This window comes from Phaseolus vulgaris, chromosome 9 (assembly GCF_000499845.2).
Source record: "Phaseolus vulgaris cultivar G19833 chromosome 9, P. vulgaris v2.0, whole genome shotgun sequence".
Classification (NCBI taxonomy): domain Eukaryota; kingdom Viridiplantae; phylum Streptophyta; class Magnoliopsida; order Fabales; family Fabaceae; genus Phaseolus; species Phaseolus vulgaris.
In genome coordinates, this window is record NC_023751.2 from 5,523,526 (window position 1) to 5,594,541 (window position 71,016).

Below are 71,016 nucleotides of genomic sequence, written 5' to 3' on the forward strand. Positions count from 1 at the left end.
GAGCTGGATATTTTGAAATTTTAACCACAAGCAGTTCAAGATCTTAGCAAAATATTGGTGCTGGAATAACACCAAAACAATGCACCAATTAATTGTGATAATTTTTTCAAATATGTTGTCAAATTATCGTCTCTGTTCGCGCCAGGATGCACACTTTTTTCATTTGATTTATCATTTTTTTTCTATTTTGTATTTTGATTTACTTCTCTTTTTCTTGTTTTTCTAACACATCAACTTGTGTAAATCCTGAATTTTACAAATTTTCTTCAACAAATTTTAATTTGATAAGTAAAAACAGCCAGCACAGAATTAAAATAAAGTATTCCTAATCTTGGAATTAAAAACAGTTTGAAGAAACTTTAAGAACACAATGGAATTTATGTATAAGAATTTGTATGGATCTATCACATAAATATGAACTCAAATCTAAAAGAAAAATGCCCCAAAGGATCAAACAATTTCAGATTAAAACTGGACTCAAAGCAAATCAAGCAACCAAAATTATCAAAAACAACACTACATGGAATTGATGACAATTTAGGAGAAACATGACTTGACAAAACACAATTGGATTAAAAAAACAAAATGACTCAAATCAACACAATATAAACCGATTAAAATTGCAATAAAGACTCAAATAAACCAAAAACAGAACAACAACACAAAACTATATGGAATCCTACACAAAATTGCACAAGGATTGGTTAAGAACAATTGAACAAGATGCACCGATTGGAATTTCTAAACAACACACCAATTCAAAACGAAAATTAAAAAAAACAGCAAGACAATATGGAAGTGATGAACAACAAGGAATTAAGAAGAACACAAAATTAAAATCAAGATAAAACACTTATCTCTTGAAGACCATAGCTCATGATACCAAATGATGGAGAAGTGCCTTCATGATTTGTAGAATTTGTTGATGATCGACAAAAGCTCAATGAATTGTAAGCGAACAAGGTCCTCCTAAGAGGTGTGGTGACCTTTGAGGTGCATGCTAGGTAGGGAATGAGAGTGGTGAGGCCATCTCTCTTTGGTAAGGTGAGAATTGAAGATCAATAGCCTAACCTAAGAGGTTTTGGGCAAGAAGTGAAATTGGCTCAAATTTGGCAGCAATTCACTATGTATATTAATCTTGAAATTACATGAGCCAAACCCTCTTATTTATAGTGTTTAGAGGGCTGAAAATTCAAATGAAAGTGGAGGGAAATTCAAATGAGAAGCATTTGAATTTGGAGCCAATTCCTAGTCACAAGGGAAGTGTGACTTGGTTTCTTTTTTTTGGTACCTCCTAAATCTACACCTACACCTTCTTTTTATGTCACATGGAAGGTGTGACTTATCTTTATACATTTGCACCTCTTATATCTATATCTACATCTCCCTTTATGTTCTACTAAAAATACTCAAAAGTAATTACAAAAAAAGACATCCAATGATTCTTAGTTGACCTAGATCTTCTATTTGTTGGACTTGAGCTGAAGTTTGAACTTGTATTTGGGCTTGGACTGTTTCTATCATGAGCTTGAGCCTCTGCCATCATGTAGTGTGTGGGTTGTTTTTATGAATAAAAAAATATTCTGAGATATATAAAAAAAGTCTTTTAAAATGTTATCATTTTATTTGAATTTAAAACTGACCCATTTCATATTTTGAGTGTTTTATTTTTTTTATCTTTCTTAAAATTTATGAGCTTGCATCTGTTGTTAAATAGATTGGAAATGTCTAAATATTCTGCATAGTGTGGTTTGATTATATTTGGTTTTCTTCAAATAAAATAGTTTATATCATTTGTTATATTTTGAAAAACTAATTTATACATAATACTTCACTCATTGAAAAATATTAATTGTATTAAATAAAAATAATAATTTTTAATAAATATTAATTATTTTAAAGTCACATCACTTTGTTATAATAACTAAAATAATGAAGGAGTGGCATGTAATATATATATATATATATATATTATTTATAATGTATTATATTTTTAAGATGTTAATTTTAGTATTTATAATTTATTTTTTATTTTTTACTATAATAAGATTAAAATAAAAAAAATTATGTATATCATAACAATAAATATACACTAAATTTCATTTGAAATCTTTTGTTTCCTCTTTAAATCCTACCCTACACCACACACATAGTAGCAATCATATTATCATGACCTGATACACTTTTTCAAAGGTTTTGTTTATTTCAGAACTAAAATGGCAGATTCTCAACCTTCTTTTTCACTACTAACAAACAATTTTAGTTCCAACCCCACAAAAAACCAAAATCACCAATATCAAAATTACCAGGATCATCAATCACTGCACATCTCCAAACTCTCTTGAAACATCTCACTGTAAAAAAATATATAATGAGCATTAGTAATCCTACATCTAAATATCAAAACTAAAAGCACTTTACTTAAGCAAAACAAACTGTGAAAACACTAGTAAACAATTAAAAATTAATTTATATTATTTAAAAAATGTTAGAAATACATTAATATACAATTTGTTAACTGAAATTATGTTTAAAAGTGATTTTAAATAAAATATAATTATTTAATTTAAAATTAGTTTGTTAAAAAAAATATTGTTTTATAATTATTATATTTCATAAAATATATATCTGAAATTTGATCAAATTATGAAAAAATTCTATCTCATGTGTATATTTGATGGATGAATTTACTTTTAATAAAATAAATATTGCACGTGCATATTTAAAAATACTAGTCTTTATAAACAATTTAATAACATCATTAAATATAATTAAGAATAGTTAATGAATAATTACTTACATTAAAAATAATATTTAAAAATTAAGAAATATTTAATTTCAACCACACTAAGTTATTCTAACCTACTCCAATATCAATCTTTAAGCCCTCGCCGCACCACCAACCTCACCTCTAAAATTTTTAAATCCAGAATTTTTGTCTCTCATTTTCTTTGGCGTCGTTTCATGGTAGAGTTTTGATTTACCATTGACATGTATCTTATGCATTTCAACAGCCTCACCTATTGACGCATGGAGACGGATCCTTTTCGGAATTACTCCTTGCGGTTGAAAGAGTTGGATGTAGATCCAGTTACTTCTCCTTCATTTACATCGACTTCTCGATCTTCTTCCTCTTTTAACTTCATTTAACTTCACTCGCTCTATTGAAATCAAAAGTAAAACAACAGAAGAAGAAAAGTTTGAGAGGCCAACAACATAAAAAAAACCAACATATCTAAAATAAAAAATTGTAGATACAAACTATTTCGAAAATCAAATTAAAAAAAATGCTCCTTTACGAGAATAATGATCAAATATTATTTTAATAAAATAATAAAAAATATATTAAATGAGTAAAATGAAAAAGAAATTGTATAAGGTTACCAAATGGTTTCAGGAGGAGGAGAGATTCTATAAATAGGATATGATGCATGATTTCTTTTAATATCATAAAAAATATTTTGGCATCTAATCTAAAAAGATTGCAAATTATATTATTGTTTTTAAATTTCACTGTCACTTTCTATAGTTTTATTTATTTTTATTATCACTTTCCTTATAAGTTTATTATTGTTTTTTCCTTCATCAAAATACCATTAATTGTTTTAATTTATAAATAAAAAATGTCATGAACCGTTTTCTATTTTCTATTAAGTGGAAGAATTGAAGAGTTTAATTTTAAAATTAAAACTTCACCATTACAATTTTTTATCTGTACATTAATTATTTGAAGGTAATTTTGAAGATTTTATATTTACAAATAGATTTAATGATATTAATAAAATCGACTAACTATGAATTAATAATAAAATGTCCTATATTTAAGAATGAAAGGAGTAAAGTAGGTCTTTAGAAGAACAAAAAAATGTGCGAAACAGAATATGCTGGTAACATTAGGAGAGTAAAGTTTAATTAAGAAAAAAAAAGATGGTTATTTAAAAATATATAAGAAAAGAGAGGGGTACTTATTAAATTGAGGAGTGTAAACAATGAATTGTTTTAATACAAAACTCGCTGGGCTGGGTATGAGAGGCCATTATCAACAAGTGGCCCAAATGAAACGACGTAGTATAATTCAGTATTTTGGTCTTTTATCCCTCACACCTCACCCACTACTAAAAACCCTAGATTTCTGACTTAGGTTTCCTTACTTCGCTGCCATCCCTAATCTCAGAGCTCCTGCCGTCTGTGATTGGAATTCATGGCAAGTTTCTCTGCTAATTTCATCAATTTTGTTTTTGTTGGTAAAATCTAATGTCCATGTTTCTGATTTGATGATATTTTCAGGCTCCCAAGAAGGACAAGGCTCCCCCACCATCATCAAAGCCCGCCAAGTCTGGCGGTGGCAAGCAGAAGAAGAAGGTTCTTGTTTCTTGTTCAAGTTCTAATTTTGTTCCAATTCTTTTTGTTTGTCAAATGGGTAATTCTAGACAAGTGTGATGGATGGGTTTGTGATATTAATGTAAGATTTTTGTTGCAACAGAAGTGGAGCAAGGGAAAGCAAAAGGAAAAGGTGAATAACATGGTGCTGTTTGATCAGGGGACCTATGACAAGCTCCTCTCTGAGGCACCCAAATACAAGCTTATTACTCCTTCCATTCTCTCTGATCGTCTGAGGGTACTTGTTTTGATTTCCTATTTTATAATTCTTATGCTAAAGGTTTACTCGTATTGATAATGGCTTTTGTGTTCGTGGCATTTTCATTATTTTGATGCATTATACATATTTGTATGTTTGTTGGGAAAGATGAGAGTTTGTTTAATCTTGAGACTCAGATTCAAGTTGCAACCGTTCCTCAATTGGTAGTCTTCTACAAGATCTGCATCCCTAGACCGACGTGGATTTGTCTAAAACAGTATTTAGTATCGCTATGTTTTTAATTTGGATGTTCTTCACTCATTGGAAGAGATTCAACTTCAATTGTTGCAAATTTGATACGTTCCATATCTTGTCTGTCAATTGAATAGTATTACAAGCTTTTTAAACCTAGAATTTATTGTTAGTTTAGTTATTTCCTGTTTACGGGTCTCTATCTGCTCTCTTACTTTCTTTTGAGGAATAATCCTGGATAATTTTTTTATGTTAACTATTTGACAGCCTTCTTGCAACATGGGCATGCCTACGTTTTCTTGTAATGGCCTGTTTGATATTTTTCTAGATTTGCTAACTATAGTTTTCCTCTGCTAATGGTAATTTCCAAACAGTAAATTGTGTAGTATGATGTCAGGATTCAATACCAATTTAAAAACCTATGCATTGGTAAATTTTAGGTATACTCGTTATTTAGTTAGGAGGTCTTCTCTCCATGACAAATATGTCTGAGCCTACCTCATTTTGAAATTTGCAATACAAAAAACCGGGTAGTAGCTGAAAATTAATTCTCTTTTTTAGTTCGTCTTCTGCACCATAATTTTGTATTGGGCATACATCATCAAACACAGTGTTTTGCACTCTTTGGTCTAGGCTATTCTTTCAGTTTCTTGACAATTGCAGTTGCAATGTCTTATTTTTACTGAAATGTTCTGGGCATACATCATCAAACACAACTTTTTTCACTCTCTTTGGTCTATGATCTTCTTTCAGTTTCTTGACAATTTCAGTTGACCGTAGACTGATGAACTATATTAACCAATGACTTGTACTCAGCAATATATATATATCTTATCGATGACTGTAATCAATTTTGCATGCACTTTGCAGGTTAATGGATCACTTGCAAGGAAGGCTATACGGGAATTGATGGCTAGAGGTTCCATCAGGATGGTGTCTGCCCATGCAAGTCAGCAGATTTACACCAGAGCTACAAACACCTAGATGTAGTATTCCGCTTAATTGATTTTGTTTTTCAGTTTGAGACATCATGCTAGATTGACTCATTTCCGACAGTTTATAATTTTATCGTTTATTTCCTTTTACATCCTTGGTAATTATATATTTGACAACGCTTTCATATTTTATCGTTTGGGCATTGTTAGCATCTTATTCTGTCGTATTTCTTCGTTGAATTACTAATGTAGGTTTCTACTTAAAAGCTAGCCTTAAAGGCCGGTTTATGTTTTCAAATCTAAAGAAAGATTCCGAGTGTAGAAATCACTTCGGATAATTTTCTTAATAACTTAACGTGGTGAGTAATGTTATTTGTGTAATTGCCAACAAAAAATTGGTAATATAAGATTACTCCAGTGGTGGGTCTTCACTTTCTATAAATTTTAGAAAACTTGTAAATTATATATGATATTGAAATTTCTTATCTTGAAACCTTAATAGCCATTCGTGTCAGTTGAATTACTCCAAAGGGCTAGAATTTCTCTTATTATAAAATAAAATAGCTTAAAGGGCATGTTTTACTACAATGGTTTGTAGTCTCCGGGGGATATCTGTAGTGTTAAACATTGCTCTACATGTCCTGATATAAAACTTTTAGCAGTAGGAGAGGTACTGAAATATCAATCGAAATTGAAGGTAGTAAGTAACTGTGTCACCGATGAAGAATGTGAAGAAGGTTACAACTTATGATATTTTTCAAAAGATTTATATGGTTCAGATTTTGTAATATATACCTAAAAAGATGGAAAGAATTGAAAAAACTTATAAATTTATAAGTTTTGAAAGACCTCTGTAAATATTTAAGAAACATTCAAAATTAATAGAGTTGATGATGATGATAATAATAATAATAATAATAATAATGATAAGGTTTAGAAAGTAAAATCAATATAATTTTTTTAGTAACTGATTAGTTTTAACTTTACGTCTTCTTCGCAGTGGTCTTCCATGCTTTATCATTTTTTTACGATCCTGAGTTCAAAAAATACGTGTAAAGTTATGTTTTTTTTTCAGAGGAAATTGAACACACAGATTTTTAAGTTATAAAAAATCTTAATTAAATATTATAAAACTTTCTTATAATCTTAATTAAATATCACAAAACATATTGATATAATTTATTTAACAGTATAATTGAACTATATAGGTAGCTGATCACCATCTCACCGTTTATATTTCAATTTCAAATTCGTTAACCGTTTATATTTCGATTTCAAATTCGATTTCAAATTAGTTAAGATAACATCTTTATACAACATAGTATAATAGGACTTCTTATGCAAATAAATTCTTTGAAATCTTAACCTAGCAGACTCCGTTAAGTTCAAATTTCAGTTATAATCCTTGTTTTTTTTCTCCCCTTTCCCTCACAAGTAGTATCAGCCATGTCTCACTTTGGTGTTATTTCAAGTTCAGCTTCAAAATAAATAAAAGAATAATAGAAGAGTTGGGATGGAAGAAGTATGAATATTTGACCCGTTAATGTCTACTCAAAATTAATCTGATACATCAGCTAATAGTGAAAGTTATATGTTGTTATCTGAATTGAAGTGTTATGCTCCAAGTCTATTCTTGGTGTTTCTAGGCTTCATGTTTTATTGATCAATCATTGGAACAACATCTCGTGGCTGATCTCATGATTGTCTCTGCCCTTCGGTTGGTGGCTTTGTGATTGATCAACTGCTCTCCATTATCATTGGTGGGCTCAAATATCAGAACTTCAATTCAATGAACGATGCGATGGTTGTCTTCCTATTATTATGAGACAAATCAAATCAACATTCAGTTTCCTTATCATATCTTTCTATATTATGCTGACAGCAAAGCAAGGTCTATAATGCACAAACACCGTCACAACTACACTCTATGCTAAAATTATATTTCAGCAATAACACTGTCTAAATCAGAATACTGGATGGAGCCTATCTTGTTCATAAAATCCATCACTTTCATTTTCACATAAATGTTGTTTTAGCTAATTGACAATGCAGCTTAATGAAAGAGGGGAGGGGCGAGTCAATGGTCATACTCATCTAAGTAAACAGAAGACAAGGAAGTTGCATTTATTTCATGGCATATCTGCTGTTATAGAGGCTTCCTTTTACACGAAAGGAAAGACGTAACAATGAAGCCAAAAAGCAATGAAACTTCCAAGTCAATCACCGGCACACCCGAGTACAAAGTGACAAAATTTAAGTGATAGAATGACAAATGATTGTATATTTAATAATACTAATTCAAGATGATTACCAAGAGGTATGGAGCTTTCCTTTTACCAATTCAAATAGTCTACATGTACACGTGCATGCCTCAACATGGAGAAAATAATTCGTCACAGAAGACAAAAAATGTAATTGTATCAGTGGCAACTGCCAAGATAATGTCAATGTCCTCGTGCAACTTTTGATAAAGAAACATTGTACCAAAAGAAACAATGGATCACAATCCAAGTGAGATTATAGAACCTTGAGGAAAGCTAATAAAACAAAGGGGTATGAGTTGTAAAGATTAGGCAGGGGGAACATCACATTAACATATCTCTGATAATATTTATACCAGTGTAGATCTGTTAGCAATTATTTGTATTGGTTTAAGATGAGAATCCTAGTGTCTCCATAGCCATATATATTGATCAATAGCCAAGGAAGGATAGCAAGTTGGCCATTCAATTGCACATATTCAATACCAGGTCCCTCCTCTTGTCTAGTTGAAGAAAAATGACAGCCTCTTCATTGAACCACAAATTCCACAACCATGCTCGTTCTAATAGTTTGCCCTCGAAGCCACACCCTCTCATCCTTCAGTGCAATGAGCACTTAGCAAGATTAGGTGCCTATGAAACCATCTCTTCTTCATTGCTTGGCCAAAATCTAACTAGCCTTCTAGATTTGCAAGAGTGCATTGAAAAGTTAGTTCAGTTACCCTTGACTCAAGAAGCACTTGTCCAGGAACGCCAAGAGAAATGGGTGGATGATCTCTTGGATGGATCTCTAAGGCTCCTTGATGCATGTACGGAAACCAAAGATGCCCTTCTGCACACCAAGGAGTGCACCCGTGAGCTACAGTCAACTATAAGAAGAAGAAGAGGAGGTGAAGTGGAACTCACAGTAGAGGTTAAGAAATTCTTGACCTCAAGGAAGGTGGTGCGAAAGGCCATATTCAAAGCCTTGGAAAATTTGAAGGGCAATGCAACTAAAAGCAACCTTGCCATCACTAACAAAGACTACCAAACCATGGCATTGGTAACCTTGTTAAAGGAAGCTGAAGTGATCACTTTTTCCATATTTGAGTCGTTGCTGAATTTCTTTTCTGGATCAGCACAGGCAAAACGAAGCAGCTGGGCTTTAGTTTCAAAGCTAATGCACAGCAAAAGGGTAGGGTACGCACAAGTAGCAGAGGAGAATGAGTTTGCAAAAGTGGATGCTGCATTGCAGTTATTTGCATTAAACATGTCAACCAAGTCAAACGATATCAATGATTTGCAAAAGAAGCTTGAGAACTTGGGAACCTGTATACAAGATCTTGAAGAAGGACTTGAATCGCTGTTTAGGCGTTTAATTAAAATCAGAGTTGCCCTTCTCAACATTCTTAATCACTAGTTGAGGTATCTGAAGGCATCAAATTTTTGTATGGTGTAGATACTATCGTTCTGGGTACACTTGTAGATAATGTACTTCCTATGTTGATGATATGCTAAATATATCACAATATATTGTTCATATATTGCAGATATGCATTCTTGACATATTTTCATGGAATAAATGCTCAAAAGATCCAATCGCATTAGTTTTTCTCCCATTTCCAAAACTCAATTCAACCAAATAGAATCACAAATATGTTAAATTTATATTAATTTTCCTATTTTTTCCTAAAATAAACCCCAATTTTATTATGAGTATATATTAGTACTTTTTAAAATCATATAAGTTTATTTTGATTAGTGTTTTGTAACTTACACCAAGCAGATTCATGATGAGATTTAATAGTTTTAACATTCTTTTTTAACATTTATTATACATTTGAGTGTTTTTATTTAACAAGTGTTTTGCATCCTTACCTCTCCCTTGCGAATTTCCCAGTTGCAGTGTACTGTAAAACTACCTACTAACCTTGAAGGGTAGAAAACTAGCTTGTAAGTATTGTAATTATTATTCTTCCACGAATTAGAAAATAGGGGAAACTGGTTTGCTGATAAAAAAAAAGGGGGAAACTGGTTTCACCTGTATATGATTCAATAGGTTACATGCTGGTAAAAGAAAAAGAAAAAAAAAAGAGCTCAAACTGTCATTTTCAATTAAAGAACAATAAATGAAGAAGCATAGGCTTAGTCTGACCGAGAAAAACTCATCATGTGACCAAAGCTTCATTAGATTGTACAATATTCTCAAATTCTAACACTCTTCTTTAAAATGTTGCTCTAATACTCAAGTCTTGATCATAGTAATTTGAACTTGCTTTTTCGGAATGCCTTCGTCATTATATATGTTAATTGATCTTCAGAGCTGCAATGCTCCAATATGATTTCTCTGCTTCGCTGATTACATGATATTTAACCTTGATATACTTTGCTCTTCCATGTTCAACAAGTTTCTTTGCAATTGCAATAGCCGATTTATTATCAACTCCTAAAATAGTTGCTTCCATATTTGTATTACTGTTAAAGATTGTTTGCTGCAATCGAAGGATTGTGTCAGTTATTCACAGGAGGAGCGATGCTGAAACTGGATTCACAATTGAGGTTCAAAAATACTTGGCGTGTAGGAAGAACATGAAAAAGGCAATTGAAAAGGCCTCAAGAAACTTGAAGGCAATACAGAATAAGTTCATCACGGTTTCTTCTTCAAACAAGGACAAGGAGACTTCTTCCATCTTTAGCTTCTTAAAAGTGGCAGAAGTGGTCACTATGAGATCGTTAGAATCTATGTTGTGTTTCATTACTGGACCCAAAAGTCAGTTAAAGAAGAACAGGTGGTTGGTGATCTCCAAAGCTTGTGCGGCCTAAGAGAATATCTTCTGATTCTGAAGTGTCTGATATTAATGAATTTTCAATGTTTGATTCAGTGTTGAAGCTTCACATTAGCTTAAAGCCTTCAGTAACTGACAATTTTCATAGCCATGCGCAAAATCTAGAGTTGTGCATCGAAGATATGGAAGTTGGAGTTGAACGCCTCTCTAGACAACTGATTATAAAGAGAGTTACATTACTCAACATTTAAAGCCACTAATCAACAAAATATGTTTCTAACCATTCACACACTTTATACTCCTTTTTGATCATTTGTATGCTATACTTCTAACCCTTCAAATTCTCAAATCTCTATTTTCTTTTTCTCTTTGGTAAAGAAAATGCTTATATATGTTCCCTCTGTTCTGAGTCCGGAAGAACCCGTAAAAATGCTGAAAATGAAAAAAATCCTGTACTCTCAGACCCCAAAAGAAAAAGAAACTACAAATAATGGCAGAGTAATTTTTAATATCTACATTATTTATTTTGTAACACATGCAAGTGTATGACTAAAGAAGGAGGAGTTGGAAAATGACAATCACTTAGCATCAAACTTTAGCTCACATGGGATTCAGCCATTCCAGTCAATTTGAATCAAATAGTCGACATCATATTTAATTGTTCTGACATTAACGAATAATTTGTTCGTATTTTAGTGCTGCAAGTGCAGAAAACAAAGTGCTTAATGTCTTCCGAGTTAAGAGTCTTGAGTTGGAGTGTTCCTGTGCATAAGACATAGTTTTCTCTTTGATAGCCAGAAGTGGCAGAACAGGCAGCTACCCCGCAGTTCTATTAGCCAGGCTGCTAATTGCATGTTGGGGGCTTGATGCTGTCAACAGATGCACACCCAGAGGATTACTGCATAGGCCTAAACCGCAAGCAAGGGAGATTTACTGGAAGCATGGGAATATAACCCATGTCAAATGAGGAGGATAAAAGTTAACTCTAAATCTTTAACCACTCGTATCAGCTCACATTGGGAGAAAATCCTCATGTTTTGAGATCTTAATCAAAATCATTTAGTTTTTAATTAGTGTCTGTCATATATAAACATGAAAAATCTTATGTCTCTGAATTGGTGAATTCCATAAATATCAGTTGATCCCCCGCTGGCTCCTGGTCATTAAGTGACAAGGTATAACAAAATTTAACTGTTAAGGTTAACATGATGAACAATACACTAGTGTCCTACCAGATATAAAAATTGAAAATATCTTGTAATGAGAGTCTGAGAATCATGGGGAGCCTGAGGAGATGTATCACGTATGTACTTGTCCCAGATGACACCTAGAAAGAAAGGCCAGCAATATAAGGCAAGCATGAGAAATGTGAGGTACACATTCATTCCAATTTTACTCTTTATATTCTCCTTGAAGCTGACTACAGTTGAAATTCACGCAGGAAAGCCTTACCAAGGAGTTGTACTTTGTTTACAGGCAATTCAAACGTAGAGTTGGTTCATGCTTTGCACGCACACCAACATAGAAGAATGATGTGACAAGAGGAGGCAATAAGTGGAAAAAAACGTACCCTTTGTATTTTGAATATTTTAGCAATTTTATGGCGGATAAGTGCAAAAACTGTTGTCATGATGTAATTGATGTTCAAGTTCCCAAGAAAAGATCCACTCAAGAGATAACAACAAAATTTTAGAAATATTTTCAGTTCATTATATCACTAAGCGTATACATCTACAATTTGCATGTACAAATGTATCTATATCGATCAGTACAAAAATTCAGTCCCAGCTATGTTGGACCAGTGGTTAAGGACATTAAGAAGGGAGACTCTGATTTTGATCAGTCGCCTAAATAGAAACTCGAGTCCTTCTTCAAAATCTTGAATGCAGCCCTCCATTTTCTCCAAGTGGCTTTGCAGATTGTTTGTTTCTTCAAATTTGCATGTCTTGGCAAAAACAAAGGACTGCAATGCTGCATCCACTTGGGCAAATTCACTTTCATCTGCCACTTCCGAGCAACTCACTCTTTTTGGCTGAATCATCTTTGAAATTGAAAGCCAGCTATTTGACTTCGTTTGTGTTGACCCTGAGATAAATTGCAACAGTGTCTGAAATGTTGATAGTGTTGCCACTTCTGTGTCTTGTAATAAGGTAATCAAAGCCACTGTTTGGTGGTCTTTGTTTGTGGTGGATGAGATGTTGCAACTCTTTGAAGTGCCGTTCAAATTTGCGAAGGCTTTGGAGATGGCCTTTTTCACCACCTTTCTAGATGTCAAGAATTTCTTAGCCTCTGCTGTCAACTCCACTTCACCACCCCTCTTCCTTCTTATGATGGAATGAAGTTCACGTGCGCATTCTTTTGTGTGCAGTAAAGCATCTTTGGCGGCACTACACACATCTAAGAGCCTTAAGGATCCATCCAAAAGCTCATCTACCCAATTCTCTTGACGCTCATGGAGAAGGACATCTTGAGTGAGGGGAAGATGGGTCAAATTTTCAACACACTCAATCAGATCTTGCAAGCATCTTATCTTATGGCTAAGAACCAATGAGGAAAAGGTGGTTGCTTTGGAAGCCCTTAAGCTGTCCAAGTGTTCATTGCATTTTAGAATAAGAGGGTGTGGTCTAGAGGGCAAGCTATTTGAGCGACCATGGGAATGCAATTTTGGGTTCAAAGGAGAGGATGCCATTTTTGATCAGATGAAAATAAGAGATGAGAAGAAGACTTGATTTTGAATGTAGAATTGATGAGTCTATGCATCAGCTAATGGCATCTTGTCAATATATATTATGGCTGTTGGAGGCATAAAGAATCTCTTCTAAAACAAATATCAATGAGGCTAACTAATCGAGATTTGGATCTAAACATAATTACAGAAATGTTAGAATAGTGTCTCCCACCAAGGAAACTATCCAACTCGTTATTTTGTCTCAACTTGCTCTCTCACATGCATGATTGATGATTATGACATATTCAATGCAAATGCCTCACCCAAAACGTGTTTCAACCTTAAATATAACTCACCTGCACGCCTGGACTGCTGTATTAAGGGTAAAACAATGCTTGGAAATCTTCTCTCGAAGGAACAAGAATCACATCGCATCACTCGTTCCCACGTAACGCTTAAATATTAATATTAAGCTTCTAATCCTTGGTCTGCCCTGGTTTTATGTAAAGGCTATACCATCTTTTTTAGAGTATGAAGATGCAATACACGTGCGCGCGCTCATTGAAACAGATAACTAAAAGTCTAGCCAACCAGAGCTTGTTTTATCGTGTACAATGTTTTCCGTCTCTTTTTCTGTTACAAACTCATTATCATGGGTGTGTTTCAGTCTCTGTGGGTTATACATCTTAAAAGAACACGGGTAAAAAAAATGTTCTCTGTGATGGGAAAAACACGCGGAAACAACACACGTAATCACGAATCAACGGCAGAAAATAAACAACACAAAATTTAACGTGGTTCGGTCGCTAACAACAACCTACATCCACACGGGCAACTATTAGGTTTTCATTCTGCCCACCAATTACAAGTACAATGATCTCTTTAAATAGAGATTATAAAAGAGAGATAATCATTAAACCCAATTACTAAACATGGTGTTTAGTGAACTCAACCCGGTTTAGCTTCATACCCAACACTATGCAGATAACGAGGTATAAAATTTCACTAGGATTAAGTAATGGAATTTCATAGATTACGTAATAAGTTTATTACTTGACTTGGATAGTTTACAGACTTTACATAAAGTCAAGTTCACAATAAGCACTGCAGCCAAAAAGAAAAAGGAAAAACAGAAGTTAGTCACAATCCTGTGTTAGAAATTATTTCTTAATTCAATCTCTATTACTATTTTACACATGAAGTCTCTGAGAAAAATATTGTTGATCATACTTAATGGTAGATGATTTTATTTTAATGAAACTTATTGGTCCTTCAGAACACAATCTCGTTCAATCGAGCAAAAAACTTGGATTTTAACCTCTCTGCTGTCTTGCAAGTCAATTAATAATAAACTGCATATTAAGAGAAGATACCAATCAGTTTGTCTTCATAAAAGGAACACAATCATCTTCCTTTTGTATTTTTTTTTCCAAACATGTGCGTGCGGACATTTACATTTTGATTTAACCATTGACTTAATGACAATACTAAGCTTGACAGCTAGGATCCATGTTCAAATTGACTTCGAATCACATGTGGGCTGAATACTTTATTTGCTGAGTTTTCTTTTTTCTGTCCCCTCGTAATAATTTTTTGTTTTCTAATCATGAGACTTTAGTCCTCCTCCTCGATCCTTCATTCCATTTTCTTTCTTGTATATCGGAGTGCTACAGTTTTAAAATTGTAAAATGTTTGTTCAATCTATACTTTGCTTTCACTTATTCTAGAGGTGAACATTGCAAGAATGGAGGGAAATTGAAAGATGAGATTTTGAGTGTACTCAAGAATAGGGAACAAGCCAGAAGATGAAATGACAATAGTTTGATCCTTAATTAACACATTTTCTTTTAGAAAGAACAGAACTTAATTACGTTGATGTACAATTGGTAGACAGTACTCGTGGGGTCAAAATTGAGTTCAGAAAAATCATAGACATGTACAATGGTCAGTGATTGAAGATGTTGAGAAGGGAAACTCGGTTTCTAATTAGTTTTCTTGAGAGCTGCTCTACTCCTAATTCTAGATCCTGAATGCACATCTCCAAATTTTCCAGATGGCTTTGAAGATACACGATAGATGAAGACTTGTGATGGAGGAGAGACAGCAAAGTTGCATCTACTGTCTCAAATGCATTCGTGTTTGATTCTAGAGAGTCACAAGTCACTCTTTTAGGCTGCATCAGCTTTGAGATTGCCGACCATCTGCTCTGTCTTGGTTGCCCCTTCGGGTCATAGATAAACACCAACAAAGATTCTAATGACTTCATTGTGACCTCTTCTGCTTCTATTAAGATACTAAGCATGGGCAAAGTGCCAATATCTTTGTTCGAAGGAAAAACTGCATACTCACTCTTGATCGCTTTCAAATTTCTCAAGGCCTTTCTAATTGCCTTCTTCAATTTGTTCCTTGAAGCCAAGTATTTTCCACCCTCAATTGTGCAAACAGTTTCATCACCTTTCCTTCTTCGGATGACTGAGTGAAGTTCATGCAGGCTTTCCTTTGATATTAGTAAGCATTCTTTAGCTGTACTGCAGATATCCAAGAGCCTCAGAGACCCTTCTAGAAGGCCATCAACGCATTTGTCACTGTACTCTCGAGCTAATACTTGTTGTTTGGTTGTCAAATGAAGCAACTTAGCAGTGCAGTCCTGCAAATCCAGCAAACCATCAATTTTGTGGCTTAGTGAAGATGATGATGTTGAAGAAGTAGCTTCACAATCCTTCAACATTCGCAGATGCTCCTCGTATTGTGATACGAGTGAGTGAGGTGCGGTTGGAAAGCTGTTGCTTCGAATGTGCAGGGAGCTCTTTGTGTTTATTTCAGCAACTGCCATTTTTATTTTTAATTTCAGAAAACAAAAGGGTTAGGGATAAGACTGTGTTGTGTGTTCTGAACTCAAGGGTTGGCAACTTAGCATCTACTCTATATATAGTGGAAGTTTGCTTTTTAGACAGGAGTTGACATCAAACAGTTAATTCACTATTAATTAGTGTATAAACTTGTGCTACTATTTTTGCATAAAACATGCATTTGCAACAAATTACGTGCAATGATCTGGGAACACTGCATACTCATCGCCATCGAGATACGACAATCTTTGATGTCTGAAGATGAAGAGATACCCCCACTTTGGTTCCGATGATCAAGCCCTATAGAGTTCAACATGTTCTGTTTGATTGTTTTTATAAATGGATCTGCTTTTCCTCCAGCAGACACTAGATCCACTTCCAACGTTCAATCCAACCACCTGCCCTATTGGAGTTCGCAATTTGAAATTTTATATCTTGGACCTGAAAAGATGTAGGAGACATAGAAAAGGTATCTCATTTATAGGCAGATATAATATTCATGTGATTCCCAACTTAAACATTAAGAAATTGGGTTTGGAAGCTTGATTCATGAAAAGCACCGAGCAAACAATGCTTTGACAGCACTAGGATGGCAAGACTAGAAAAACATTATATTAAAGGATACGGATACCAGAGTTATAGAAGGATCCTAATATTAATTGAGTGTCTTTTCTAATTATAAGTTGTTTCTCTTTATAGAGAAGAATAATTAGGTGTCTTTTTTTTATTATCAATTGTTTTTCTTTATAGAGATGAATAACCTTTATTTTGTCTAGTGTGTTATGATTCTAGTATTTAATTATTGATTCTTTTCCTCTTTAGTTAAACATAGAATGTATATATTCATCTCTGTTCTATTTTGTAATATGGTATCAGAGCTCTGATTAGAGCTTTGGTTGCTACATTTATCTATGGGTGAAGTTGTTGATCCCTCACAAGATCTTTGTTCACCTTACCATGTTAGTTTATCAGATAATTCATCCTTGAATAGAGTTTACTCTCTCATTACACAACAATAGAGGCAAGTTTTGGTGATCAATCCAAGGCAATGATTGTTACTAGCAAAGGAGGTTATAATAACAATGCTACGACCTATGGCATGGGTGGTGGATATGGAAGAGGAAGCTATGGAGGAGGATATACTTTCAAAATTTGCAATTATTGTGGAAAGACAGGACATACCATTGATACATGCTATAAAAAGCATGGTTTTCCATCTCATTTCAAATTTAAAAATCAGAACCATCATCAGATTCATGCAGCCTTTCACAATACAAATTTTAACCATAATGAGCAGAATCACAAAGGTTCAAAGTCAGAAGTGCAGTCTCAACAAATTGGTTTTACTCCTGAGCAGTATCAAACATTGTTAGCTCTTTTACAGCAGGTCTAATCCAGTGACAATGTTTCTAGTTAAGTCTCTGTTATTCCTTCCAACATGACAACACAAACTGGTAATAACTTTATTTCTTCTTTAGTTCTTGGATTATTAATAGTGGTGCTACTGAACACATTTGTTCATTCTTAACTTACTTCACTTCGTATTATCAAATTGATCCTATTTATGTCAAATTAACAAATGGAAATCAAGTCATTGCCAATTATTCTGGAAGTGTTTTTCTCAATCAAAATCATGTCATAAACAATGTTTTGTATATTCCTTGCTTCACTTTTAATCTTCTTTCAGTAACAAAATTGATTGATAGACTATCTTGTGTTCTTACCTTTGATTCTAATGGTTGTCACATTCAAGACAAAAACTCCTTGAAAATAATTGGTTCTGCTAAGATGCAAGATAGACTTTATATACTCAAGATCACATCTTACCAGAAATTTCAAATTAAACCCTTTGAATCTACACACATCATCAATATTGTTAATGTAAGTGCTAGTGATCTAGAAACCCTTTGGCATTTTCGATTAGGTCATATTTCAAATAAATGTATTGATGTTATCAATAATAAATTTCCTTTTGTTAAATATAACAAATCTTTTGTTTGTGATGTTTGTCATTTTGCAAAGCAAAAAAGACTTTCTTTTCCTATTAGTACATCTAAATCGAAAAAATGTTTTGATTTGATTCATGTAGATATTTAGGGACCATACTCAATACCATCAATTCATGGTCATAAATATTTCTTGACTATAGTTGATGACTATTCGAGGTACACATGGATTTTTCTTTTGAAACAAAAATTTGAAGTTATTAAGGTTTTGAAACATTTTGTTATTTTTGTTCAAACACAGTTTGAGACAACAATAAAAATAATAAGAAGTGATAATGGAATTGAGTTTGTCATGACTAATTTTTTTGTCAGTAAAGGAATAATACATCAAACATCATGTGTCAATACTCCACAACAAAATAGTATAGTTGAAAGGAAACATGGTCATTTATTAGATGTAGCAAGAGCTCTTATGATACAATCTCATTTACCCAAAATGTATTGGTCATATTCTGTGATACATGCTGCGCATATTATAAACATGCTTCCCACACCTGTTTTAAACTATTCTTCTCCTCATGAAATGCTTTTCAAAACTAATGCAGATTTGAATGGATTAAAGGTGTTTGGTTCTTTATGTTATGCTAGCACTTTGTCAACAAATAGAAGAAAATTTGATCCAAAAGCATCAAAATGTGTTTTTATTGGTTTTCCAAGGGCGACAAAAGGATATATTTTTTTGAATATTCAATCAAGAGAAATTTTTGTGTCTAGGGATGTTGTCTTTTATGAACATGTTTTTCCATACCAAAGGGTTCAAGATACTAGTAATGAAACTAACAGTCCTGACATTGATGATCAAATTTTGTTTGCTGAAGATCAATCTGTCTTAAATCAGCCATCACAAGCCATTCTTGCACCTTGTGATAATGTTGAAAATAGCAGTGATAATAATTGTGAGTCACAAATTGAGGTTTCAGAAGTAGATTGTTCCCATATAGACCAAAACCTCAATGAAAATCATGATATAGAACAAAGTTCTGAATCAGATCCATCTGTCCGAATGAGCACAAGAATAAAAAGACCACCTGAGTATTTAAAGGATTATCATTGTAATCTTAATGTTTCTAGTACATCTTCAAGAGTTAAATATCCTTTGAATTCTGTTTTATCTTATAGCAATTTATCACCTTCTTACAAATCTTTTGTTATGTCTCTTTCTTCACATGTTGAGCCAAACACTTATTCTGAAGCTGTGAAACATGACTGTTGGAGAAAAGCTATAAAATGTGAGATATCTGCTTTAGAGTCAAATCAAACTTGGGAGACTGCTCTTCTGCCTAAGAACAAAGCTTCCATAGGTTGCAAATGGGTATTCAAAATAAAGTATAAGACTGATGGGACAATTGAAAGGTATAAAGCAAGGTTAGTGGCAAAGGGATATACACAAACAGAAGGCATTGACTACCTTGATACTTTCTCTCCAATAGCAAAGATGACCACCATAAGGTTGCTTCTTTCTTTAACTTCTATTTATAATTGGGAATTGAAACAATTAGACATAAACAATGCCTTTTTACATGGAGATTTGAAAGAAGATGTATACATGGTTGCTCCTCCTGGATTGACTTCTATTCCACCAGGAAAAGTTTGTAAACTAAAAAAGGCTTTATATAGCCTTAAACAAGCCATCAGAGAATGGTTTGTCAAACTGTCATCATTTTTTCTTTCTATGACATACTCAATCTATGAATGATCATTCCTTGTTCATTAATTCTTCTGAAGGATCTTTTACAACATTATTGGTATATGTGGATGATATAATATTGACAGGAAATGATAAAGAAGAGATTGCTCGAATCAAACAAGCCTTGAATCAAACATTCAAGATTAAAGATCTTGGGAATTTAAGATATTTTCTTGGTTTAGAAGTAGCAAGAAGTAAGACAAGAATAATGGTAAATCAAAGGAAATATGCATTGGAATTATTAACAGATGCAGGTCTTTTAGCCTGCAAACCTGCACCCACTCCTATTGATAATATGAGAAATTCTCTTCTACTGGAAGTGTTCCTTTCACAGATATTCAAGCCTACAGAAGATTGATTGGAAGACTTATGTATCTCACTAATACCCGACCTGACATAACATTTTATGTGCAACAACTTTCTCAGTTTCTTGCTAAGCCTACAATTGCTCACTATAATGCAGCGATTAGAATTATCAGATATATCAAAGAGGCTCTAAGTCTTGGTCTATTTTTCTCTTCCACTACCTCTGTTCATCTCAAAGCCTTTTGTGATAGTGATTGGGGCACCTGTAGTGATTCAAGACAATCAGTGACTGGTTTTAGTGTGTATCTTGATAATTCTCTCATATATTGGAAATCAAAGAAGCAAGGAACAATACAATATCAAAGAGTTCTTGTGAAGCTGAATACAGGGCAATGACCACTGTTACATGTGAAATTCAATGGCTAACTTATCTTCTTCAATATTTCAAAGTTCCTTTTGAGCAACCATCTCTTTTATACTGTGACAATGACTCAGCAAGATACATTGCAACAAATCCCAATGTTTCACGAGTGTACAACACATATAGAAAGAGATTGTCACGTGGTCCGGGGTTAAAGAAGGGTCTCATCCATTTGCTTCCCATTTAGAGAGTTATAGAAGGATCCTAATATTAATTGGGGTGTCTTTTCTAATTATCAATTGTTCTCTTTATAGAAGAGAATAATTGAGTGTTTTTTCTAATTATCAGTTGTTTCTCTTTATAGAGGTGTTATGATTCTAATATTTAATGATTGATTCTTTTCCTCTTTAGTTAACCCTATAATGAGTGTACTACTTGTATATATTCAGACCATTTGTTTTGATTTCAATAACAAGAAAGAAGAGATATTCATTCTTATATCCTTTGTCTTCAGTTTACTTTTTTGTTCATCTCTGGTACTTTTGTTCATCTCTGTTCTATTTTGTAATACATTAAGATAGTGAAGTTGTAGACATTTGAAAACAAATATATTCTTCTTGGCTCCTCCTTTCATTTGTTACATATTGCACAGATATCAAATACCAAGACCTGGAGTTCATAACAAATTGTATTTTCAATTTTGACCACACTCCATTGTATCACAAGTTGTGAAGCATTTGGTCAGATGAAGGATTCTGAAGCCACCAATAAGATCGGGTATTCTCTCTCCACGAAAAATAACGTAAATACGTACCCGATAGCTTAAAAATGTTCAATATGAAGAAATAAGATCGGGTATTCTCTCTCCACGAAAAGAAGAAGACCATAAGACATTGGTTAAATGTTGCAAGATTGGAAAACATTGTTATTAATAAATGTCTTCAAATGCTTGTATTCTGTTTCTGTATCAGCTACAAAAGTATTTTTGCACCCTGTTTGATATATGTGATTGAATATTTGCTTTGCCCTTAATTGAGAGCGTAGATGTCAAATTGTACAAAGAGTTATAATTACGAAGTGGACTTTAAGCCTAACTCAACCCCATAAAACCGGCTCAATGGGATGAGGTTTGCACCCACTTATATACAATCAAAGGCTCTAATCTCTAGTCGATGTGGGATCTCCAACACACCCCCCTCACGCCGAGACTGCCAACTCGTGCGTGAGACTATATATTTTGGGTGGTCCGATAGCGGGTGGCACGATAGGCCCAACAAATACTCGCTAGGATAGGCTCGAAATGGCTCTGATACCATATTACAAAGTGGACTTTAAGCCTAACTCAACCCCATAAAACCGGCTCATAGGATTGAGGTTTGCACCCACTTATATATTATGAAATGTCCTTATCTCTAGTTGATGTGGGATCTCCAACACACCCCCCTCACGCCGAGACTGCCAACTCGTGCGTGGGACTATATATTTTGGGTGGTCCGATAGCGGCCCGATAGCGGGTGGCACGATAGGCCCAACCCTATGAGCCGGTTTTATGGGGTTGAGTTAGGCTTAAAGTCCACTTCGTAACTTGGTATCAGAGCCATTTCGAGCCTATCCTAGCGAGTATTTGTGTTGGGCCTATCGTGCCACCCGCTATCGGGCCGCTATCGGACCACCCATAATATATAGTCCCACGCACGAGTTGGTAGTCTCGGCGTGAGGGGGGTGTGTTGGAGATCCCACATCGACTGGAGATTAGAGTCTTTCATTGTATATAAGTGAAGTCCACTTAGTAATATGGTATCAGAGCCATTTCAAGCCTATCCTAGCGAGTGTTTGTGTTGGGCCTATCGTCCACCCGCTATCGGACCACCCAAAATATATAGTCCCACATCAACTAGAGACTTTCATAATATATAAGTGGGTGCAAACCTCAATCCTATGAGCCGGTTTTATGGGGTTGAGTTAGGCTTAAAGTCCACTTTGTAATAGTTATGTTTGGGAATAGAAACAGCTCCTTCACTCCAGACAAATTCTCCCATTTATATGTTTGTACTGCAAAATTAGGAGTGTTCCTGTGCAAGACACATTGGATTTAACATTACTGAGGCTTTGTCACCTTGTTTACGTATCCCTTTTGAATATTGTATTTGTTTCATTGTGTCCCAAACTCACAATATACATTGAACTAATCTCAATGGAGGGAAGGCACCAATGTACGCAGAACAAAACCAGATTGCTGGCATCTTGTTTCTGTACTGCATTGCTTAATGTATCTCCCTTACTCCCTTCATGTTTCCTAACCAATTGGTTCAAGTAATTTCTAGTACTAATGACTTAATGATAACAACAAACAAAATGACAAGTAGTAGCACAAGTTGATACATTTGTGAATGCTTAATTAATATGATGATATCAGAAAATAAAGATTCTCTCTCTCTCTCTGTCTTTCATGTCCTGTTATAGGCAGACAAGTTCATAAACTCTCCTCCTCATAGTAGCTTATGTTGTGATGCACATGCTCCACAGCTTGATACTTTGATATTGCAAAGATGCCGGTTTTTCAATAATTTAATTGGCAAAATGAAACAATTTGAAGGATGAGAAGTCTAGGTGCATGGGAAGCATTGTCTGACCTCTCAGACAACTGAGGCAAGATATTCTTCTTGTCTCCCTTGTGTAAAATAGCAATCTCACTAAGAAGAGGAAACTTAGATCCAAATAAACAAAAATATATTCGGATGATCATTGTGTGAAGCCTCAGGAGAAAGATTAAAAAAAAACTTGTCTCCCATAATTTGTTTGCTATATATAGAGTAAATGCCAACCCTTAAACTCAAGGCCCAAGAGTTCAGAATACACAAAACTATATCCTATTGCCTCCTAGCCTTTTGTTTTCTGAAAAGAGAATATGGAAATCAGTGTAACAAATGTGAGGAACATCTGCAAATATTGAAGGACTCGGAAGCCACTTATTCAATATCATCATCATCTTCACTACACCACAAACTTGATTATGATAAGTTGCTTCAGTTGCCAATCAAACAACAAGCCTTAGCACGAGAATGCAGTGACAATTGCATTCTAGAAGGGTCTCTTAGGCTGTTAGATATCTGCAGTACAACTAAAGAATGACTACCGATATCAAAGGAAATAATGCAAGAACTTCACTCAGTCATCAGAAGAAGGAAAGGTGATGAAACTGGTGGAAAATACTTGGCTTCAAGAAACAAGTTGAAGAAGACAATCAAAATGACCTTGAGAAATTTGAAAGGGGTAAAAAGTGAGTCCCCAGTTTTCCCACAAAAAAGGTGCCTTCTCCATGCTATGTGTCTTAACAGAAGCAGAAGAAGTCACAACGAGATCATTATAATCTTTGTTATTGTTTATTTTTTACACAAAGGAACAACACAAGCAGAGCAGGTGGTCAGCAATCTCAAAACTGATGCAGCCTACAAGAGTGGCTTCTGACTCTAAAGAATAGACTACAGATGAATATGAGAAGGTGGATGCACTGGTGCAGTGTTTCCTTAGTCACAAGCCTTCTCCTATTGAGTGTTTTCTAAGTCATATTGAAAATTTGGAGATGTGCGTTCAGGATCTAGAAATAGGAATTGAACACCTCTCAAGAAAACTACTTAGGAACAGAGTTTTCCTTCTCAATATCTTCAACCGCTAATCATACAACATTTATGTGATTTTTGTGAACTAAATTTTTACCCCATGAGTTCTGTCTTCCATCTGTACATTAATGTCAATTAAGTCTTGTTTGTTCGGCAGAACATGTGTTAACTAAGGATCAAATTATAGTTACTTCACTTTCTCTCTTTTTCCCTATTTTTTAGTACACTCCACATCTTTTCTTTCAAACTCCCTCTACTCTTTCAAATGTTCACTTCTAAAATAAGGGAAAGGAAAGAACAAGGTTACGCAAACATTTTTCATTTAAAAACTTAACATTTTATCAACCTTCTTCATATACAAGAAGGAAAATGAAATGAATGGTCAAAGAGGAAGAGGAATAAGTCTTAATATTAGAAAACTGAAAATTCTGCAAATCAAGCATTGAATCCACATGATTCAAGGTCAATTTGAATAGGTGTCCTAGCCCTCAAGCTTAAGATTTCCATTTGATTGATGATTAAATCAAAATTTAATTATGCACCTCACATGCTCTCAATTTTTGAAATTTAAGGACAATATGAAAAAAAAATGACGACGATTGTGCAAGACAGCAGAGAAATGGATATAAATAACACATTAATATGACTCAATTACACCTAATATAATTCAATTTTATTGCTCACCTAACAAAATTATAAGTCCCACTTCATTAAATTACGACCATCTACCACTAAGTACGACTAAAAATATAAATCTCAAAGACTTCACTCGTAAATTGGTAAAAAGAAAGAAATGAAAAATTAATAATTCTAAAGTTGGATTGTGGCGCAAGTTTGTCTGTTTCTTTTCTTTGGTGGAGTGGCGGTTTCTGCCATCTGAAACGATGAAAACATATTTACAAGCGAAGGTTGGAGTGTGATATTTTATATATTTAGACAGTATTTCTCATGGATATCTTTTACTTTGATTCTTTTTGTATATATCTATATATATATATATATATATATATAAAATAATTAAATCTGAAGGGCCTATAGAGAAATATTAGAAAAACATAAAAAATGTGGGTGGCTTCAGCATCACCTCTCTGGTTCCACCCACAGCTTCCATTGTAAGTTAGAAACAGGAAACAGAGGGAAAACAATGTAGATGAACAAGCTTAAGTTTGACTTTCACTTGCTGTGGTCTGTTTTAATTGAGTACGCTTGTAGCAGTTTTTATTTGTTTATTTTGTTGAATAAATCTTTTTAAGTACCTGTTCCTAAGTAAAAGCATTTAAGAATTCGTTAATGTAAGCATTATAAATATAATTGTTAGTAAAGATAATGAATATATATTGACAAGATGCCATGGAGTTGTTGTTCTTGTTTATTGCAAAATTGAAAATTAGGTTGCAGATTTGTTTATCAAGCCACTTCCAACTAGCATGTATGAGTTCTTAAGACAATATTAGTTTGCAGTTCAAAAATCAATGAGAAGTGTTAGATATTTTATTTTTTGTAACTGTAGTTTTTATTTGTTTCTCCTGTTTCAATTGTTGAATAAATCTTTCTAAGTAATTGTGCCTAAACTTTAGATAAAAGAATTTAAGAGTCAATGCAAACATTATAAATGTAATTGTAAGCAGATATTGGATATTTTGCTCGATTTTGTTTCACCTAATATATTTTCTATTTCAGTATTTTATTCTCTACTTTTTATTCCTCAACACCAGCTATTAATGATATATACATAGTCTATAAAAAAATGTTACACGAGATTTGAAACAAAATACGAGTTGGATAGTTTCCATGCAAGTGAGAAAGCAAGTTGAGACAAAAAAACGAGTTGGATAGTTTCCATGGGGGAGACACTGTTACAATATTTATGTCATTACATCTACATCCAAATCTCGATTAGTTAGCCTCACTGATATTTGTTTAGGAAGAGATTCTTTATGTCTCCAACAAACTATAATATATATATATATATATATATATAGACCAGATGCCATTGGAAGGAAGGCAGATCCATAAACTCATCAATTCTACATTCAAAATCAAGTCTTCTCATCTCTTATTTTCACTTGATCAAAAATGGCATCCTCTTCCTTGAACCCAAAATCCCATTCCCATGGTCGCTCAAATAGCTTGCCGTCTAGACCACACCCTCTCATTATAAAATGCAATGAGCACTTGGACAGCTTAAGGGCTTCCAAAGCAACCACCTTTTCCTCATTGGTTCTTAGCCATAAGATAAGATGCTTGCAAGATCTGATTGAGTGTGTTGAAAATTTGACCCATCTTCCCCTCACTCAAGATGTCCTTCTCCATGAGCGTCAAGAGAATTGGGTAGATGAGCTTTTGGATGGATCCTTAAGGCTCTTAGATGTGTGTAGTGCCGCCAAAGATGCTTTACTGCACACAAAAGAATGCGCACGTGAGCTTCATTCCATCATAAGAAGGAAGAGGGGTGGTGAAGTGGAGTTGACAGCAGAGGCTAAGAAATTCTTGACATCTAGAAAGGTGGTGAAAAAGGCCATCTCCAAAGCCTTCGCAAATTTGAACGGCACTTCAAAGAGTTGCAACATCTCATCCACCACAAACAAAGATCACCAAACAGTGGCTTTGATTACCTTATTACAAGACACAGAAGTGGCAACACTATCAACATTTCAGACACTGTTGCAATTTATCTCAGGGTCAACACAAACGAAGTCAAATAGCTGGCTTTCAATTTCAAAGATGATTCAGCCAAAAAGAGTGAGTTGCTCGGAAGTGGCAGATGAAAGTGAATTTGCCCAAGTGGATGCAGCATTGCAGTCCTTTGTTTTTGCCAAGACATGCAAATTTGAAGAAACAAACAATCTGCAAAGCCATTTGGAGAAAATGGAGTCCTGCATTCAAGACTTTGAAGAAGGACTCGAGTTTCTATTTAGGCGACTGATCAAAATCAGAGTTTCCCTTCTTAATGTCCTTAACCACTAGTCCAACATAGCTGGGACTGAATTTTTGTACTGATCGATATAGATACATTTGTACATGCAAATCGTAGATGTATATGTCTAGTGATATAATGAACTGGAAATCTTTCTGAAATTTTGCTGTTATCTCTTGAGTGGATCTTTTCTTGGGAACTTGAACATCAATTACATCATGACAACAGTTTTTGCACTTATCCACCATACAATTGCTAAAACAGTCTAAATCCAGCAAGTAATATATTTTTAGCGTACCATCGTGTTACTCTTATTATATTAGTTTTGTTTGGGTATTCACTTTGTATTGATTAAAGTGAATTGAAGTAGATCTATTTCTATGTGCACAAGACTTTGAATAAATAGAATGACGAAAAAGATTATCAAACATGTTTTAAAGAACATAACAGCTATTGGACAAAAGGTTTTATCTATACTATTTCACCTAAAAAGTATTTAATTTAAAATAAGTTAAAAATGGAAAATAATTGAAGCTACCTAGTACGACCTTTTACTCCAGCCAACGTGTGTTACCTCAACACAATCATGCTGAAAAGCAATATACACCTGCTAGGCAACAAAATCATGTCCAACACTAAAATTGTCACGCTGTATTTAAGAACCATGATGAAAACTCATTTTTTTTCTATATTTACCAACAACTTTCAATATTATTATTATTTTCTATACTATTTAATTACAATTTTTTTTATAATTTTTTTATTAAAATTATCATTCTCGATTTCATTGAGTCCATACTTTAATTCTATTTCAAATAACTTATGTTACACACTTTCAAAATTAAACTTTTGCGTTGCCGTAAATATTTTTAGTTTTATTTGCTTTAGGGAATTTTCTCTTCACTTTCTCCACAAGAAAAGTAGTGTTAGGGTTAGGGTTAGTTATAAATATTTTACGTACACTGATTTATGAGTCTGATTCATTCCGCTTAAATGGTTGAATTATTTCATTATTCTTAATGTTTTTTAGGAATTGATATTTTTTTTTAATCAATTAATTTCTAACATCCAAACTGATTAATTGACAGAGGACTGCTATAATAATCAAAATTATAAATTTTTAATTATCGACCTTATTTTTTTTCATATCTGTTCTTAATACTTCTTTGAATATTATTTGTGTGACTAATTAAAAAATTTAAAGAACGATCAATCACCATGAAAAAAAAAGAAGCTAATTGAATAGTTATTATTTTAGACGAAGATAGAATAATAAATATAAAACAAGTCATATTATATAATTATAGGGGATTCAAGGTGATAAAAATGCACCTTTGGCCTTTCTTCCTTCTTAATATTATCTAAAGTGTTTTTTATTCTTTATCTTTTGAATTCTGCTTCAATTCTGCTTCAATATCTTGGATTTGAAATTGCTTGAACTATGGTATAAGATTTGGTTAATTTTCCCTCTACCAAACCAATTATGATCTACACTCAACTCTCTGCAAAAGAAATATTTGTTTTACTCTTATTTTTTCAGATATTTATATCACAACACAAATAAGACACTTCTAGATATATAAATCTGAACTGAGATTTGTCTTTTGGATATGTTAATTCACAATATAGTAATGTTTTTCAGATAACAAGATAATTTGGAGTTTAAAAAAAATGATGGATACGTATTTACACTCCACTCTATATTTCGACAACTAAAATATTATAATAATAATAATTTGGATTTCAAAATGTAAAAATATAAATGTGGGAAAGCTATTGACTTAATTGAATTGAGTTGTAAGTATCTCATTTTAAATTGAATTATAATTAAAAAGTTTATTTTATTGAGTGTTTAAAATATGTTCAACTCGATTGTAATTTTTACGCCATTCAAATATTTATAAAATAAAAATTATAGTTCATATTTTGTTGAAAAAAAAAATATAAGTAAAAATCGTTTATTAGATAACTATTCTTTTGAGAGGATGCAAATGGTGAAGATATATTACAATTAAAACATTATTTAGTTTAAATAATTGGTGAGATAATCATCTTTGTTTGGTTCGCACGAAAAAAAAAGTGAATATATAACTTAATTTATAACATTCTTTAGTATCTTTAATATGATATGATAATATTTTCTTGTCATTTTTTCATATTTTATTATTATATTTTTTATACGAGGGATGAAGGTTAAATTCAATAAAAATAAAATAAATATATATCATTATTAAAAAAATCATTAAATAAAAACTAATTTTTAAGATAAAAAATAATTATTTATTATATTAATTAAATTAAATCCAGTTTAGAGATTAAAAAATTTATTAATATTTAAATTAGTTTATATCATTGATAAATTGTTTATAAATTAATATCTAATTAATTACTAAGACTTTAAATTATTTATATTCTAAAATTTATAACTAATTAGATATTAATTTAAAAAATATTTATTAATAATAGAAATTAATTTAGATATCAATAATTTCTAAAATAATATTTAATTTAGTCAATATAACTAATAATTATTTTTTTAAAATTATTTTTTATTTAATAATTTTCTTGTAATATATATATATATATATATATATATATAAAATTTTATATTAACAATTTAGATTAAATGTATTAATTAGGTGATAAATGCATTTTAATTCTTTCTCATGAAAACAATAAGACATCACTAGTGAAATGTGTCATAAAATCAGTACTTGCGTAACTACATAAATTTTTTAATTATCATCGTCTTTAATCTTTATTTAAATAAACCATTATTTATTTTATTTTTATAAAAAATAATGGTTAAATAAAAAAATTGTGTGTTATTCCAACACTTCAAATATAATTAACTAATAAATAAACATTAATATTAAATATAACTTATTTAAATAGTATAAATAGTGATTTTTTTTTCACTTTATTTATACATCTCATATTCATATATTTACCATTAATTATGTTTATAAATTACAACAATTTTAATATCATAGGTATAGCATCTGTGTCCAATAAAAGAGAAGCAAAAAGAATAATTGTAAAGTTTCTGAATTTGCCTCAATTCCTATAGTCAGAGGAGAAAGTTCAATAACTTTCCTATTTTTATCCAAAAAAAAATATTTTTTTTTCTGGATTAAGCTTGACTTGGTACTTTGTAATGGTAGTGAACAACTATTCTAAATAAAGATTCTAATTTATTGTTTTCATATTCTTGCATTATTTTTTTACATAAAAATATTGGCTTATAATTTTTATAATAATAAATATACATAAAAATTTTAATGTAAGAATTTTATAGTTTTATATAAATGAAATAGCAAAGCTTGATCACAAAAGTAAAAATTTAAAATTGATTTTAAATAAACATTATTAAAATACCACACATAATTATATAAAGAAATGAAGCTAAAATAATAAAAAAAAAGAACTGTTCTGTATCTGTGTTAATCAATTACTAGCAGACATGCCACATGAAGGTTGTCACTTTGTAAGTTGTTTTTCATAACACGAGGATCAGATGGGTTCCGTATCAGATTTTGGTTTTATTCATATAGAAAATTTTAATCATAAAATATAACAAATTTAATCAAGGAGCATGTACAACACTTATTATATTTAAATTTAATCTTAAAAATTCTTATCAATTTTTTAAAAAATAAGTCAAAATTATGAATATTATAGCTCTTTGTTAAATTTTTTGTAGGTAGTTGCTGCAATATTTGAGAAATCAAATTCGATGTTATTCAATATTTCCATAACAAAACTCAACGCTAAAAAATGATCGCCTCGTCAATTATAAAAACTATAATTAGCATTAATTAGAGAAATGATTATTTTAAAAATATATAAAAAAAGTGTTTTTTAGTATAAAATAAAATGATTGAAATACGACGAAGAGTTTAGTGGTTCTATCAATTGTCATGTCTGATATTTTTAGATTCAAGCACACCATTTCAACGGTGGAGATTGATCTAAGTGAACCGTGATGATTATTTCAACATATGATCATATCATACCAATCAGAAAGGAACCAACGGTGGAGGCAATGGGAGGGTTCATATTCACATGCATCATGCATGCATATATGTATGTGAGTAGCATCATGCGCTTGTTTGTTTTCGTAATTAAGCCCACCCATCCATCATCACCAACCCTAATGCATCAATCCCTCTCACGTGTGTTGTTCTCCTAATCATTCAATGTGGGCCTCCAACTTCTAATTAACGGGCCTCATCTTCTTCTCCACATTCTTTTGTTTTTATATGATTTTATTTTATTCCCTAGTAATTAGTTAAATAGTTTATTTTAGCATGATTTTAACATTTAAATGTAAATTGTAATGAATGATTTTTGTAGTGTTGGTATTAATTAATGTTAATGAAGAACTTAAGGGAGGTGATGGAAAAGTGTGGACCACAAGAGATGGGCCTACTGACAGATGGAATGGGTTTGGGCCCATCTGTGTCTCTGTGAACCGTCCATGCAGCTGGCCTGGTCACTCTGGGCAGCCACCTGATCCAGCAGTTACATTATTTCTTAAAATGACAATTACATGATTGAAAATACCTTCTATACTTCTCCATCTCATGTTCTTCCAAATTCAAAATATTTGTTTCTTTACCATTATTATTTTATATTACGTGTATTTTTATTCTACAATTTTTTTTCATATTTTCTATTCAATTATAAAACGTTTTGTAGTCAATATACATTATTTTTATTATACTTACTTGAAAAACTGAAAAATTATATTAATGGCATCTTTATTAATTGACAATATCACTTACGCGATAGTGCATCAAACTTAGTTAAACGGATTCATAATAATATTTTAAATTTTTTTTTCTATTGAATAGTAGTAATAAAGGTTTGAAAAAGGTCCTAGCTTAGCTTCATACATCAGTCTACAAAATTCTTAAAATTTACCGAAAAAAAAAGAGAAGCTAAATTGAACTGCATTATTTATTTTTATCTAATTTGACTAGTTAGTGAATCATATAAGTTTAGGCTAAATCAGTCTATTTAAAAAAATAATTGTTAACATATATATGTTCGAACTATTATATTTACAATTAGAATTAGTTTCATTCATTAAATTATATATATATATATATATATCACTTTTAATATTTTAAATTTAAAAACATATTTTTTATTTTATTTTTTAAAGTCGAATAAATTTATTTGTTCCACACCAAATTATATAGATAATTTAACATATGAGTTGATTTAATCTATAACATTTTTTACTTAACCACCAATTTTAACGCATTTAAGTAACAAAAATGATTTTTTTTTCTCTACTTAAAAGGTATGTATTATGGTAAATAACATCAAATGAAAGTCGTATTATAACGTTGATATGGATCAAATTTTGTTTAAAAAAGATTTTACATTCAAGTTTTCTAAATAAATAAAAAGTATTAAAATAGGATATTTGATTATTAGACAATCTCTCCATCTTTTTTTCTTTTTCTGTTATATTAATATAAAGATAAAGATAAAAACATACTTATAGCAACATAAATAAAATATAATGAGAAATAAATGTACAATAAAATAAGAAAAGTGAAGAAAATACAGTAGATAACTCACTTAAAATTGTATTAGAAATGGATTTTTTTTAAAACTATATTATAAAAGAACAAAAGAAGTAATTTATATTTATAAAATGACAATAAAAAAGGAGTCGTTTGTTAACATGTTTATATCAGTTAAGTTTATATCATAATCAATTTAGTATAAGTAGGTTTAGAGTGAAAAACAATGAAACTATTTTTGTACTGTTAATTTGATCGGAGAAGAGTAAAAGTTGAAATCAGAGAAAATGAATGAGTTTGAGTTGGTTTTCATTTTGTAATTCTCATCTGCACATGGACATTTTTCATAGAATTGGACTATTTGACAGAGGATTTTGTATACTTCGATTAGATCTTTACAATATTTAACAGGATCTGAATTTCTCAACGTATTTATGCTATAAGTTAATGGGAATCGTCACATAAATGGTCCATGTTTCAGACTCAGGAGGCATCAAATGGATTCTTCCCACCTCATTCGGTCACAAATGTTTTTCTAGTTTCACATAACAATGGCAATTAATTATGAAACTTTATACTTTAAATTCATTCATAACACATATTTTATGACTTACAAAGAACGTGTTTGTTTATGGTGCAAAAATAGTCTATATAGGTTATAAGAGAGGAGCAAATTAGAATGATGAACCACCACTGAACACATTAATTCTTCTTAATGCAGAGGAATGCTCTCTCATTTATCATGATTCTTTTCAGTTTGAATATACGATTGTATGCATGCTATAACTTACAAACTTTAACACTCATAAAAATAGCTTAGTTTTTTTTCGGGAAAAACAGTTGTTTAACATAGAGCTAAAACTACAAACATTTTTTTTATTCTCAAAAACATTTGAAATCAGAAAAAAGAAATCTTTCTCAAATATAGCAAATTGGTACAAGGTTTTTAAAGGGTTAGCAGGGGTTGGTTTATTTCCAAATAATGTTTTTGCTGGGTACTCTTTGTTTTTTCTTAGACAAATAAAACTTTGTTAAACATAAACAAATTATTATAGAATTAAGTTTACAAAAAAACACGTAGTTGTTTTATTTATGAATATGATGGTTGAGTCGTAAATTTATAATGTGTGAAATGGAAATATTTATCTTGATCGAAATAAAAATGAAGAAGAAGAAGGAAGAGTGAGAAATTGGCAACATGTGAAGTGGGTGCATAGGTCCAAGGGTGGCGAAGATCTGTCAGGTTAGAGCAGGATGTGTTGGGTACTATGACACACTGAAGCAAATTTCAACCGTAGAAATTCACATCAAATTATTTGGAAGGATTCTATATATTAATTAATAATTTTCTTTGATTTCATTTAGGAGCAGTGGGCGTAATTGATGACATGTCTTTTTTGCTCAATGCCTATCCCACGTGTCACAGACACCTAGAAACTTGGACTACAGCGGCAAGACAACATTATTTTATATATATGCTACCTTTTCAAGTTAATAATAATAGTTATCAAAACCATAATAAGATTTTTCTCTTGAGCCAATAAAGGCAACCTCTGGTACCTTCACCTCACCACCACTCGATCGCATTGAGAAGTCTAATGATTGATTTTCAATAATCTCAAAAATCAAGATCACTCACTGTTATTGCTTCTGCAGATTTCCACTTTATTGCATACTTACAAATTCTTTAATTTAATCCTCTTCAGCTTCACCTTCCTTAGTGTCAAGGTAAGCTTTTCTTTATGTTGTTTAAACTTTCTCGTGACCTTTATGTAATGCACACTTCAGAGAGTTTGTAACTCAACATTTGACCCTTCACTTCTTAGCAGTGAGTTGAGATCACTGCAATGGCTTCTTCTTCTGTAACCTTGAAAGCCAATGCTCACTTGGCAAACTCAGAGAAAGGTCACCTTTTTCGTCAAGAAAGTAGCTTTCTTGGGGAAAGAGTAAAAGTTGGCCCCAACAACAGTGCCTTTGTGACGAATCAGTTGGCCAGATGTTCAAGAAGCCAGAAGAGGGTGAATCATGGTGTTGCATCTGCTATTCTCACTTCAAACGATGCCAAAGAATCACTGGTTAGTTGAATTTGATTCTGGAACTCACCTTCTACTTCTTGGACCTTTTTCTTTGTTTGTGTGGTTGCATTTTTATTTGGTGTGCTTTGAGTTTCAGTCCTTGCAAGTGCCTTCGTTCATGAGACGAAGGGTCGATCCTAAAAATGTTGTTTCCATCATATTGGGTGGAGGACCTGGGAAGCAACTCTTTCCCCTCACCCAACGTGCTGCCACACCTGCGGTAAGTGAATCATGGTTTTGGTCTGAATCCTAAGTTGTTTGTGCTGTGGTGGTTTTGGTCTGAATCTTAAGTTGTTCTTGTCATGTGTGTGGCATGCAATGCGTTTTCAGGTGCCTGTGGGTGGATGCTACAGGCTTATAGACATCCCTATGAGCAACTGCATCAACAGTGGCATCAACAAAATATTTGTGCTGACCCAGTTCAACTCTGCATCTCTCAACCGTCACATCGCCCGCACCTATTTTGGAAATGGCATCAACTTTGGGGATGGAACCGTGGAGGTACGTGCAACACCACCACTTTTGGTTACTGTGATTTACAGAGAAATATGAGCCACTATAAAGTTCTTCCTTGACCACTTTCAGTTTTGTGTTTCTTAATTATGCATGTGGTCACTAATTAAGCCAACCTCAACTCCAAACAGGTTCTGGCGGCTACTCAAACACCGGGAGAGGCTGGAAAGAAGTGGTTCCAAGGAACTGCAGATGCTGTGAGGCAATTCACTTGGGTATTTGAGGTGGGCGCGATTTTTTGTATACTACTTGGCCTTTTCTTTAAGCTCTTGTTCAGTACAATTATCACGTTTTGAGCTTCTCTACAAGTAACAGGGTCGTTGTTGCAGGATGCCAAGAATACACACGTTGAGAATGTATTGATCTTGGCTGGAGATCATCTATATCGAATGGATTACATGGACCTAATACAGGTTTACAGTGTAATTGTTTTGTATAATGGATACTATTTTTATTTTTCAAAAGTTTTCTCATTTACTTTGGTTACAAATGAACAGAATCACGTTGATAGAAATGCTGATATCACAGTTTCATGTGCTGCTGTGGGTAACAGGTGTGTTTAGACAGATGTGTTTCTTTTTGTTGCTTGATACTACCCCTCCTTTATAGAACAAATTATAGTTTTCTTATAAAAAAGGACCGGAGAAAGTACTATTATGCTAAGTATTGTGCTTAATTTATTTCCAGGATGAGTACATAGAAACAACTAACTTCCTGGTAACAAAAAAATTACAAATTTACTTGTCTGCTTTACAGCCGTGCATCAGATTATGGATTGGTTAAAGTAGATGATAGAGGCCGCATCATTCAATTTTCAGAAAAACCAAAGGGTGATGATATGACAGCAATGGTAATTCACAATCTAGCCTAATGTTACATCTTTTTTCTGTTTTCAAGTTATCTGGTAATTTTGTTGTGGCTGCTCACTGCTACAAAGAGAAAGAAAAGAAAATTACCATCCTCAATTTCAAGAGTCTTTCCTCCTTGTAGGAGTAAAAATCTTAGCATTATAGCATTTTCCCTGAACTTGCTGGACCAAAATAAACCTCAAAACCTGATGTTTCATCCTTTTCTCCTTCTTGCCATAGTTATTTGATTTTTCTACAAAACTTTCTCCCACCATAATAATATGTTCATAATATATATTTGTCTGAGCTTAATGTACTCATGTATTCCTGTGCTATTCTCGCAGCAAGCGGACACCTCTCTTCTTGGGTTGTCGCCCCCAGATGCATTAAAGTCACCATATATTGCGTCTATGGGGGTTTATGTATTCAAGACAGATGTTTTACTCAATCTTCTGAAATGTAGGCATCCTACCTCCAATGACTTCGGATCTGAAATCATCCCTGCAGCTGTGAGGGACCACAATGTCCAAGTAAGAGAAAATTCCATTAATTTATCTTCTTTCAAATGATTTTGTACATTAGAGTTCTAATTACACCTATGGAAGAAGTAAAAAAGTTACATGTTTGTTGTCTTTGCAGTCGTATTTTTTCAGAGATTATTGGGAAGACATTGGAACAATAAAATCCTTTTATGATGCTAACTTGGCTCTTACTGAAGAGGTGGGTTCAAGATGTTTATGGCTATCGTTTTTCTAATTTAATAGCTTTCCCATTCTGAGTGTAGGCAGTAGGCACCATGCCTTAGTTACGAGCCACAATACCAAAGATACATTACTGGTCCCTTTTTTGCACCCAATGTTCAGTAACATAGGCTTTCGGTCGAGTGTGAGGGCCAATAAAAAATGGTAAAATTGTAGCATACTAAATCGGAGGAGGCATGAATCAGTTTAGTATAACTAATAAGCAAGAGTACTTACTATGGCTCATTATGCAGAGGCCTAATTAGTAGTTACAGTGAAACTCATCTCAATTAGCTCCTATAATGTTGCAAGTTATCAGTATTCAGTGTCATTTCTGTGTTTATTAAAACTAATACTCGTCTGCTCTATGTCATTCTCTTGCAGAGTCATGAGTTCGAATTTTATGACCCCAAGACTCCCATTTACACATCTCCTGGATTTCTACCACCAACTAAGATTGACAAATCCCGGGTATGACATTGATAAAATTCCACCTTATAATATGTTAGTAACATCATGCAATTATTTGAAAAAGAAGAGTAAGATCATGAAATGTCTTGCTCATTCTGTTTGAGTGGCTTTGGTAGATTGTGGATGCCATTATCTCCCATGGATGTTTCCTGCGAGAATGCACTGTCCAACACTCCATTGTGGGTGAACGTTCACGTTTGGATTATGGAGTTGAAATTCAGGTAACCTACTTCACATTCTAGACCTGTGATGCTACACCACCCCACTTAAAATTCCTCTTAACTGAAACCTTCTTTTGCAGGACACTGTAATGATGGGAGCGGACTATTACCAAACTGAATCCGAAATTGCTTCTCTCCTGGCAGAGGGGAAGGTCCCAATTGGGATCGGAAGGAATACCAAAATTAGGTAATTTTAACGTTTGTGGGCCTGAAAAGTTAAAAGTAAATGAAGTTGTTCACATAATTTGTTATCTTTGTTGAAGGAACTGTATCATTGACAAAAATGCAAAAATTGGGAAAGATGTCATCATCAAGAACAAAGATGTAAGCGTGATTTTACCTTTGATCCTGTTTTACAGTCACTTGTTTTCTGGTTTAAGCAACCTATTTGTGTCTTAACTAGCAAATCAAATACTTTCTCTCTAGGATGTTCAAGAAGCAGATAGACCGGAAGATGGGTTTTACATTCGATCAGGAATCACCATCATAGCGGAGAAGGCAACAATAGAAGATGGCACTGTCATATAAAAGGATAGCGCTTATGTCTTGGGCGGGTTGCCCAAAGGCGCTCGGTGAAAGAAGCATTGTGAGGAACACACTCAAACGTCTTTTCGGGCAGAATGCAATGCTGTGTTAGGTGACAAAGGAGAAATCAGAGCACCCGATTTTCTATTTGTAAAATAGAATTTCCCCCACCATCACTACATGTAGAAATAGAATGAATAAAACATGAAAATCAACTTGCATGAAAGCAAATAAATTGAAGGACCAATACTGAGCTACAAAGTTTATTTACCCCTTTGTAAAATATTGTTTTGTTTCTCGCTAAAGTAATAGAGAATGAGTCAGCGGACTCATAACCATCCGTTCTTGTTTACAGTTATACGCTAACTGAAGCACTAATGACGAGAGTGTGATGAAAATAGTGACAGTATAAATGAACGCCAAATTTCTCAGGAAAATGACACTATCAAGTTATTTCAGGAGAAAAGGATAGATACGAGATATCATATGATACTATAAAAAGAATAGTAATTATGCTGTTATTATAGTGACTGATATGTTAAGGTGTCTACGTATAATTAATAAATAGTTTGGAAGAGTTTTGTCAAGATAATGTCTAGTGGAAGGAATTATTATCAGATAACGAGGATAAAGTGGTTTTCATATTCATATAGCACTGTATTCATAAAGTGTGGTTAAATATTGCATCATTTTTGTAATTAAACAATGTAGATCTATAGTAAATAATTTCTCCATTGAGGAGAAGTTATTATGAAGAAATGGAGACGTGGAAGTTGCGAGTTTGAAGAAAGTCAAAGTCCTAAATGTGCGGTGAGAGGCACAGGTGGTGAGTGAGGAATGTGAAAAGTAAGAGTTAAGCTAAATTAAATGCATGGAGTTTAGCGCATGGAGAAGAAGAAACGAAGACAATGCAATCTAGGAAGATAGTGGAAGGGTTGAACGTCTCGGAGGGTGGGTTAGAAGACAAGGAAAAGAACCTAACTTCAAGCCTCGGCAATGGTGATAACCAACACGTGCAGATTGATTCTGGCTCCGCCCTTCAACAATTTCTTGATCACATACCCATTAGTTCAATAGCTGGCATAAAAAATTCACCTGGTACGTTTATATTTGTTGCCTACTTGTGTTTTTGTTCAAGAATCAATGCATGTCGTGAACATTATATGATTCAATACGTCTCCTGTCCCTTGTATCTGAAGTTTTGGAATTGAAAGCCGGAGACAGTATAAGGGATGCAATTCATATGTTGTACGAAAAGGACGTCTTTTCTGCAGCAATTGTTGACGTATTAGACTCCAATGCGAATAGCGTAACGTTTTCAGATCAGTACATTGGTCTCGTTGATTTTACAAGCATGGTTCTTTGGTGCCTTGAGGTATTACTTGTATTTTTAGGAAACCTTCTATCTCACGCCATTCTAATTAAACATGTGCTATTTAAAAGGAATATGGAAAGATCATGAGTGATACCACGGAAAACATTCACAAAGATCTCAAGTACAACGGCTTTTTCTCCATCCTGGACCAGATTCCTCAGATTGGGCAAACCAAGGTTTCCTGCGCTTTCTTTATGCTACTTTTACTCTGAATATCTTTGAGATTAAAGTCAACTTATACTTCTTAAGTTGTAGAGTTTAATGAAAAAAAAAATCTACAAATTTGAAGATCTTTTCAGTTCATTTAATCTTTTTCTCTCTCCTACAAGATCTCAAAAAGAAATTTATTCAAAGCTTTATTCTGTCCTTGCAAACCATGCCCAAAATTTGTGTTTGAAAGACTTTTGCAGTGATAGGAGGCTTGGAATGGATCTCATTATAAGCATGCAAAAGCTGTCCACTTGAACAATTGTTAATTTTAAGTTACTACTCCAATATTACTAGATTAGCGAGTTGGCCAGATCATTCCTCTGGGAACCATTTTTCCCCGTAAACTTGGATGATACGGTTTTGCATGCACTGTTACTTCTCTCTAAGCATCGGGTGCACGTTTTGCCGGTCATTCAGCAACGTGAAGATGGACTCATCGGTTTTGTTACACAGGTATCTGCTGAGTTAAGCACAGGTTTAGAATTATGGGGTGAAGCACAGATATCTTATTGTAATATGCTGCTTGTGCTTTTCTGCTAGAATGCGGTAGTCCAACACCTTCTTCAATCAAGTGAACTAGAGTGGTTTGATAACATTGCAGACAAGAACTTGTCAAATTTGCGGTATTCAACTCACATTCCTTAATGTACATACATGATGCATCCATTCTCCACTTGTTCAAGTGAAATGGCAATCTTGCTTTGTTGCTCTTTGACCCTTTTCTTATCCTTGCAAAGATTTGAAGGCCAAGAAAATCCCAGTTGTGTATTTGCGGACCAAAGTGTCGCAGATGCTCTGAAGTCGCTCTGGCAAAACCAAACTACTCCAGTAGCTGTGGTAGATCGAGAAACTAAGAAGCTCCTTGGCAATGTGAGGAAAAGTGATGTTTATATTCTTGTAAGGAATAATGACCTCTTTAGAAGTAGAACGTAAGTTCAAGACATGTCCTCTTTCTCAGTATTGCTGTAACCAATATGATAGAGATGGCTATTTATATGCAATGACAGGATTTTAACTGTGGGGGAATTCATTCACATAGAGACTGAGAAAGCAAAAACTAAGCCAAGCATTGAACATGATCATGGGGCTTTTCTCACAGCAGGAAGTCTTCGGCTGAAAAACAGCTTCATACCCAGAATGGACTTGCCAGTTGCCATCAAGGAAAATGCAACGCTCAAGCAAGTAATGGAGCATACCACAGAGACTAACAGCAGTTTCAGCTTTCTGCTCAACGATAAGGACCAAGTTACAGGTTTGCTCACATTGAGAGATATAATTCTGCTGTTTGGCCCCCCATGTGTTAATTCTACCATTAATGGAGGTGGCTTTTTTGAATTTGCCTTGGAGCAAAGTGGATGTCAAGTGAAAAATGGAACTATGATTCGTAATCATTGATCTGATACAGCAATCTTTAAAGACTTAGGCTCATCAAGGCCTACAAAATTCATGCCACTTTTGGGAAGATGCAGTGTAATCTTTACCGTTTCTGCATTACCTATGATTTTGTGTTCTAAGTTCTTGACATATTTCATAATTTTGCCAAGTCTTAGGACTGTATACAGTTTTCCCGCTTCTGGCACCGTGAGAAGAATCCGATATCCCCAATAGTCCTTTAATCCGCCTTCTGCAGATTCCATCTTACGAAGAACAGTTGCCATTGCCACAGCTACTGTGTTTTTACTTTGCATCATTATCTGCACAGCATAGGAAACTATGTACGGATGCAGGAAGAAGGGTCAACAACTATTTCTTCATGTATCATCATGGGTAATAATACACTAACCACCCAATTTTTTATAAATCCACATTACAATTCTTAATATTATTATTTTAATATTTTTTTATATTATTTAATTTTAAATTTATTTTTTATTATATATATTAGTTTCTAAACACATCACAGCTAAAGTGTATACAGCTGTCAAATTATCATTTTCCTTTCATGAATTAAACCATATGAGCTAGAAAAAAAACAAAAGAGAAAATGAACTGATTATTAGCATTCAGAACAAATACAAAATTGTGGAATAAATTATAATTTTATATTTAAGTTACATAATTAATCGACATTTCCATGGCTCTAAAATTGACATGTTTTTAGTCCGGTTAAAAAAATCGTTATTCGTGAACCCAAGTAGTTGTTTGTAAGAAATAAAAAAAAAGTAATCTATTAATATCCATAGATCCATCCAAGGAAATAATCTCTCTTGATTTTGAGAGTTATCCTCTCATTCATATTCAAGTGTGGAGTTCTATCAAATGCACTTTCAAATGTTAAATAAACTTCTATATCTTACCAACCCAACCCAACTACATTTATATAAGTTGGATCATTGAACTAAAATATAGAATTTAATTGGATTTATTTCACAACTTCAATTAGAATCGGATCGAGTATCCAATTAATGAGTTTTGAATCTTATTAATTCAACCTAACTTATTTACATATTATATTAATAATAATATAAATTGTTAGCTAAAGATAGTAATTGGAGACATATTTTTCTTGTGATAATGTTATTTATGATAATTAACTATATTTAAGTACTTTATTGTTTTCCGTTTTTAGTTTTATTTTAATTTTCAAAATGTATTATTATTTTCATTGTTTTTTAGTGATGTGATTCTTTGTTATTCTTTGCCAAACCATTGTTCAATGATATGATTTTTTTGTTCTTCTTTGAAGATCTATTAGGCCAAGATGCACACTAATATCCTCATACATATTAATCTATTGATCACGTCATAGCTACATAGGGACTACTTCTTTATGCACCTCATCACTTTTTCAGTTCCAAAATTACCTTTAGTAAAAGAATAAAAATAGAAGCAATATTTTATATTATAGATTATGTAATCTAGAAGTAAAAAATTATCACTTCCGGATTTTCCCACTTCCAAAATTACATAATCTGGAAGTCAAAAATTTGCACTTCTGGATTACGTAATTCAGAACCTATTTAACAACTCACAAATTACGTAATCCAGAACTTATTTAAGAAAATAAACTTACTGAATTATGTAATCCAGTATCACTTTTAGATTACGTAATCTGGAAGTCGTAATTTTTGACTTCTGGATTATGTAATCCCTAAACCCTAAACCATATTACTTATATTTTTATCTTTTAACTTAAGGATAATTTTGGGAATTTTAAAATTTATGGAGGTGGCTGAAGAAATGATGGAGGTGCAGGAAGAAGCAGTCTTAATAGGATCAAAACTAAATTAAGAAAGGCCACTTCTTCCTGCACCTCTACAAATTTCTTCCTGCACCCCCTCACTTTCAGAAAAGATTGTTTTGCCCCTTTAAAATATGGTTTCTGGATTGTTCTTTCCAAAATATTTCTGGAACGTCTTTTCCATAACATGTTTTATGAATTCCGGATTTATAAATCCAGAATGATTTTTTGTCTTCTGAATTTTTTATTCCAAAAATATTCTTTGCTTATGGAACCACGGTAATTTTAATATTTTTGAAAAATGTAGGGATGCAGGAAGAAAAGTGTAAAAATGCAGGAAGAAACACCCATTAAGAAAAGGAAGGTACAAACAAAGTCACGCCCATAATGTATTGGGCCGACGGGCAAAGCCCAATTCAAGGAACCATGCAAAAGAAAGACAATATTATAAGAGGAATAACCTTCAAATTTTTATTTTCTTTAGAAAAGTTATAGCAATTTTTTTAGAAGCAATGAGAAGAGAAATTTAAAATTGAACGTACCCTCGGAATAGCATCAGACTAAAATAACCATTTTAAAATAATTAACTTTTGCTTTTATCCAGCAGTAGAATATATTGCATTTTTTTATAATTAATTTGAATTTTAACATTGAAAGTGAAAATAAGAAATAATTGTTTTTATTACAATGTTGATTTTAGTTGTGAAAATTAGATGCAGTGTTGAAGGGTAGAGATGGTAAGTAAGTAAGAAAGAAGGTAGTGAGTGAGTTAGCATTAGAATCAGAAAACGTATAACATAAAAGATGAAACAGAAGCTAAGTTACCACTTGGATCCTCTTAACATGACATGAGACACAGGTTGACGGAACCAAACATTCAAACCCAACCTATCCACCTTGTAGAGTAGATCCGCTCATTCAGGTTTGCTTCCATTCTTCTTCGTTTCTCTTTCTTTCTTTTCTTTTCTTTTCCACCTTCTTAGGGTTTCTTTTCCTCCCAGATCTCCTTTCCCCTGATTTCCTAAACCTCAATAAATAACAATAACAGTACGCGATTGTTTTCGTTTGTTGGGATTCTAAACTTGAAGCGTCGGAATCCTTTGGAATGGAGGGAAGTGGCGGTGGCGCTTCTCCGTCGTCTGCGCCGGTGAAGCAATATTTGCAGGAGTTCTCTAAGCTGTTTCAGTACTATCTGGACAAATCTACCCCCCATTCCGCCTACAGATGGATTGGGACATTGGTCATGGCATCAATCTACGTCTTGCGTATTGTTTATGTGCAGGGGTTTTACGTTGTCTCTTACGGCCTCGGAATCTACCTCCTCAATCTCTTGATTGGTTTTCTCTCCCCTTTGGTTGATCCAGAGCTCGATCCCTCCAACTCCCCTTTGCTTCCAACCAAAGGATCCGATGAGTTCAAACCCTTCATTCGCCGCCTCCCTGAGTTTAAGTTCTGGTAACTTTTCACACACACTCTAACTCTCTAAGTTATGCTAATTCGGGATTTTTTGTATGCCCGTTTATGGTCCAGTTTGTAGTTGCCTGAGTTTAACTTATTGCACGTATAGGAAATAGGAAGATGAAGCGAATTAAACTTAGGGTTCTTTTGGAAGAGTTTCTCCATAAGGAATACATGAAAAAGGAATACAAAGAAAGAATAATGACATAAGTTAATTATAGCCTATGAAATAATTAATTTTTCTCATGTAGAAGTTTTTATTGAGAACTCATCTTAAAATTAGCTTATGTAATAAGTTACTGCTTGGATAAACTACTTCTCAGTAATCACTTATAGAACAAGAAAACTAGATGCTAAGATGAATTAAGGGTTAGTTTTTGGATACGTAAATACTTCTAAAAGAAGAAAACATGAAATATGTTTATGTAAAAACCATAGTTGGCTTATTTATTATTTAATTTAATATGTTTATGTAAAAGTTTTAGTTTAGCCGAAATCTATTTTCTAACCAATGCATGAACTAATTTGAGTTTGTGGAACAATTTTGTATTTTTTTTATTAAAAGTATTAATAGAGAAATTTATCCACCAAATAAGTCGTTAGTTTCTCCTGTAAATTAAAATCAGTTTTTGGAATTAATTGAGGCGTATAAATGAGAAAGTTTTATTAATTAGTTTTAAGGGAAAAACTCAATTCCTTTTATCCTAATTTCTTTTTCTGTAAGTACTTACTGGTAAGTTATCTAACTACAGTCTAAATTGGAAGTGATTTCGGTGGTGTGACTTCATTTGTATATGTAACTTCTTTATTTATTAAAATTGGTTGTTGTTTTTCATGCGTGTGAATTTTGTAATGGGTGTAGGTATTCTTTCACCAAGGCTCTCTGCATAGCGTTTGTGATGACCTTCTTTTCCCCGTTTGATGTCCCTGTCTTTTGGCCTATATTACTCTGTTACTGGTTTGTTCTCTTTGTCCTTACAATGAGGCGCCAAGTTGCACACATGATCAAATACAAATATATCCCATTTAACTTGGGGAAGCAGGTTGGTCTTATTCTTAGATTTCCCTTCCATAGTTTATTTGTACAATTGTTAGTATTTCTCTCGTAACTTAAGTCCAGCACAAGTAAGATTGGCTGTTTTATTTGTATCCTTTCTTCCTGAAATATAACACACTGTTTCTTTTAATATTTGGCAGAAGTATAGCGGTAAGAAATCTTCTGCAGGTAGCAGTGGCTCTCGAGCAGACTAAAACTTGGCTCTCACGATGAGGATCTACTGTGTTAGGATTTCTGAACAATCAGGCTAGTTAATCCCCCCTCCACCTTTTTATGAAAGAATTTGTATTTAGGGTATTATGGATGCGTATGCATTATGCAGTACAGAAAATCTTATTGCCCACTCTTTATCATATTACACATGAAGACGTGCTAATATTGGTACACATGTATTGATTGGATTTTCTTGTAAATCTCAGCTTGTATTCTTGAATTTGTCATAGTGGAATTTTTCCAATCCTGCAAAGTTGATCTGTCGCTTTAGGCTTTCTGTCTGCCCCAACCATACAGTTAAAGATTAGATAGGGTGTTGATTTGAACACCATCACCGAAAGTAGAGAGATTGGTGGATAGATTCAGGTTTCCATTTCCATCACCGAAAGCAAAGTTGATAAGCTGTCTAGACATCCATTTCCATTTGGATGGAAGAGAAAGACCTTAATTAGGAAAGTCATCAGCAAAATATGTGGACATATTATCCTAATGATTTGGCCTTTACAAACATACATTGAAATTATATTTTATTTATTATATTGATCTAAATAATTAAAATTTAATGCCTTTATTTGGATATATGGGAATGAGTTAGTGGAAAGAGGAAAGAAAAAACTTGAAAAGTTGAATCCTTTAAATCTAGGAGAAGTAAGTGGAAAGTGAAAAGAAAAAGTTGAAATATTTAGAAAGTTTTTATCTTTCCATTCTTCTCTCTTCAGTTTTCCTTCATCCATGCAAATAATTCTCTCTTTTTTTATTCTCTTTTCCATTCCCTTATTTTCGATCTCTTTCATTTTAAGAGTCATTTTAAATTAGTCTTCACCAACTCCCTTCAATAAAATTTTATTATTTCTATCATAAAATATTTCATCATTTAAGTGTTATTTTACAAGTCGAAAATGTTTTTATTTTACCTTAACAAAGTTTCATGTTTTTTTAATCAAGTTTTAACGTTCATGTTATTCATTTTAATTAATGGTCAGCATTGAAGACTTTTTTTCACAGGTTAACTTTTATGTATTACTCAGCTTGATCCGATACATTTCTAATGTAATTTTACTCCACGAATTATCTGTGATAGAATTTGAATAAAACTAACAGTCTATGGACATCCAAATAAAGTTACATTGGTTTAACGTGGGAGATCATAATATTTTTTTAAAAGTAAAAGTAACATTATATTCATAACAAATTATATAGGTGTTGGAATATTAATTGGTAATTTTTAATTAAATAAAGTCTCAACAATATTAATAATTGATTCTAACATTAAATAATTTATTCCAATACCATGATTAAAAAAAATATCATAGTTAAACATCCCTATTTATATTAAATTAAACATAAAAAAATTTATAATCAAATGAGTAAATAAGTGTATTATATATATATATATATATATATTAAGCTTTTGTTTGAGGATTAGTTACAAATATTAAGTAGTGATATTGTACTGGTCGGTATCGGACAAGTCAATATCGACATAGGTGACCGACCGTCCGAGTCAAAGGACACCACACGACATGCAATAAATGATAGTAAAGACAGTTACAATAGCACTTGATGAGTTATAATTCGTGTTCCGAAATACGCGAGAAGTATCTCTGACAAATAAGCTACAAACCGATTAACTGAAAGGGGGCACAAATATCCTTAAGATGTTCCAACATACATATATACCAATATACCTCCTTATTAATCAGGGATCATGATGCACATCAACAAATAATTGAAATCCGGTTCATCATAATAAGGGTCCAAGACCAACACTATAAATAAACCATATGTGGAGGTGTAAGATACGCTTTTACCAATTATCAATATATACTTTTTACACATAGTACTTTCTTGATCGTCGGAGTACCTTTTTTAGGTCACCCCAAACCGAGCATCAACATTTGTGGAAGGAGACTCAAAGGAAGGAATTAGAGGATCACTGACACGTCAACAATTGTACGTCCAATCTCAAGTACTATCTAGGCCCTCTTTGCCTATACAGGTACAATTAGCGCTCACCGTGGGCCGAGATAGTAGTCAATTTCAGCAACAAGTATAAACCAACAACAATGGTGTCAACAAGGAACAACGCTAACAACAATCAAGTCGCGGACGAGCAGATCGCACTGATCCAAGATTTCCAGGCACAAATGGACGACATACGACAAAAAGGCATTGAATACCAGTTGCGGAATGAAGAGGATCGACATCAGAATGAGGAGGAGGTACTTCTTCTTAAGGAACAAAATAAAGAGTTAAAGCAACGACTTGATGGGCGTGAACGAAAATACCAGTCTTGAACACAGACTCATCAAAGTTCTAAGCACACTCCCTCGCCCGACAACGATGAAGACACAAGAGGACATCCTTTTACGGGTGAGGTCATAGACACACAACTCCCCTCAAAGTGGAAGGGACTGACTATTAACCTCTATGACGACTCCACAACGTCTTCAAAACACATATAACCCTTTATACAATCAACAAAGTCGTATGATGTAAAGTTTTTCCCACTTATATCCAAGAAGGGCCCCTCGGCTGGTTCACCCAGCTCCTTCCTAACTCTGTGGGTAGCTTTAAAGTCTTGACGGTTAAATTTCACCACTCAGTATGCAACAAGCCGATCGCATCACACCTCATCCATGTCCCTCCTTAACGTAAAGCAAGAAAAAGGGGAATATTTGCGGGCGTTCATGGATAAATTCAATAATGTCTCGATGAGCATTAGGAACCTCATGCCAGAATTAGCCATGCATCACCTAGTCTCGGCAATCCGATCGGGCCGATTCACCGAAAGCTTGATTAAGAGACCTGCCAAAGACCTTGATGAATTGAGGAACCGCACAACCAAATTCATGCAGATAGAGGAACATACCAACTATCACAAAAGCATTCGATCCGAGAAAGGAGAAAAAGCGAAGGAGAAAGACAGGGGGAATCGACCTATATCAGGTCGGTCAGATCGTTTCAGAGAAAATCGGGGACCTCGATTTCTTCATTACACCCCATTGACTGCTCCAAGGGGTAGAATTCTGGACAAGGAGCTACAAGCCGAATTAATCCCGGCCCTATGGTCATCACAAATTCCGCAAAATGTTGTTACGTCTAAACATTGTCAGTACCATCGCAATTACGACCATACGACCGAGGGATGTCAAGCACTAAACGACAGGATAGAAGAACTCATCCAAGCTGGCCACCTGCGCAAATTCATTAAGATCGACACTAACTTGTACCGATTTCCACAAAGGGAGGCTACCTACTTAAGAGTCGTAAAGAACAATACGATTGGTGTGGATGAGAAGGCTCATGTCGTTTTGATGACAACCAGCGTCCAGCAAAGCATAGAAGAAGAAGTGAGAGCCTAGTACGAAGGACTCGACCGCGAAGCGAGGGTCTTAGGAAGAACGATTGAACAAGACGCGGTGCCCAAGAGGTTATCAATACTATAGCTGGTCTGATCCCATTCGAAAGCACTGGATGAGAAGTAAATATAATCGCAGGAGGCTTTGTTGGAGGCGAATGCTCCAATTCTGCCCGAAAGAAGCACTTTTGGGTCGTTCTATCGGTCCATTTTGTATCCACCAGAAGTCGACTGAGGATGCCCTGGATCACATTCATTGACAAAGATTTCACCGCAATCGACTCGGCTCAGGAAGACCCCATCGTAATCACCGTGGAGATAGATAAGTTTACCATTACCAAGGTTTTGGTGGACCAAGGCAGCTCGGTCGATATTCTGTATTGGATGACCTTCAAGAAAATGAGGATTCCAAAGTTAGAAATTCAGCCATATGATGAATAGATTGTCGAATATTTAGGGGAACGGGTATACACAAGGGGATTCATCGACCTGTATACTACGTTCGGGAAGAAGGATACCTTCGTAAAACAATAAAAATTAGGTATTTACTTGTAAATGCAAATACCTCTTATAATATACTACTTGGACTGTCGTCCATAAATCGTCTGCAGGAAATAATGTCTACTCCTCAACTAGTGATGAAGTTTTCATCAGCAGTTGATGACATTGTAACGGTTCATGTGGACAAAAAAACAATCTGCGAATGTTACATGGCGAGTTTGAAGATTGAGTCAACCAGTCGTTTGTACAAAGCCTCACCGCAGGAACGTTCTCGAGAAAGGAGGGGATGGTCCTCTGCATACAGGGAGCCGATCAGGAAACGTTCCCGAGAAAGAATAACAAAAGAACACATGATCACTCTCATTGATCTTGATCCTCGACTCAACGAAGCCTGTATTGAACCGTGTGAGGACCTTCGCCCTTTACCTCTTAGAGACGACGAACACAAGACGCACATTGGAACGTCCCTAAAACCGGACGATAGCAAGTTGGTAAAACAAACCTTGGTTAATAACGCTGATTTGTTTGCTTGGACAGTTGCCGATATGCCCAGGTTGAGCCTGGATTTTATTACACATCATCTCTCTATTTACAAAGAAGCCAAGCCAAAAGCCCAGAAAAAACGAAAGATGGGGGAAGAAAAGCGTGTGGCCGCATGACAAGAGGTCGAGAAGTTGGCGAAAGTCGGCTTCATCAAAAAGGCGCACTACACTACATGGTTGACCAACGTGGTTGATGGCAGAGCCTCCAGCCACACACAACCACATAATAAGGAGGATGAAGACCTAGAGGTTGTTTATTGATTTAATTGCAAATATGGGTCTAATTGGGCTTTTGTTTATTTTTGTAGGCCCAATCAAGAGGAAAACTCTAGGGTGAAGGAATGTACAAACATATCCAAGAAGACCTCTAACTTATCAAAATTAGAGCTTTGGCTAGAAGAACACAAGAAGACTGAGTTTCTGCTAACTAGTCAACATTATTTGTGGGTCAAACTTTAGCTTAAATAAATTGTATAAAGTTGTTTAGGATTTCACGGGCCATGTGTAGGGCCTAGTAGCATAAAATAATTGGACTATATATTTGGGCCAAGTAGCATAAGTTTTTGGGCTTGTATTTGGGCCAATGGTAAAATATGACTAGTTAGGGTAACAATTGGGCTTCTTTGAGCCCAATGTAACCCCAAAATGTCTAGGGTATATTGGAGAACGAAAATCACCTTGGCATGGAGCACATGGACATCCACATGACAACATAGGAGTGGAGAGGATTTAGCATGGAAGGTGTGAGCTAAACATGGAAAGCATGACTCCACATGGCACCTTCTCATTGGAGAGTTTTATTTTGAATTTTCAAATTTTGGCTCCAAAAATGTTCAGCTCTCTCGCCTATAAATTGAGATGCTTGACTCTCATTTTTCAAGATTAATGAATGAGTGAAATTGCTGCCAAAATATTGAGCCAATTCTCACTCTTGTCTTGCCTCTTTAGGATAGACACTTTAGTCTTCAACTCTCCACCTAGCTCAAGTGATTAGGTCTCATCTATCACTCTCCATACTTAGCATGCACCTCCAAGGAAACCGCAACCTCCATGTGAGCCTCCTTGCACGCCTCCTCCATTGAAGCTTCTGCCAATCCTTTCCAAAATTCAATTAAAGAATTCGGCCATGAAGGCAAAAATCCATCATTTGGTATCTAGAGCCATGGTTCTTCAAGAACTAAGTGTGTCTTCTATTCTTTTAATTTTTGTGTTCTTATTTCTGTGTTGTTCATCATGTTCTTGAATGTCTTTGCTATTTTTAATTTTGATTTAGTATATGTTGCTGTTTTTAAAATCCTGTACGGTTTAATTGGTTCAATTTGTTCTTGAACTTCTAAATTCAATTGTGTTTAGGTTCCTAATTGTGTGTGATGTTCTGTTTTTATTGTAATTGAGTCTTCTTGATATTTCAATTGGTGCATATTGTTTGGTTTGAGTCATTTTAAATTTTTGATTCCAATTCAGTTTTTTCAAGTCATGTTTCTTCCATAATGTCATCAATTCCAAGTTGTGCTGATTGTTTCTTGATTTGGTTGCTTGTTTTAATTTGAGTGCAGTTTTATATTTCTGTATTTGAGCTTTTGGTGCATTTTTATTTTTAGATTTGAGTTCATGCTTGTGTGTTAAATCCATACAAGTTCATATACATCAATTCCATTGTGTCTTTGAAGTTTTTCAATTTTGTTTTTAATTACAGTGTAGGTTTCCTCTGTTTCACTGAATCTGTGCTGGCTGAAAATGTTTGTGAAAATTAATTTCGTTGTTGAAAAATTCTGAGATTCTAGATTTGAGTAGTTTGAAGTGTTAAAAAAAAGTGAAGCAAAATTCAAAATACAAAAAAAAAAATGATAAATGAAATACGTACAAAGTGTAAAATGCTAACTCTGGAAAGAAAGTGAAGCGACAATGTTTTTGAAAAATTTATCATAATTAACTGGCGCACTATTTTGGCATAATTTCAGTGCCTAATTTGAGTTAAGACATTGAGCTTTCTGTGGTTTAAATTTCACATTCAAATTTGAAATATCCAGCTCAACATAATTTGTTAAAGTCACACAAATTTCACATCAAAATTCCAATAATGTTGTTTTTGGTTTTCTTCATCCAAATCTAGTACCATTCCTTAGGTTCAATTTGTGTACCACCTTTTATTGAGTACCTTAATTTGTTTGCTTGTCATTTGCATTAAATACTCTTTCAAGTCTTGTCATATATTAATTCTCTTTGTTGTGGTCCAATTTTAAATTGAGTTTTTGTTGCTTAAAAATTTGTTTGACCTCTTTCTTGGTGGAAGTAATTAAAAAAGTGCCTTGGTGAGTTTTGGAGTTGAAATTTTTGGTGAGAGCTATATCGCTAAAGAGGTGCAGATTTGAATACTCAAAGTTGAATATCCTAAAGAGGTATAACAAGGGGGACAACAACAAGCTAGCATAAAAATATACACAAAGGAGTTACAAAAAAGAAGGAGTGCATAAATTAGGGCTCAAAATTTTTGGTGCTTCAAAATTTGACGATTCAATTTTCATTGTATTTTCTTTGAGTTGTATCTTGAAAAAACTGTGATCATTTAGTGGATTAATTGCGCATTAGACGGTGAATGTGTCTTCAATGGTTCTAAGTGCCTAGAAGCCTCACCTTAGGATACGTCTAGTTTAAAGCTTTCTAGTTAGCAGTTTTCAATTGTGTTTGTGTTTATTGCTTTGCATTTTGCTTTCTTGCATAAAATTGTGCTTTCATTCTTGATTGTGCTCTAAGTGAATTACTTAGAGAAAGGTTTGTGAAAGTTTTGAGGGATAGAATCTGGCTAGGAAAAGCTTGGTACTTAAGTGATCCAAGTGATCCACCTCCCTTTCCTGGGAATCTACCTACATTACTGCACCTATCTTTCTTGTGGTAAATTTCTTTTAACACATAACTTTAAACATGTCTTCTCATTCTTCTAGTCCAAGTGAAAGTGATAGAAATTCTATAAAATCTCTTATAAAACAATTAGTCAAAGACTTTCAATAAACTATCATATAGACAATTGCAACATGAGGCCCAACTTAAAGAAGATAAAAAAGAAAGGGATGCTCATTTTGCTATATTAGAAGAAGAGTTGAAAGTTGTTAAAGAAAAGGATGAATACATCAAAAAAATAAAAAGATCTTCACATGCATCTAGCTCTAGGTTGAGTGATTCATATGGTGAAGAAAGCCTTATAATGAATGAATATTATCAACCTCAACCTAGGAGAGTTAAAAGAGAAAGAAAAGAAAACTCAAAGGAGGTTAGGGTAGATCTACCTCATTTCTATGGAAAATAAAATGTTGAAACATATTTAGATTGGGAAATGAAGGTAGAACAACTTTTTTGCCTACCACCATGTGAGTGAGGAAAGAAAAGTACCCTTAGCCACCCTAAGTTTTCAAGGTAATGCTATGTATTGGTGGACTGCCCTTGAGAAAGAAAGGCGCCTTCATAAGGACCCTCCCATAGAGTATTGGAATGATCTTATGGGAGCCTTAAGACGCCGTCATATTCCCTCCTACTACAATAGGAAGTTGATGGACAAGCTCCAAAGACTTCATCAAAAAAATCTAAGTGTAGAAGAATATTGACAAAAGATGGTGTTATATATAATAAGGGTAAGTATATAAAAGAAACATCTCTAGAACCTTCCCTAAACCTATCCAAATATAAACATATCTCACACTCGAGCTAGAGAAATTCAGTGTTTTAAATGTCTTGGTAAGAGTCGTTTAGCATCTTAGTGTCCCAATGAAAGAACTATGATCTTAAGGGACAAAGATGAATATAGTAGCCAAGAAGAATAAACTAGTGAGAGTGAAGAAAATGAGAAAAAAAAGAAAGAAATAGAAAATCAAGGGAAAGTTCTTAGGGACCAAGCTAAGGCGTGGGAAAAGAGTGTTCCTTTCCACAAGATCATTCAGAAAGAAGAAAAATTTGAAAATAAAATTGAAAAGATACTTCTATCTAAACAACCTTCAGGCCTCCTTGTTTGTAAAGGAACACTTACATGCACCGCCACACTTGCTGAAGTTTGTGAACTACCTCCTCAAGTCAAAAGAATTTTAAAAGAATTTGGGGATGTATTTCCTAAGGAAGGACCCATTGGACTTCCATCTTTTATGGGTATAGAACATCAAATAGATTTAGTTTCGGGAGCTAGTCTACCATATAGACCAACTTATAGAACTAATCCCGAGGAGACTAAGGAGATAGAATCACAAGTTCAGGAATTGTTGGAGAAGGACTGGGTTCAAAAGAGTTTAAGTCCTTGTGTTGTACCTATTTTGTTGGTGCTTAAGAAAGATGGCAAGTGGAGAATGTGTTGTGACTATAGAGCCATCAATAACAACACCATCAAATATAGGCATCCAATTCCTAGACTTGATGATATGCTTGATGAATTGCATGACTCCACTATATTTTTCAAAATTGATCTTAAAAGTAGATATCACCAAATAAGAATCAAAGAGGGTGATGAGTGGAAAACTACTTTTAAAACCAAATTTGGACTATATGAGTGGTTAGTGATGTCTTTTGGACTCACTAATGCACCTAACACTTTTATGAGGCTAATGAATCATGTCTTTAGGGATTGCATAGGTAAATATGTAGTAGTTTACTTTGATGGTATATTAGTTTATAGTCAAAGCCTATATTCCCACCTAAGTCACCTTAGGGAGGTTCTCTTAGTGCTTAGGAAACATAGTTTGTTTGCTAATATAGATAAGTGTACTTTTTGTGTTGATAATGTAGTATTTTTAGGATTTATAGTTAACAAAAATGGGGTACATGTTGACCCCAAAAAAATCAAAGCCATCCAAGAATGGCCAACCCCACAAAATGTAGGAGATCTTAGGAGTTTTCATGGTCTAGTGTTGACTTTTTACGGCAAGTGCACCGCGTTTATCAAAAGTAATAATTGTCCCTAAGGACGGATATCGATCCCACAAGGAACAGTGAATTATCAAGTACAATAATCGTTAAATATAGAACAAAACAATTAAAAGTGTATTTGCGTTGGTGATGATCAATAAGAAAATAGACAAAGAATTAGTTGTTTCAATTGGAAAAATTAAAATTTCAGATTCAAATTTCAAATAGCCAGCTCAGCATAAATTTTCGAAGTCACGCTTTTTGTGCCTAAAATTTTCAGTAGTACTGTTTTGGTTTTTTTAATCAATTCTAGTGCCATTCCTTAGGTTTAATTTGTGTGCCACCTTTTATTGAGTGCTTATTTGATTGCTTGTCAAATTTATTCAACATTCTTTCTAGTTGTGTCATACAAATTACTCCATTTGTTGTTGTCCTATTCTAAATTTGTATTGTTCTTTGCTTTAATTTGCTGACCTCTAATTGTTGGTGAAATAATTTCAAAGTGGTGCTTGTTAAGTTGGAATTAACCTTTGTGGTGAGTCCATCCCTACTTAGTAGGTATTGTTTTGGAGATTTAAATTGGCTAACCATAAGAGGTTAAGGCAAGGAGCTGCAACAAATAAGATTACAAACACTTACAAATTGTGGAACACAACAAGAAAGAGTAACAAAAGCCAAGGATTGCATAGTATAGGAAATCTGAATTTTATTTTTGAAATTCAATTTCTATTTGAATTGTAATTGCATTCAACTTTGATTAATTAGTGGAATAATTACATATTAGACGGTGAGTGTGTCTTCAATGACTCTAAGTGTCTAGAAGCCTCACCTTAGGATTCACCTAGTTTTAAAGCTTTTTAATTAGTAATCTTTAATTTGTGCTTAGTTAATTGTTTTACTTTACTTACTTGTTTTGTATTGTTAATTGCTTTGCATTGTTTTCTTTGCATAAAATTGTGTTTTCATTCCTACTTGTGATTTAAGTTAGTTACTTAGAAAAAGGTTTGTGACAAGTTTTGAGGGATAGTTTTTGGCAAGGAAAGACTTGGTACTTAAGAGATCCTAGTGATCCACCTCTCTTTCCTGGAAAGCTACCTTCACTACTATCCTTATCTTTTTTGGGGTAAAATACTTATAACACAAGTCTTTAACCATGTCTTCTCCATCTCACAACTCTAATGAAAGTGAGGGAACATTTCTTAAAACTCTTTTGGAAAGAATTGCACAAGATGTTCAAGCACTTTCATATAGACAATTGCAACATGAGATCTAACTTAAAGAAAGGGATGCTCAATTTGCTTTGATGCAAGATGACTTGAAAATGGTTAAAGATGAATACACTAAATCCAAAAAGAGTTCGCATACATCTAGCTCTAGGGGCAATGAGTCATATGGAGAACAAAGTCTTAAAATCAATAAATACTACCAACCACCACCTATGAGAGTTAGGAAGGAAAAGAAAGAAAGTCCAAGAGAGGTTAGGGTTGATCTAACTCATTTCCATGGCAAAGAGAATGTAGAAATCTATCTAGACTGGGAGATGAAAGTAGAACAATTGTTTGCTTGTCACAAAGTGAGCGAAGAAACAAAGTACCCTTAACCACTCTAAGTTTTCAAGGCAGTGCTATGTATTGGTGGATGACCCTTGAGAGAAATAGGTGTCTTCATAAAGACCCTCCCATAGAATATTGGAATGATCTTAGGGGAGCTTTAAGATGACGCCATATTCCCTCCTATTACAATAGGGAGTTAATGGACAAGCTCCAAAAACTCCAACAAAAGACCATGAGTGTAGAGGAATATAGGCAGAAAATGGAACTATATATGATGAGAACCTCCATTAGGGAATCCGAATCCATTACCATAGCAAGGTTTTTAAGTGAGCTTAATCTTGAGATTAGAGAAAGAGTTGAACTCTTACCTTACCAAGACTTGAATGGTTTAGTTCAATTGTGTATCAAGGTTGAACAACAAAATTTGAGGAAAACTTCAAGTCATAGGGAAGATTTATACCCTAATTCTTATCTAAGAAGAGAGTTTAGAAGGGAGGAAAGTGTGCCTAAGGAAAAACCAAGAGAAACTCCCGAAAGTGTAGGAAAAGATATGCTCACTCCACCTATCTGCGCTAGGGATGTCAAGTGCTTTAAATGTTATGGAAGAGATCATGTACAAGCTAAATGCCCAAATCAAAGAACTTTGTTTTTAAAGGGGGTAGATGAGTATAGTAGTTGTGATGATACACCTAGTGGGAAAGAAAAGGAGAACAATGAGAGAGTATATCCATGTGAGGGGGAATTAATGATGATTAGAAGAACCCTCAACAACCAAACTAGTGTGAACCTAGAAACACAAAGGGAGAACATCTTTCATACAAGATGCAAGGTTTTAGATAATATATGTTCTCTCATTGTGGATAGCGGTTCTTGCTGCAATTGTTGTAGCATTAGGATGGTTGAAAAAGCTAAATCTACAATTAGTCCCTCATCCAAAACCTTACAAACTTCAATGGATCAATGAAGATGGGGTATTAACTGTAGACAAGCAAGTGAAAGTCGAGTTTTCTGTGGGTAACTACAAAGATAACGTTTTATGTGATATAGTTTCCATGGAAGCTTGTCACATCTTATTGGGAAGACCTTAGCAATTTGACAAGAAAACCATGCACAATGGTCTAACCAACGAGATTATCTTCACCCATAACGAAACGAAGTTTATACTTAATCCTTTATCACATTCACAAGTGGTAAAAGATCAAGTACAAATGAAACAAAAGAGGGATGAAGAGAAAAAAAAATATTAGAAAAAACAAAAAAAATCTTAGGGAGCCAAAGGCGTGGGAGAAGAGTGCTCCTTCCCATAAGGTCATTCAACAAGAAGAAATAATTAAAAACACATTTGAAAATATGTTTCTTGTTGAACAACTTTCAAGCCTTTTAAAAGGAACACATAGAAAAATTCCTAAAGAGGTTAATAACAAAAATTTAGAACAAGGGAGAAAACATTTAGAAAAGAAAATTTTGTACCCTCTTTAAAGAAATCTTGTGAAAAGTTGCCAAAAGTAATAGAAAAACAAGAGGAATGGCAACTTAATAAAATTGATTTTTATACAACTGCTCAAACTAACACATTTACTTTGTTTGATGATTCTCATAGATGGACATTTGATCCGGGAGGACGAGCATAGTTTTCAAAGAAAGAGGCTGCTATTCGAGATCGACTCTATAAATCTGAGGATAGATTTTCTCAAGAAGGAGGAGATGATGGACACCATCCAGCCACATACATTCCCCTATTAATGACGAGGACGAAGCCTTGGATTTGAGGACAAATCCTTTTCAAGAGGGAGGGGATGATGGAAGAGGCTCCAACACCAATTCTATTGAAAGACCACTAACATGCCAAATGGAGTCAACCACTAGAGTGATTGTCAAGAGGATCCAAGAGGACGCATTTTACATGCCATAAACTCTAGTGTAGAGTGGCATCTTAATTTTTGACCAAATTAGCATAGAATATTCTTTTGTATTTTTGTTAAAAATGACATTTGGTACCTAAAATGCTAACCTAAGTTTAATTAGAACTTCCTAAGCTCTTAATTAAACTTAGGCTGATCCAAGCTAGCCAATTGGAGCGTAAGTTCTAGAATTCATTACACATGCTAAATTCTAGAACATACCTCCAATGTGCTCAAACTTTAGGCGCCACTTTTCATTTTAGATTAGCTTTGAATTTCCCTCTTTTTTTGCCTTGTAAACCGGCCTCCAATGCTATTTAAGGAGTGCCTTGGCTCTTGGTTTTACAAGATTAATATACATAATGAATTGCTGCCAAATTTGAGCCAATTTCATTTCTTGCCCAAAACCTCTTAGGTTAGGATATTGATCTTCAAATTTCCCCCTTACCAAAGAGAGATGGCCTCACCACTCTCAATCCCTACCTATCATGCACCTTCAAGGTCACCATAGCTCCTAGGAGGACCTTGTTCGCTTACACTCCATAGAGCTTCCGCCGATCACCAACAATTCTACAAATCATGAAGGCACTTCTCCATCACTCTCCATACTTAGCTTGCACCTCCAAGGAAATTGCAAGCTCCATGTGAGCCTCCTTGCACGCCTCTTCCATTGAAGCTTCCGCCAATCCTCTCCAAAATTCAATCAAAGAATTCGGTCATGAAGGCACAAATCCATTAGTGGTCATGGTAAAAAGATCAAATGGTAAATGGAGGATGTGTACTGATTATACCGACCTCAACAAAGCTTATCCCAAAGATTCTTATCCTCTACCGAGCATTGACCGACTCATCGATGGAGCAGCAGGTCGCACCGTTTTAAGATTTTTAGATGCATCTATATATAACCAAATCTGGATGCATTTGAGAGACAAAGGAAAGACAGCGGTCATGACTGACTGCAACAACTTCTATTACGAAGTCATGTCGTTCGACCTCAAAAATGCAGGTGTCACCTACCAACGACTGATGGACTACATTTTCAAGGGGATAATCGGCCAAAGTGTTGAAGTTTATGTGGATGACATTGTCATCATGTCCGACAAATGCCGACAACACATCAAAGAATTACAATAAGTGTTTCAAGCCCTTCGTGACCACGACATGAGGCTTAACCCCGACAAATGCGCGTTCAGGGTGGAAGGAGGAAAGTTCTTCAGTTCTTTGTTCACTCATCATGACATAGAAGCAAACCCTGAAAAATGTTGGGTGATCATCGAGATGTGAAGCCCTGAGAATGTAAGGGGAACTCAAAGACTAATCGGGCTGATTACAACACTCTCCAGGTTCGTACCAAAGCTAGCAGAGAGAACAAAACCTATTGTGCAGCTACTATGAAAGGCGGCTAAGTTCCAATGGACGGACGAGTGCGAAGGGATCTTCCTCCAGTTGAAAGCTTTCTTGGTGTGCCCCCACCCCCCCCCATGGAGCCCATAACTGTTTTTCTCGTTATCTCGAAGGATGCCATCAGTGCATCATTAGTTCAAGGGGTTGAAAAAAAAGGAAAAAACAGTTTACTTCATCAACTGAGTGCTTCACGACGTCAAGGTTCAATACCAGATGATTGAGAAGGTCGCGTTGGCCTTAGTGATAACTGCACAACGAATGCGTATGTACTTCTATAATTATCATACTCAGAACTGACTATCCCATAATGAAGATACTAGCGAAACTAGCCTTGGCCAGACGGATGATAGGATGGTTCGCGGAATTTCAGATTCAATACCAGCCCAGGAGGACAATTAAATCCCAAGCTTTAGCTGATTTTGCAGCTAAGCTCAACTCTTAATGGACTTTGCATGTTGATGGTTCCTCCAACAACAAATCGTGCAGTGCAAGGGTGATGCTCGAACTTCTTGAGCAAGCATTGAAATTTGAGTTTAAAACATCAACCAACCAGGTCGAGTATGAAGCCATCATAGCCGATCTAAATCTAACCCTCGATTTGGAGGTAAAAAGACTTATTTACAAAAGTGAATCCCAACTTGTTGTCGATCAACTTAAAGGAGAATTCGAAATTAAAGAATCATTGCTATAATGGTACTATCATTTCATTCAGAATTTGATGGCCAGATTTACTGAGGGAATGATCCAGCGCATCCGTCGAGAACAAAATGCCCGAGATGATACGCTCTCACGTCTAGCCACGGTAAAAAAGAAAGGGCTCCATCAGTCGGTCATCTACGCTACCCTGAACAATCCTAATATTAGCTCAGATGAGTGTATGATGACTGATGTACAACCGAACTGCATGTCACCCATCAAACAATTTTTAATAGATGGGAATTGTGGGGCACACTCTGAAAAAATAGTGTGGTAGCAAGCCGCCTGGTTTCTTCTTATTGACCAGGATCTCTACTACCGAGGATATACTCGACCTCTCTTAAAATGTATCACCCCCGATCAAGCCAATTATGTCATGCGAAAAATACACGAGGGGGTATGTGGTACGCACTCGGGAGCAAGAGCAATGGCCGCTAAGGTATCAGGGAAGTTTATTATTGGTCGACCGTCTAGGGCGATTGTACAAATTTTTTGAGAAAATGTATTAAGTGTCAGGAATACTATAGCTTATCCTCATCAAAGGTCTGAGAACCTTCACTATATTCTCTCCCCATAGCCATTTGTGAAATGAGAAATGGACATCATCAAACCCTTTACTCCAGGAAAGGCAATGTAAGTTTTTTCTGGTGGGAATAGACTATTTTACCAAGTGGATAGAGGTCGAACCACTGACAGCCATCACAACACGAAATGTCCAAAACTTTGTATGAAAAAGGATTGTGTATCGTTTCAGAATACCACATGTTGTTATCACCAACAATGGTCGACAATTTACCAACCGACAATTGGATGAATTTTATGAAAAGCTTGATATTAAACATATCACGAGCTCAATGGAACACACGCAAACCACCGACCAAGTCGATGTCGCTAATAAAATCACTCTTAATGAATTAAAAAGGAGACTCGACCCAGCTAAAGGTAAGTGGACCCAAGAACTTCTCGAAGTCTTGTGAGCTTACCAATGTACACCACAATCTACTACACAGAAAACCCCATACAACCTGACATATGGGACGAAATGATGGCATTGAGCTCTTCTCTTTTGTGTTTTTGGGGTGGTTTGCAGAAGCTTAGTGGTTTGTTGATGGATCAAGGCCCTTCTAAGAGGTGTGGCTGCCTTGTAGGTGTAGGAAGAGTAGGGAATTTAGGGAGGTTCGGCCAGCCCCTTTGGAAGGTGAAAGTATTGAAGATTAAGACCTAAATTCTAGGCAAGGGAGTAATGTATGGCTCAAGTTTGGCAGCATAACAATACTCAATTTAATCTTCCAATACATGAGGTTGGCTCCTCCTTTTATAGGCTAAGGAGGACCTGAAATGATGACCTAAATGATGAGCAAATGCAAGCCAAATGAAATGCAAAAGAGTAGCACATGGAGACACATGAAGCACATGGCCTCCTAACTTGCACATGGACGTCCTAGATTAGTGGAAAGCTTCTAGAAACCGTAGCTAATCTAGGTTAACTCCTCCTTAATCCTAATTTGCAGAATTTAATCAAAGGTTCATAAGGCTATGCTATTTACACCACAATTAAGACTAAGCTACACTTGATGGGCCTCTTGGGCATGTTTCCCTTTTATTCATAACGCCCTTGCTCTTGGCCTAGACGCTCCTTTGTGGTTGCCCTTCATGCAAGGTTGTCCTAGATGCTCCTTTGTGGTTGCCTTCATGCAAGGTTGTCCTAGAAGCTCCTTTGTGGTCCTAGACGCTCCTTTTGGGTTGCCTTCATGCAATGGTTGTCCTAGATGCTCATCTGTGGTCCTAGACGATCTTGTGGGTGCCCTTTATGAAAGGTGGTGCTGGGGCCTCTTCCATCATCCCCTCCCTCTTGAAAAGGATTTGTCCTCAAATCCATTGCTTTTTCTTTAACTAGGGGGATGAAAGTGGTTGGATGGTGTCCATAATCTCCTCCCTCTTGAGAAGATCTATCCTCAGATCTACAGATTTGATCTCGGATAGCAGCCTCTTGCTTCGTCAAGGCTTGTCCTCCTGGATCAAACGTCCACCTATGGGAATCATCAAATAAAGCATAGGTGTTAGTTTGAAAATCAACTTTACTATGTTGCCATTTTTGCTTTTCTTTTGGTTTTGGCAACTTTGTACAATATTTCTCTTTTGATTGTTGTATGTGTTCTCTAATCATCTTATGCATTTTAAAATGTTCAATTGTGGTTACTTTCTCTTTAGGCACAAATCCGATAGGAGATGGTAACAACTTAAAAGGAGAAAGATGATTTAGCCCACATATAACCTCAAAAGTAGAAATATAAATAGTTTTGTGAACTACTTTATGGTATGTATGTGTTTGTTCTTTATGATTACTCTAGGCATAGTAGAAAGAGCTAGATTTTCAAATGTATTTTGACCATGCTTTTGAGGATGATAAGAATTTATAGGGGACAACTTAGTTTCAAGTTTTTCCAAGAGAATCCTCAAATGATGGTTTTTAACTTTTGGAGCTCTATCCAACACTATGCTTGAAGATAAACCATGGAGACTTGTCACTTCTCTAGAGAAGAGGTTTTCCATATCCATGGAATTAAAACCTTTTGTTGTCCTAGGAAGCTCTAAGATAAAATTGAGGTTTATGTCTTCCCAAGGATCATTTGCAAAAGGTAAAGGAGTATAGAGCTCATGAGACATCACCTTAGGTGTATTTTTAAAACAAGAAATGTATCTAGGGTAATGTCTTTGAACATCTTTTTCTCATGGGTGACAAAAGTTTTCCCTTTAAAAGCACTAGAGTTTTATCAACTCTATTTTGTCCCATGAGTTCTCCTTCATGACGAGTTTCTTTTTTATGTGTGAAGGTAGTCTCGTTGATACGACCATTGATCATGGAATCATTTTGCAATGGTTGTCTCAATAAGACATGACAAGTCTCTTTAGGGACTACCTTACATAAAAAATCGTCTTGGTAGTTGCCTATAGATAACTTGACCTTTACTTGTGGGTGATATCTCATATATTCAAAGTAAACTAATACATATTTATCTATGCAAACCTCTTTTAAGGTTTCTTCTTTTGTGACTATGCTTGCAAGTGTTCCTTCACAAAAGGTAAGGCTAGGTTGTTCAACAAGAAGTATGTTTTCAAAGGTATTTTCAAATTTTCTTTTTTGTTGAAGGATCTTGTGGGAAGTAACACTCTTTTCCCATGCCTTTTGTTCTTCAAGGGTTTTCTCTTGATTTTCTATTTTTAATATGCTTGTAAGGGGTGTTATAAGATATTCCTCACTCTTTCTAGATTCACACCACCCCTCACTTGGTTTTTCTTTTTCTTTAGCTTCCCTTTCGTCTTCCTCTCTTTTCTTTTGTATCTTTCTTTCCTTCTTTACTTTATGGGAAACAAACAATTTTTCTACCCTCATTTCCCAATCTAAGCAAGCTTCTACATTTTCTTTTCCATGGAAATGGGGTAGGTCTACCCTAACCTCTCTTGGGCTTTCTTGTTCTCTTCTATCTCTTCTATGTCTTCTAGGGGGTGCTTGATAATAATAATTTATTTTAAGGCTTCCCTCCCCAAAAGAATCATGATCTTTAGAGATAAATGCACGAGAAGGTAATTTTTTTGAAATGTGAGACTTCTCATCCTTTGCTTTAGTCAATTCATTAGTTTTGGTCTCATTCTCCAATTGTTTAGATGAAATTGATTGAATATCCTTGGAAAGTTGTTTTAAAAGAGATTTCAAGGATTTCACGTCACTTTTAAGAGATTTAGAGGAGTGAGAAGAAATGACTAAAACTTTGTGTATAGAAATGTTTTACTTTAAGAAAGATGAGGGAAGTTAATGAAGGTAGTTTTCCAGGTAAGAGAGGTGAGTCACAATGGACTACTTAAATACCAAGTCTTTGCCTTAGCCAAAAACTATCCCTCAAGATCTTCACACAAATCTTTCTTTAGGTAAATCACTTAAAACACAATGAGGACGTAGAAATCAAATTTTTTATGCAACAAAAACAATGCAAGTTGTCTAGCAAATTATCAAAGCTTTAAACAAGACCAAACAAAAGCAATTAAGCGAAGTTAAACAAAAACAAATGGCGTAATTAAAGCAATTAACAAATGCTAAGCTAGAAAGTTTAAACTGGGCGATCCTAGTTGAGGCTTCTTAGACATTTGGAGCCTTTGAAGACACACTCACCGTCTACTTGCGTGATTAAGCTACTAATTAACAAAAGTAATTTGCAAATAAATTAAGTTCCACAAGTTAAAGTGCACTCCCTTGGCTTGTTGTTGATCTTCTTGGTTGTGACCTTCAAAAGTGTATGCTGTATTTTTGATATGGTGTTTGTTGCTGCCCCTTGCCTTGATCCTCTTGGAATTAGGTAATTAGGTTCTTCGATACAACACCTATTAAGTAAAGTTATACTCTCCTCAAGTCAAATCCCACTCAACAAGCACCAATTGATAATAATCCACAAACAAAGCTTAGAGGTCAAGAAAATAAAGCAAGAAACAAATAAAATTTGAAAACAGCACCACTACAATTGGAATTAATATTGTGACACAACTAGAAGGAGTTCAGAATGAAATGGACAAGCAAATAAAAATAGGCACTCAAATAATGGATGGCACACAAAAGAAACCTAAGGAATAGCACTAGATTTGATTTAAAAACCAAAAACAGCACCACTGAAAAAAAATTGGGGTCCAGAATGCGTGACTTCAAAGATTTATCTTAAGCTGGTTATTTTGTATTTGTTTCTGAAAATTTAAACACACTTAATTCAATTTCTGAACAAACTTTTGGCGTTGGTTTCACTTAAATAACATGTGCCATTTAATTATGATACTTTTTTAAAATCAGTGTCCAAAACCGTCAGTTCCAGCGCCAGAATACACACTTTTCTTGTGTGATTTATCTTTTTTTTCTATTTCTTTTTTTCAACTGATTCTTTTTATTTTTTTGTTCTTTTGCTAGCACCTCAAACTAGTGAAATCCAGAGGCTCAGAATTTTCTTATGATTTAGTTAATTTTCATAATGCAAAACAGCCAAAACAGAATTGTGAAAAATAGAGGATTCTGAAATCTAAAATCAAAACAGAAAGATATACTTCAAAAACATAATGGAATTAGTGTAATGAAATTTGTGTGGATCTAACACACAAATATAAACTCAAACTAAAATAAAAATGCACCAAAGGATCAAAACAATATAGATTTCAGATCAAGCATTCAAACCAAAACAAGAAACAATTAAATCAAGAAGAGTACTACTAGAATTTGTTGACAAATTTGGAAAACACATGACTAGACAAAACTTATGGATTCATAAAATAAAATGACTCAAACACATTATATGAACCAAATAGAATTGCAATCAAGACTCAAGCAACCTAAAAAATAAAAAAAAAACAGCAACAGAAAGTATCAAGAATCCTACACAAAATTGAAATAAGATGTTCAAGCACAATTCAAACAAAAACTACCGATTGAAATGCATAGAAAAGCATTCAAATCATATTAAAAACGTAAAAACAGCAAGACAAGATGAACACAAGATGAACAAGATGGAAATAAGAAGAACCCAAGCAGAAAAATACAAAGAGATACTTATCTCTTGAAGACCATAGCTCATGATACCAAATGACGGCATCAAGCTCTTCTCTTTTGTGTTTTTGGGGTGGTTTGCGGAAGCTTAGTGGTTTGTTGATGGATCAAGGCCCTCCTAAGTGGTGTGGCTGCCTCGTAGGTGCAAGAAGAGTAGGGAATTTAGGGAGGTTCGGCTAGCCCCTTTGGAAGGTGAAAGTATTGAAGATTAAGACCTAAATTCTAGGCAAGGGAGTAATGTATGGCTCAAGTTTGGCAGCATAACAATACTCAATTTAATCTTCCAATACATGAGGTTGGCTCCTCCTTTTATAGGCTAAGGAGGACCTGAAATGATGACCTAAATGATGAGCAAATGCAAGCCAAATGAAATGCAAAAGAGTAGCACATGGAGGCACATGGCCTCCTAACTTGCACATGGACGTCCTAGATTAGTGGAGAGCTTCTAGAAACCGTAGCTAATCTAGGTTAACTCCTCCTTAATCTTAATTTGCAGAATTTAATCAAAGGTTCATAAGGCTATGCTATTTACACCACAATTAAGACTAAGCTACACTTGATGGGCCTTTTGGGCATGTTTCCCTTTTATTCGTAACGCCCTTGCTCTTGGCCTAGATGCTCCTTTGTGGTTGCCCTTCATGCAGGGTTGTCCTAGATGCTCCTTTGTGGTTGCCTTCATGCAAGGTTGTCCTAGACGCTCCTTTGTGGTCCTAGACGCTCCTTTTGGGTTGCCTTCATGCAATGGTTGTCCTACACGCTCCTCTGTGGTCCTAGACACTCCTTTTTGGGTTGCCTTCATGCAATGGTTGTCCTAGACGCTCTTGTGGGTGCCCTTTATGAATGGTGGTGCTGGGGCCTCTTCCATCATCCCCTCTCTCTTGAAAAGGTTTTGTCCTCAAATCCATTGCTTTTTCTTTAACTAGGAGGATGAAAGTGGCTGGATGGTGTCCATCATCTCCTCCCTCTTGAGAAGATTTATCCTCATATCTACAGATTTGATCTAGGATAGCAGCCTCTTGCTTCATCAAGGCTTGTCCTCTTGGATCAAATGTCCACCTATGGGAATCATCAAATAAAGCATAGGTGTTAGTTTGAAAATCAACTTTACTATGTTGCAATTTTTGCTTTTCTTTTGGTTTCGGCAACTTTGTACAATATTTCTCTTTTGATTGTTGTATGTGTTCTCTAATCATCTTATGCATTTTAAAATGTTCAATTGTGGTTACTTTCTCTTTAGGCACAAATCCTATAGGAGATGGTAACAACTTAAAAGGAGAAAGATGATTTTTAAGAATTGGATCAATGTTCTTATCATTCAAGAACTCACCAAAACACAAGTAACCAAGCCAAACTCACATAGAAACCCATATTTTGTCATATGAACCGATTAAAACAAAAAACAACACAAATGAACCGATTAAAACTCAAGTAAACACAATTAAAACCACTAGAACAACAACTACAATGAAACTACTGAATATAAACACAAAACAAACAAGTTCTACCGATTGAAACATCAAGAAACACCAAAGACATGTTTTAAAGTTTGTTTTGGAATTTAAATGGAAGAATGAGATGAAAAGAACAAGGAAACATATGTGGTTGGAGCTCTTGGAAATGTGCACGCCACTTGAAGGATGAAAGGCTTCAAGATGAGTGTGTTGCCGCCACTTGAGAGACCAAGGATTCACTCAAGATAAGACTAGAAAAGAAGAAGACGCAAGTCTCTCTCAATTCACTCACCAATTTGGGAGAGGTTCTTTACTCACAAAATCAATTCTATTATTTCAAAGACCCAAGCCTTCCTTTTATAGGGAGGAGGACCGGTCACTTCTTACAAAGGAAGCTTACAAGAGAAGCTTTGCAAGGTAGCCTTCTAACTCTTCCAATTCTAGCGCCTAAATGGAAAGTGAATAGGCACCTTCTAGATTTTTCCTAAAACTAACGCCTATAGGTGCTATACAAAGGAGGTGTCTTAGGTTTCCCTCTTTAGCACCTTCCTAAACACTACTCTATATGTTTTAAATTTTATCCAAAAAAACTATAAAAAGAGAAAACATTTGAAGCCTACTACTTAACCCTTTAGCTTTGCTCCTTGTAATCCTTTGAGGTAAAAAGGATGATGAGCTAATGTGTCTTTGAGCATCTTGAACTTCAACCTCATTCTCTTCTTCTTCTTGATCTCCATCACCGGCTGTCGCTCAAATGTTAGGATCCCTACCGGTGTAGGTGACCGATCAAATCATTATCACATTATCGTCCCGAGCGATCAGAATATGATAGGATTTTTCATTCCAACTACATTATCAGGGATAACCACCCGACCAACTTAAATAACTATCGCCTAGAGTGATTAGAATATGATACGAGTTTTCACTCCAGCTAAATTATCAGGGATAACCACCCGACCAACTTAAATAACTATTGCCCAGAGCAATAAAAAAATGATAGAAATTTTCACTCCATCTGCATTTATCGGGAATAACCCTCCAGCCAGTATAACTTACTATCGCCTACCGTGATCAAAATAAAATAGGAATCTCAAATCCAACTGCATTTATCAAGAATACCTTCTTGACCAACATCATCTATCGCTCATGCAATTCGGATAAGAGTCTTAACTCCAAATGCATTTCTCGACAATACCTTCTTGACCGGTACAACCTACCGCACTTCAACTTATGTTATCAAGAATAAGTTGGCAAATACAAACCCCTATCGTCGAACTCGATCATAATAAAATAAGAAATTTCAATTTGCTCGACCAGCACACTTTCTCACTAACACAATCAGAATAAGAGTTTTTACTCGAAACCCATCAAAGGCCAACTTCTTGACCAGTACAAATATCTATCGCAATCAAAATAAATTTTCATTGATTAAAAATTGTATGGACTGGATTGGCTTTTGACATTTTGAGACTCATTCGACCAAGCCTTCTCATTCACCATACAATCGTCCAAGCCTTCGCATCAATCTCATCCCAACGAACGAACGAATTCTAAAAAGAAGAGGCCTTATACATCGACCAACTTATTACGCCATGTCGATCAGACGAAGTTATTTAAATTGTTAATATTCAAATTATTTTACTCTCGATGCTCGGCTTAACATGCGACATTCATTTACAACTATAAATTGTTCGAAGAAACCTTCAGGCTCGACCAACCATTACTACTTATGTTTTTAAAATCATTGAAAGCTTTCGTTATAAATTTTTGAAGACAAATTACAAAAAAGCTCGGTCAACCAGAATATTATCACTATGGAGGTAAGCGCAATCAAGGTTAAAGATGTTATCAGCAAACGCGAAATATTACAAACATCGTTGACGCAAAGTAAATGTGCAGAAAATAAAATTGTTCAGTGCCGACATCTCGGGTCCAGGATATTACGAATAAATTTACAAAGGTTTGATAACCTTCTCTACAGAGGCTTCGACTTCCATAAGAGCACCGCTAAGCACCTTGGCCTTCAACATTCTCTACTCCATCTTCTTCATCTTCGTCGACTGGTAGCAATTTTCCATCTACGACATCCTTGTTGATGTCGTACCGGTTGTCCTCCAAAGGAACCCCATGGAAAAAGGCTGCCTAACGAAGGCTCGGATAAAAACAGTTCTTGCTTAATTGCAAGATGAAGGATTGACATTTCTCTAACTTGGTGGATAATGTCTTCTCCCTCTTTGTGGTTTCTTATTGATATTAGGTGAGGGCGGTCTTCCCCGTCTCAACCTCAACCTTCCACATGGCTGCTTCCTTCTTCGCCTTGTCGGCCTCCTTGGTGACTTGGCACAACTTCACAACCAATGCCCCCATGGCATCAGGTTAGTCTAGAGGGAATTGGACGATTCATTCAAATCTTATTTTAGCTTTGCCATCACGGTGGCCGAATTCCTCTCCAATTCTTCCCCCTGTTATAATATATGGTTTTAAACAAGAGGGGGGTGAATTGTTTATAAGAGATTTTTGCAAACTTTGAAGGTATAATGAAAGCCAATGAAGAATTATAGAGAAAGGAATCAAGGAAAGCAATGCACAAAGCTGTTTTAGTTGATTTCCAGAAAATCAACCGGTTGTTTTGTCGAAACAATCAGTTGTTTTTATCAACAGTTAATAAAAACAACTTAAAACAAATATATGTGAGATCAGGGAAAGAGATAATCACACAAACAGATTTATACTGGTTCACTCTTACACTAAGAGCTAAATCCAATCCCCAAAAACCACTGGGTAATCCACTATGCAATCAAAACCAGATTACAAACACCACACACCAAAGTAGTGACCTTGAACCCCTCAAAAAACACACTACCTTTGACAAACCACACCAAGAATGTTGATCTTGAACACCTCAAGAACCCACAACACTCCTTGGGAACACAACTACAAAAATACAGTAATCAAGGAAGAAGGGAATAGAATACACATGTGTATTACAAAGCTTAAAGTTCAGAATTACAACCCAATCATATTCCACACACTTAAGAATATCCAAAGCTCTTTCAAATCTTGGAAAAACTGTTTTGATAAACTCTTTTTCTTACTCCAAGATTATGAGCATAAAACTACCTTTTTATAGACCAACCAAGTGGTCAAAAGCATTTAATAAAGGAGCCAAGTTAGTTAAGATCCTTTAAAACATATAAAACCACTTAACAGAATTCTGTTAAGGTTTTCAAGAAAACAATAGATTGATTTGGTTTGACAACAAAGTCAACCAAGTCAAACAACTTTCAACCTTTTCAAAAATTACTAAGGTAAAACAACCTGTTGAAATTTTGACAGCTTTTTAGAAAACACATCTTTTCAAAAGGTTAAAGATTCAAATGAACTTGGATCATCTTAAGGAGTGAATTAACAAGTTTTAAACAACTAGACAACACACACACCTAGGAGCAAGGTCTTCAATCATTCCTCTTGGATTTGGAGACATCAAAGCATCTTGTTCAACAATCTCCCCC

At 34.5% G+C, this 71,016-nt stretch overlaps 9 protein-coding genes across 12 annotated transcripts; 7 read left to right on the forward strand and 2 right to left on the reverse strand.

Annotated features, from left to right (window-relative positions):
• The first annotated feature begins 4,067 nt into the window (after positions 1–4,067).
• On the forward strand, positions 4,068–5,916 carry LOC137823195 (small ribosomal subunit protein eS25). Its single transcript, XM_068628360.1, has 4 exons — positions 4,068–4,204; positions 4,288–4,362; positions 4,484–4,618; positions 5,702–5,916. Exons 1-4 carry the CDS (start codon positions 4,202–4,204, stop codon positions 5,813–5,815), a joined length of 327 nt encoding a protein of 108 aa, XP_068484461.1. The 5' UTR covers positions 4,068–4,201; the 3' UTR covers positions 5,816–5,916.
• A 2,490-nt stretch (positions 5,917–8,406) lies between these two features.
• Positions 8,407–9,548, forward strand: LOC137821219 (uncharacterized). The gene has a single exon (XM_068625703.1). The coding sequence runs from the start codon at positions 8,545–8,547 to the stop codon at positions 9,424–9,426; it is 882 nt and encodes a 293-aa protein (XP_068481804.1). The 5' UTR covers positions 8,407–8,544; the 3' UTR covers positions 9,427–9,548.
• An 843-nt stretch (positions 9,549–10,391) lies between these two features.
• LOC137822149 (uncharacterized) lies at positions 10,392–11,044 on the forward strand (the record flags this gene model as incomplete). The annotated part of the gene is made up of 2 exons (XM_068627053.1): positions 10,392–10,802; positions 10,834–11,044. Coding segments are annotated over 2 exons (621 nt in total), but the record flags the coding sequence as incomplete, so codon positions are not given.
• A 1,435-nt stretch (positions 11,045–12,479) lies between these two features.
• On the reverse strand, positions 12,480–13,665 carry LOC137823006 (uncharacterized). Its single transcript, XM_068628076.1, has one exon. The coding sequence runs from the start codon at positions 13,479–13,481 to the stop codon at positions 12,558–12,560; it is 924 nt and encodes a 307-aa protein (XP_068484177.1). The 5' UTR covers positions 13,482–13,665; the 3' UTR covers positions 12,480–12,557.
• Positions 13,666–15,405: 1,740 nt separating this feature from the next.
• Positions 15,406–16,293, reverse strand: LOC137822151 (uncharacterized). Its single transcript, XM_068627054.1, has one exon. The coding sequence runs from the start codon at positions 16,291–16,293 to the stop codon at positions 15,406–15,408; it is 888 nt and encodes a 295-aa protein (XP_068483155.1).
• A 9,985-nt stretch (positions 16,294–26,278) lies between these two features.
• LOC137823007 (uncharacterized) lies at positions 26,279–27,367 on the forward strand. Its single transcript, XM_068628077.1, has one exon. It carries the CDS (start codon positions 26,366–26,368, stop codon positions 27,254–27,256), a length of 891 nt encoding a protein of 296 aa, XP_068484178.1. The 5' UTR covers positions 26,279–26,365; the 3' UTR covers positions 27,257–27,367.
• A 6,807-nt stretch (positions 27,368–34,174) lies between these two features.
• Positions 34,175–38,479, forward strand: LOC137820117 (glucose-1-phosphate adenylyltransferase large subunit 1). 2 transcript variants are annotated; one of them, XM_068623947.1, is made up of 15 exons: positions 34,175–34,474; positions 34,576–34,821; positions 34,919–35,041; positions 35,152–35,322; positions 35,466–35,558; positions 35,664–35,747; positions 35,832–35,887; positions 36,091–36,184; positions 36,527–36,712; positions 36,822–36,902; positions 37,307–37,393; positions 37,510–37,614; positions 37,695–37,801; positions 37,878–37,938; positions 38,041–38,479. In XM_068623947.1, the coding sequence occupies exons 2-15, from the start codon at positions 34,594–34,596 to the stop codon at positions 38,140–38,142; spliced, it is 1,578 nt and encodes a 525-aa protein (XP_068480048.1). In that variant the 5' UTR covers positions 34,175–34,474; positions 34,576–34,593; the 3' UTR covers positions 38,143–38,479. The 2 variants fall into 2 exon arrangements, with proteins under 2 accessions (XP_068480048.1, XP_068480050.1); XM_068623949.1 differs by having other exon boundaries at positions 34,240–34,474; positions 34,573–34,821.
• Positions 38,480–38,900: 421 nt separating this feature from the next.
• LOC137820118 (SNF1-related protein kinase regulatory subunit gamma-1-like) lies at positions 38,901–41,329 on the forward strand. The gene is made up of 7 exons (XM_068623950.1): positions 38,901–39,237; positions 39,339–39,514; positions 39,583–39,690; positions 40,019–40,177; positions 40,265–40,347; positions 40,462–40,653; positions 40,732–41,329. The coding sequence occupies exons 1-7, from the start codon at positions 39,048–39,050 to the stop codon at positions 41,117–41,119; spliced, it is 1,296 nt and encodes a 431-aa protein (XP_068480051.1). The 5' UTR covers positions 38,901–39,047; the 3' UTR covers positions 41,120–41,329.
• Positions 41,330–43,646: 2,317 nt separating this feature from the next.
• LOC137820741 (protein RER1B-like) lies at positions 43,647–45,886 on the forward strand. Of its 3 annotated transcripts, none has more exons than XM_068624973.1 (4): positions 43,647–43,827; positions 43,907–44,360; positions 45,226–45,406; positions 45,561–45,886. In XM_068624973.1, exons 2-4 carry the CDS (start codon positions 44,011–44,013, stop codon positions 45,612–45,614), a joined length of 585 nt encoding a protein of 194 aa, XP_068481074.1. In that variant the 5' UTR covers positions 43,647–43,827; positions 43,907–44,010; the 3' UTR covers positions 45,615–45,886. The 3 variants fall into 3 exon arrangements, with proteins under 3 accessions (XP_068481074.1, XP_068481075.1, XP_068481076.1); XM_068624974.1 differs by having other exon boundaries at positions 43,654–43,827; positions 43,994–44,360; XM_068624975.1 differs by having other exon boundaries at positions 43,670–43,827; positions 43,954–44,360.
• Positions 45,887–71,016: the final 25,130 nt, after the last annotated feature.

Excerpts from the sequence above, each read along its gene's own strand:
- LOC137823195 (XM_068628360.1), top strand. Across the intron at positions 4,363-4,483 it reads GTGGCAAGCAGAAGAAGAAG|AAGTGGAGCAAGGGAAAGCA; the intron begins GTTCTTGTTTCT and ends TTGTTGCAACAG. Across the intron at positions 4,619-5,701 it reads TTCTCTCTGATCGTCTGAGG|GTTAATGGATCACTTGCAAG; the intron begins GTACTTGTTTTG and ends TGCACTTTGCAG.
- LOC137821219 (XM_068625703.1), top strand. The coding sequence starts at position 8,545 with ATGACAGCCTCTTCATTGAACCACAAATTCCACAACCATGCTCGTTCT.
- LOC137823006 (XM_068628076.1), bottom strand. The coding sequence starts at position 13,481 with ATGGCATCCTCTCCTTTGAACCCAAAATTGCATTCCCATGGTCGCTCA.
- LOC137822151 (XM_068627054.1), bottom strand. The coding sequence starts at position 16,293 with ATGGCAGTTGCTGAAATAAACACAAAGAGCTCCCTGCACATTCGAAGC.
- LOC137823007 (XM_068628077.1), top strand. The coding sequence starts at position 26,366 with ATGGCATCCTCTTCCTTGAACCCAAAATCCCATTCCCATGGTCGCTCA.
- LOC137820117 (XM_068623947.1), top strand. The coding sequence starts at position 34,594 with ATGGCTTCTTCTTCTGTAACCTTGAAAGCCAATGCTCACTTGGCAAAC. Across the intron at positions 36,903-37,306 it reads ACTTGGCTCTTACTGAAGAG|AGTCATGAGTTCGAATTTTA; the intron begins GTGGGTTCAAGA and ends ATTCTCTTGCAG. Across the intron at positions 37,615-37,694 it reads ATTATGGAGTTGAAATTCAG|GACACTGTAATGATGGGAGC; the intron begins GTAACCTACTTC and ends CTTCTTTTGCAG.
- LOC137820118 (XM_068623950.1), top strand. The coding sequence starts at position 39,048 with ATGCAATCTAGGAAGATAGTGGAAGGGTTGAACGTCTCGGAGGGTGGG. Across the intron at positions 39,515-39,582 it reads TGGTTCTTTGGTGCCTTGAG|GAATATGGAAAGATCATGAG; the intron begins GTATTACTTGTA and ends GCTATTTAAAAG. Across the intron at positions 39,691-40,018 it reads CTCAGATTGGGCAAACCAAG|ATTAGCGAGTTGGCCAGATC; the intron begins GTTTCCTGCGCT and ends CAATATTACTAG.
- LOC137820741 (XM_068624973.1), top strand. The coding sequence starts at position 44,011 with ATGGAGGGAAGTGGCGGTGGCGCTTCTCCGTCGTCTGCGCCGGTGAAG. Across the intron at positions 44,361-45,225 it reads CTCCCTGAGTTTAAGTTCTG|GTATTCTTTCACCAAGGCTC; the intron begins GTAACTTTTCAC and ends TAATGGGTGTAG. Across the intron at positions 45,407-45,560 it reads CATTTAACTTGGGGAAGCAG|AAGTATAGCGGTAAGAAATC; the intron begins GTTGGTCTTATT and ends AATATTTGGCAG.